Source organism: Nelumbo nucifera, chromosome 7 (genome assembly GCF_055504915.1).
Source record: "Nelumbo nucifera cultivar China Antique chromosome 7, China Antique-T2T, whole genome shotgun sequence".
Classification (NCBI taxonomy): Eukaryota; Viridiplantae; Streptophyta; class Magnoliopsida; order Proteales; family Nelumbonaceae; genus Nelumbo; species Nelumbo nucifera.
This window is the reverse complement of record NC_142655.1, coordinates 46,036,147-46,098,097: the sequence shown is the minus strand read 5'-3', so window position 1 is coordinate 46,098,097 and position 61,951 is coordinate 46,036,147. Positions and strand designations below refer to the sequence as shown.

At 39.9% G+C, this 61,951-nt stretch overlaps 2 protein-coding genes across 2 annotated transcripts; one reads left to right on the top strand and one right to left on the bottom strand.

Annotated features, from left to right (window-relative positions):
- The first annotated feature begins 22,277 nt into the window (after positions 1-22,277).
- Positions 22,278-31,847, top strand: LOC148790455 (zinc finger BED domain-containing protein RICESLEEPER 2-like). The gene is made up of 4 exons (XM_088892300.1): positions 22,278-23,237; positions 23,522-24,167; positions 24,262-24,330; positions 31,759-31,847. The coding sequence occupies exons 1-4, from the start codon at positions 22,278-22,280 to the stop codon at positions 31,845-31,847; spliced, it is 1,764 nt and encodes a 587-aa protein (XP_088748426.1).
- A 3,055-nt stretch (positions 31,848-34,902) lies between these two features.
- LOC104609476 (Transducin/WD40 repeat-like superfamily protein) lies at positions 34,903-39,466 on the bottom strand. The gene is made up of 2 exons (XM_010275808.3): positions 38,709-39,466; positions 34,903-36,974 (listed from the first exon to the last, which is right to left on the bottom strand). Exon 2 carries the CDS (start codon positions 36,953-36,955, stop codon positions 35,249-35,251), a length of 1,707 nt encoding a protein of 568 aa, XP_010274110.1. The 5' UTR covers positions 36,956-36,974; positions 38,709-39,466; the 3' UTR covers positions 34,903-35,248.
- Between the last annotated feature and the right edge of the window lie 22,485 nt (positions 39,467-61,951).

The following is a 61,951-nucleotide window of genomic DNA, read 5'->3' as shown; positions in this document are numbered from 1 at the left end:
ATACCCCTTAGTTTCTACCCAGTTATATACCTCTCAATGGTGCCATCAGCATAATGCTTGATAATAAACACCCACTTACATTCTACTGGTTCCTTCCTATGAGGCAAATCCACAGTATCCCATATATTAGTTTTATGAAGTTCTTTTACTTCAAGTCTCATAGCCTCCTTCCATTCTGACTTAGCCAGGGCCTCTATAATTGACTCAGGTATAGGCGAAGAAGAAATGGAGGCTAAGAAGGAATAATAAGATAGGGATAACAAGCAATAGGATAGGTGTTTGAGAATACAATATGTTATACATTTCCTCTTACCTTTTCTCACAACAATAGGTAGGTCCAAGCTTGGGAAAGGAGATTCTGGAGTAGGTGGTGAAGGATTTATCATCTCTTTAAGGGTTGAGAGTGTCTGAGGCTCAACTATAGATGTGGAAAAACATGTTCACATTGTAGTCTTTGTCTTTTGTACCACCTCTAAATAGTAGGATCAGTAATGAAAATTGGAGAACTAGTAGGAGGAGTAGGTATAGAAGAACTGGGAGACATAGGCCCTACTACTAGAAAGAAGCAACTACAGGTGACTTAATTCCAAAATCAATAGGAGAAGGCAGAGGAAGTGGTGAAGCCAACAACTCAATGGAATGCTCCCCCTTTGAAAAATGACCATAAAACGGAAGTGACTCAGCAAAGGTAACATCCATGGAGACAAAACGAGTTCCAAAGTGGGATCAAAACAACAATAACCCTTTGTGTAGAGGCATACCCTAAGAAAATGCACTTCCGGGTAAGGGTGTCAATGGACCGGTTTCGAGTTGGACCCCATCCAAATTGAAAATGTTATGGATCGATTGGGGGTACGAAGGATGGTATGGACTTGGACTGCCAAACATAAATCGTCCATGCATAGAATGGACCAAAACTAGACAAAACCAATTAGTTTGAAGGTTCATTCCTTTCATCTAAAACTTCCAAATCCAAACTTTTGAAGGCTTGGGCTCCACACCTCCACCGCTCCAGCCTCTAGAGATTGGATGAATATCCGATACATATGTCTAGCATCTATTTTTGTTTCTCTCTGGCATTATTTTCCTAACTCCAATAACATTCCCCTCTTTTCAACCATCTATTGGTATCGATTCTCTCTCTATAACGACAACTGTCAGCACCAGTGAATCCAAGCTTCTAATCACCAAGAAGGAAGGGTTCTTGCCTGGGATAATCCATCTAATGACTTTTGAGATAGATCCAATTGCAATCGAGGTCAAATTATCTTGCTTGATCATTGTATCGATGTTAAGACGAATCAAATTATAAGATGTTCGACTCATAATCATTTAGGTACTCTAAAAGCTGCTCGCTCATTTAGGCATCGACATTTCTCTTGCTAGTAAAGTTCTAAAGCTACTGGAGATGGTTTCAATGTGTCTAGAGGATCACGCAGCCATATGCGACAATCCAATGTGTATAACAGCGATTCTACAAAGAATGCTTAAAGTATTGAACATGTCAACAGAGCATATGGTGGTGATCCTCTAGGGCATCTACCATTTGTCTAGAGACCAGAAGGCACAAGAAGCAGTAACGAAGAGCAAAGGGTTGACGAAGATACCACTGTTGATGTAAAGCAATTGTTCCCTATTAGTCAAGCAAATGATCGATAACCTGTGTTAGAGCTAACCGAATAAGGGTAGATTAGTCATTTTATTTATGTTAAGTTATGTGCTTATGTGGCAGTTTTAATAGAGACTTCTTGTCCCATACTTAAGTGGAGGGCAGTTTAGTCTTTGTACAACTAATTAGAGGCTAATTCATATTAGGGTTGACTGATAGGGTTTATGCAATTAGATTCGACTGTTCCCTTTTCTTCTTCTTCTTCTTCTTCCTCTGGTTCGAACTGCTGAAGCCACTGAGATAACATGGTATCTGAGTAGGACGTTGTTCTTCAAATCTTTGCTCGTGACTGTTGCTCCTTTCTGTTCGTGACTTCTTTTTCTTCTCTTTGGACTGCAAATGGAGAACACAGACTCGACCTAGGTCTGAGAACACTTCGGCCTCTCTTTCTCTGCTCAGAACTTGATTGTCTTTCAAGAGAATAACTCCAGAAATAAGTGGATGGTTGACTGAAGCTCTCCATCAAGGTTGGTTATCCTTTTTTTTGTGTTGTTGGTGTTTCTGGGTTGAAAAACCCTCAAAAATCTGCTCAAACTGATAAGAACTTAAAGAACTAGGTTATTTGTAGCCTTTGTTCTTGGCAAAAGGCCCAAGAACATGTTGTGTTTACAGTGACCAAATGGTGTAAGGGTTACTGTAGTGATGATTTATGGCTCTATGTAATCAGTAGTGGTGTGAGCAAGAACAAAAGTTGTTTTTTTTTTTTTTTGGGGGGGGGGGGGGCTAGAAAGATGGCCGAATTGCCTACATCAATTTTCTGCCTTGTTGGTGTTGTCTGAATGTCGGTTTACCTTTTGCTCTTAATCTGAATGGTAGTTTGTGCACAGTGGTGACTGATCGTGACTTGTTGTGAACCTATCTCCTGAGTTTAGAGACTGTTGTAGTGTTGCCTTGGCTGCTGTAATATTTGGTTGGTGACTGAGAGTTCAGCATTAGAGATAACAGTGGGGGAGACATAATGGCTGCAACGGGAGATGGTTCTAGTGCTCAGAAACCGAGTGTGATGATCCCCTTTGATTATTTGGGTGTGTAGATGACCTCCATTAAACTTAATGGTGAGAATTATGTGCCATGGGCCAAGTCAGTGAAAGTTTTCCTCAAGGCAAAGAGGAAAGTGAAACACGTGAAGGAGGATAAACCATCAGCTAATCCAAAATAAGTACCAACTTTATGTTCTTAGATACAGCTAAGGACATATGGGAACATGCCAAGAAGCTTTATTCTAGGTAGGATAATACTACAAGGGTATATCAACTCTGTCAGGAGTATTTCGATCTGCAGCAAGGGAATAAAACCCTAGAAGAGTACTATGCCAGTATGAAGAACCTCATAAATGAACTCAATGTCTATCATCCCCTCACTCCAAATGTTAAGGTTCAGCAACAACAAAAGGAACAACTAGATGTTACTAGGTTTTTAATGGGGTTGAAATCAGAAAATGAACCAGTTAGGGCCCAAATATTGGGAGGCTATACTCTTCCTACACTTGAGGAAGTTTTTGCATGGCTTCGTAGAATTTCTTTGGGATCTACAGAGAATCCCACACAATCTGACAGATCAACATTTGTGATAGCTAGAGGAGGTGGATGTGGTACTAGAGGGGGAGAACATGCCTCCCGAGGAGGTTGTGGTGGTTCCATATTTGGCCGTTGTGGTGGTCGTGACTCAGGGGGAGGCCGTGGTAAAAGAAAAAGTAACTACAAGGAAGTGTACCCATTGTGGCAGGGACGGACATTCGGTGAATTTCTATTATGATCTCCATGGCCCTCCTTCTACATGGGCTAATCATGCAGTAGCTAATGGGGTTGATGTCAGGGATAACCAACAGACAGATCTAACACCTTCCTCATCTACATTTGTTTCCGGGAAGGAGATGGTGAGTGTACCACGCGATGAGTATGAGAGGTTCCTCCAAACTACTTCACAAAATACTATAGACACCCTTGCTGATTCAGGTATAGCTTGTCTGGCATCCAAACCCTCTCCATTGATTATTGACTCTGGAGCCTCTGATCACATGACTGGGACTCCAGGTGTGTTCTCTTCCCTCTCTGAAACTTCCACATCTCAAAGTGTTATCCTTGCCAATGGTTCCTCTTCTCCCATCTGTGGTATTGTTAATGTTGACACGGCTTCTCTTTCTTTATCATATGTTCTATATGTCCCTAAGTTTCCATTCAATCTTATGTCTGTTAGTTAATTAACCAAGACTCATAATTGCTCTATTATATTTTCCCTTCTTTTTGTGTTTTTCAGGATCTCAAGATGGGGAAGAAGATTGGTGGGGGGCATGAGGTTGGTGGATTGTATTACCTTGACGGTGGTGGATCGTCAGTTGCACTTCAAACTTTACTCACTCCTCTACAGTGGCATTGCCGACTGGGACATCCATCTCTCAAGGCACTCAAGATGCTGGTTTCATCTTTGAGTCATTTGTTGTCTTTATAGTGTCAGTCGTGTCAGTATGGGAAACATCATCGGGTTCCCTTCAGTCCTAGAGTTGATAGTCATATGCTGAGTCCTTTTGCTTTGGTTCATTCAGATGTTTAGGGTTTGATTAAAATAGAATCTTATAATTGTTACAAGTATTTTGTCACTTTTATTAACGATTGTTCAAGGATGACATGGATTTATTTAATGAAAGAAAGGAGTAAATTATTTTCCATTTTTTAAAAATTCTATCCTGAAATACGTACACAATTTGGTGTTCCAATCAAAGTTCTTCATTCAGATAACGGTCGTGAATACTTTCTTACTTCCTTTCAACAGTATTTAGAACAGCATGGCATCATTCATCAAACTTCATGTGCATCCACTCCTCAACAAAATGGGGTGGCTGAACGAAAGAACCGCCATCTCCTTGAAACTGCTCGGTCTATTTTTCATCATATGAGTGTTCCTAAACGATTTTGGAGTGATGTTGTATTTACTGCGTGTTTCCTTATTAATCAGGTGCCCTCCTTCATTATTCATGGTCGGTCTCCCTTTTCTATTTTGTTCCCCACCTTGTCTCCCTTTCCATTAACACCCCGCATCTTTGGCTGTGTGTGCTTTGTTCACAATCTGAGTCCTAGGATAAACAAGCAGGATGCATGCTCTATCAAGTGTGTCATTCTTGGCTACTCTCGAACTCAAAAAGGGTATAAGTGTTACAATCCCATTACTCGGAAGTGCTATGTCTGTCCTGATGTCACCTTTTTTTAGTTTGTCCCCTTCTTCTCGGGACCTGAAGCATCGGTGTCTCCACCTTTGCTTCCTCTTCCTCTTCCTGTCCGTGATCCTGTTCCGGTTGTTCCAGTTGGGGTTGACCCTTCACCTCCTCCAGTGTAGATCCCTATTGAACGACCACCAATCCGGCACGTGTATACTCATCGACAGACACCGACTCCTCCTCCAGCTTCTACCTTGTCTGTGGATCCTGTTGTTGCTCCTGTCCTAGAACCTTCAGGACTTGATCTTCCCATTTCTTTACGGAAAGGTAAACATTGTTGTACACTCTATCCCATTTTCAATTTTGTTTCAGTCTCCTGCCTTTCCGCTTCACATCGCTAGTTTGTTTCACTGTTGTCATCTATTTCTATACCTAAGAATGCCCAAGAGGCTCTTAGCTCACTTGGGTGAAGGTAGGCAATGAAGGAGGAACGCTCTGCCCTTCAACATACTCAAATGTGGAACTCACTACTTTTCCTCCCGATAAGCATGTTGTGGGTTGTAAATGGGTGTATACTGTTAAATACTTGCCGGATGGTAGTGTGGAACGTCTGAAAGCCAGACTTGTTGCTAAAGGTTATTCATAGTTGTATGGGGTGGATTATATGGAGACCTTCTCTCCAGTTGCTAAGATTGGCTTTGTCTGTGTCTTAATTTCCCTGACAGTTATGTATGATTGGCCATTGTTTCAACTTGACATTAAAAATGCCTTCTTTCATGGTGACCTTATGGAGGAGGTATATATGAAGCAACCACCTGGGTTTGTTGCTCAAGGGGAGGATGGTAAGGTGTGCAGATTGAAAAAGGCAATTTATGGGTTGAAACAATCACCTCGTGCTTGGTTTGGGAAGTTTAGTGAAGTGGTGAAGAATTTTGGAATGAAACAATGCTAGGTTGACCACTCGGTGTTTAGCTATGATTCATAAGCCAGAAAGATTTTATTAGTGGTCTATGTGGATGATATTGTCATAATTGGTAGTGACAAATTGGGGATCGATAAACTAAAGGTCTTTCTGCAAATCCATTTTCAAATAAAAGACCTTGGGACATTGAAGTATTTCTTGGGTATAGAAGTTGCTAGATCAAAACATGGTGTAAACCTGTGCCAAAGAAAATATGTTCTTGATCTGCTGGATGAAACAGGACTGTTAGGTGCAAAACCGACTAAAACTCCCATGGAGCCAAATGCTAAGTTGAGCAGTGATACAGGGGAAATATTTGATGATCCTGGAAGGTATAGGCGGTTAGTGGGGAAGCTGAACTATTTGACTATCACGAGATCATACATCTCCTTTGCAGTCAGTGAGGTGAGCCAATTTATGCAGAACCCTCGGATACCTCACTGGGATGCAGTTCTTAGAATTGTAAGGTACCTGAAGGAAGCTCTAGGCCGTGGGTTATTGTACAAACCAGGAGGAAGAGTTGAGGTAATTGGGTATACAGATGCAGATTGGGCAGGCTCTGTGTTTGATAGAAGATCTATTACAGGTTACTGCACATTTCTTGGAGGAAATCTTGTGACATGGAAGAGTAAGAAGCAGACGGTTGTGGCAAGGAGCTGTGCTGAAGCCGAATACAGAGCCATGGCACACACTACATGTGAATTAGTATGGCTGAGGAATCTTCTAAAAGAAATCGGGTTCTCCATGGATAGACCTATGAAATTGTACTGTGACAATCAAGATGTACTCCACATTTCATCTAACCCTGTTTTTCATGAGAGAATAAAGCACATAGAGATTGATCGCCACTTTATGAGGGAGAAGGTCCTTACTGGAGAGATGAGCACAGAACATGTGGGCTCAGGTGATCAATGGGTAGATTTGTTTACAAAAGGCTTAAGCTCAGGGAGGGTGAACTATACATGTAACAAGCTGGGATTATATGACATATATTCTCTAGCTTGAGGGGGAATATTAGAGCTAGCCGAATAAGGGTAGATTAATCATTTTATTTCTGTTATGTGCTTATGTGGCAGTTTTAATAGAGACTTCCTGTCCCATAGTTAAATGGGGGGCAGTTTAGTCTTTGTACAACTAATTAGAGGCTAATTCATATTAGGGTCAACTGATAGGGTTTATGCTATCAGATTCGACTGTTCCTTTTCTTCTTCCTCTAGTTTGAATTGTTGAAGCCACTAAAATAACAACTTGGATCTTCCAAGTCAAATCAAAATCACTATTTAGAGAGAAGAAACAAACAAAACAAGACTCTATAAATCAAAAGGAAATTTTGTTAACAAACACAAAGGATTTATTCAATTTTGTGCAGCAACTTGTTCTTCGTTTTCTTTCTTTATTTTCTTATACTTTTTTTTTATACTTTACATAAAACTTTGTTCCTTTTTCTACACTAGCTTAAAAAAAATGGATTGCAACATTAAACCTCATATTCATTTTCTCATAAAGGGTTCTCCAATTGCATATCCCAGATTGTACAAAATTTCATTTTTCCCAAATAATGCCTTCAATCATTCCATAAATTGGTTTTCTCCAATATTGTCTCCATTTTTAGGATTCTCTCATTCTCTACATTGCATGTGCACAAAAGAATAGCTTGAATAGTTGAGTTCCTTATTCAGGAAATTATTTCACTTTTGTTTATGCATTTGAATCAAGTTCATGCTGAAATTCTATGATACAAAATGGAACAAAGTCTTGAGGTTAACGCTGATAAGGTTTGTTAGAATTCTATGTTATAGGTTGTTAGTGCTCTTGTTCAAATACGTGAATCATTTGTTATTGTTAGTGAGCAGGAAGATGATCATTATCTCCCTTTTGAAGGATCATCCGTTGTAGCAGGTTTCACCAAATTGTTTTACTTGTGTTATTTTATCATTTTTTTTGAAGGGTGAATGGTTTGTATTGTAAGAGGAAGAGAATCCCTTGATGCTGGTTCTTAATCTTTTGATCCATTTTGCAAGTATTAGATTTAGCATCTAAACAAGCTAAAGAGTATTGCAACAACTTGGAACACTTACAAAAGTTAAGAGAAAGTTGTCTTATTGATGAGTTTATTTTTGTTAATAAGGATGGATTGGATTGGATTGGACCAAATCCTGATCCATTTGCATTTTAATTGGATTGGATTGTGCAAATGTTTTTGTATATTTTTTAAAATTTTATGGGTTTTTTCATTCACTTTGGTTTGGATTAGACCCAATCCAATCCATTTGCACTTTAATTGAACCAGATTGGATTTTATGAGGTTTACATATTGTCTTAAGCTACCCCTACTATTCACAAAGTTGACAAACTGTACCCTTACTGTTTACATATTGTCAGCTACCCTTACGTTTTTTGACAATTGTCTAAAACCTTGCCATTAACTTTTCATCACACTTTGTTCACATGTGACATCACGTGAGTGGTAATTATTTTAAAATTCCTAAAAATACCCTTATTGTTCAGAAGTCGTAGTGGCCGTTGTCGCTTGTGACAATGATAGTACTCAATCTCCAACCATTTAGTTTAGATAAGTAAGCCCTTCGCTGGTGGTAGTTCTTTGTTCACCATCAAGAAGACGATTAACAGAGATGAAGATGGTGGAAGGAGAAGAAGAGGACCCTATTTCATTACCGTCCCACCTCTTCCCCTCCTTCATCGTTGTGGGAGAGGTCACTCCCTTCATTTTTACTTCATCAGTCCCTGTAGGCCATAGCCATAGATGACTACAACACCATCGGAGTTCATTAACACTTGCCGACCGAGAAAATAAAAGAAGAAGAGATGAGAAGAAGAAGAACAAAAGAATAAATGACTCTTCCATTCCGTAACTCCCAATAATTTTATATGAAGATGATTTTAATTGCCCACCCATCAAGCTCCTCTCTCAACAATATATCATCTTAGGTGTGATTCACATAAATGATGTACATCTCTGTATCATCTTCTAGGTCTCTTAAGATTGCTTGGATCACCTAATAGATGGGTGTGATTCTAGTCCCTCCGACCAGCATTGCGAGCCGCTTCGCAAACTTGGGCTTGCTGTATACGGTGAAGCTGCCATGACCGATGTACTCAATGTGTCCCAATGGACCCATAACATCCATGGTGGAGCCTAGGGAGAGAGAATCCAAGAACTGTGACTTGAGCCCTCCATTGGGGAATTTAGGGTTCATGCCGTTGAAGTAGACCTTGATGACAAGATCAAAGTAGCCCACTTCGTTGATTGAGCTTGTTGGGGTGTAAGCACGAATGCAGAGCTTATTGTCTATGGTAGTGGAAGAGACGGACGTCATGAGACGGCAACGTGAAGCAGAAGAGATGACAACACGATAGAGAGACTGAAGTCTTGCGGAAGAGACGCCGTGAGTCTATGGCAGCCCACTTCCCTACTTCTAATCCTAGGACATGATCCTTCAACGGAAATGTGAAGTGGAAGAGAAGGATGTCGTGAGAGATTGAAGTCTGACCTTGCATTGATTTTTTTTTCACGTGATATCAAAGAGCGAGAAAATCTGGCGAAACCGACGGCTTCTCCAAAGCTGTGCTTTCCGTGTTGGAAGCGACAGAAATAGGGATGAGTGGGCTGAGCCCGTTACCAGTTTGTTCTCTGCCCGTGTCGGAAGTGACAGAAATAGCAATAATTGCTGCTTTTCCCAGCAAACCCCGCTTACCCATAAGCTCTTTACCTTTCACCAAATCCGCCAATTACTCTGACCTTGGGCAAGGTGTAGGATGAACAACCACTCCAGAACAAAGAGGCATGGATTTCTTTTTCAAGTAAAGCTTTGAAAAAATTGGAAACCTAGGTTTTTTCATCAGTTGGGTTTTATTTTAAAAATTTGATAAATAATGAAGGGAAAATTCGACATTTCATTTCCTTCTGTTAGCACTTAGCGACAATGTCAATTGTCAAAACACTTAAGGGTAGCTTAAGACAATATGTAAACAGTAAGGGTACAGTTTGTCAATTTCATGAACAGTAGGGCTAGTTTAAGAGATTTATGGATTGAACCCAATCCAATCCATTTTCATTTTATTTGGATCGGATTGGACTTGGTTTATATGGATTTGGACCAATATTGGACTAGACTAGATTAGACCAAATCTATTCGAATTGACAGCCCTACTTCTAGGCCTTGGATTTAAACTTGTCTATAAGAGCTAGGAACATGAACATAACATGTGCACCCAAATCTAGTCCAATTGACAGCCCTACTTTCGGGCCTTGGATTTAAACTTATATCTTTAAGAGATAGGAACATGAACATAACATGTGCACCCAAAGACACGCAAGGGAATAATAAATAATTCACTCTCAGGAAACATGACAGTAAAGAGAGATTTGAACCCTAAGACACGAGAAGGCATGCGGTTAATAAGGTAGGCAGTTGTCATGACTACACCACCCCAAAATCTCACTAGAACATGAAAAGAAAAAAAAGATGCTCCTGGCTACTTCAACTACATGTTGCTTCTTTCTCTCTGCCACCCTATTCTATTTTGGAGTGTGAGGACAAGAACTTTGATGTATAAAGCCAAACTTCTCAAAGTATCAAACAAGATCATTCGCTAAATATTCATTAGCATTATCTGATTGGAATATCTTGATACGTATCAACACAAAATTTTTATTCGATCCCCTCCCTAACTCACTTCTCACACTCCAAATGCCTGATCGGACCTTACCAACATCTTTAGAGTATGCCAAAACTCTAGGAAACCAGATTCAACTCAAATACCCTCAAATTCACCGTTAAATCCACAAGATTCCCTTTTGATGGTTACGATTATGACACATTACCACACCTGCCACACGATCAGATTCCATCATATGAAACAAAACCTTTAAACATGCAATCACCCTAAATTCCTTGATTTTGCCATTTATCCATCGGAGATTCCATTTCAATGCTCCTAACATTACGACAATTATCGAGCCTTAAACCTACAATCCGTACATCCCCGACATAATCAAACCCTCCCAACAACCTTATAACCCAAATCTATGTCACTCCACCAAAGTCCAACTTAAAATTTCCTTATTTACCCATTCATCAAATTAAGATTCCATTTTAAGACATCTCATTGGCTGAAAAACTCACAACCTAGATCCTTACGATTCCCATACCTCTAAAGCCATTAGACACTTCCAATAAACTCTAAGGATCCCAGGATACCCATCCAACAAATTTCAGAACCAAAAATACCCATTTTGCATAGGGGTGGCAATTTTACCCACAAAACCGGGTCCCCGACCCGATCCGTCCCGAACGGGACGGATTTTCCCCGGTAAAAAATACATGCGGGTCAGATTCGGGGAATTTTTTTTGCCCCAGATTGGGGACGAGGCGGGGATGGAGTTTGCCTATAAATCCCTGAACCCGCCCTGACCCTGGTTATAATTTACAATTATACCCCTTATATATAGTGTATTAGTGTATTAAATTATTAGGGTAAGAGTTGTATTCAGTCGACAGAAGTTCACACTTCACTGTTCAACTTCTTCGCTCGCAGAACTGTAGTGTCGCACAACCTTCGCACAACACAACCACCGACCGCCGAGCATTGCCGCCACCGTAGAACCACCGATTACCAGCTGCTCATCGTCGTAGCACAGTGCACAGAGTTGCGGCTCAGTCTGTAACCATAGTTCGCAATCTGCAAGCGACCATCATTTTTGCAGACTTAGAAACTAAGAAGTAAGAAGTCTCGTTCTCTCGTTCGTCTGCCCACCGTCGGGCGCCGCTGCCACCATAGAACCGCCGACCACCCTAGAACAGAGCAAACCAGTTTTTGTTTTGAAAATAACTCTCACTGGTACTTTTCCTTCGTGACTTCTGCAGTTCTGTTGCTTCTTCTGTAGTTTTGTTGCTTCTTCGTGACTTTTGTGAATCGAAAGCTTCTTATGTAGTTCTGCGGGGCGGGTACATGTCGGGGAATCCCCATCCCCGATGGGGCCGGGGATGGGGGTTCAATCTTCACCCCGATACCAAGGACGGGGCGAAGACGAGTGCGGGGATTTTAGCTATGGGGCGGGGACGAGGAGTGCCTACCCCGCCCCATACCTGCCCCGTTGCCATCCCTAATTTTGCCCCTCATCTTGAAAGATTCCAAATTAACTATTCCATTACCCATTACTCTCCAAATCATAGATCTCTATCACGACACCACTCGCAATGCAACCAAACCTCCCAAAACTTTCATTAACCACCTGATTAACAATCTAACAAATTTGAGGCCCAAAAACCAATCTTGCCCTTCATCCAAAAATATTCCAAGTCAATTACTCTCGTCACTTGACACTCTCCAAATAACAAATCTCCATCACGACACCACTCCCAATACACCCAAACCTCACCATAACCTCCATCAATATGCTGATCAACCACCCATCAAATTTCAAATCCAAAAATACTCATTTAGTCCATTGTTTCAAAAGATTCTAAATCGACCACTCTTGTCACCCATTACTCTCCAAATCATAGATTTCCATCATGACACCACTCCCAACGCACCCAAACCTCACCAAAACTTTCATCAACCACCTGATTGACAATCCAACAAATTTCAGACCCAAAAATAACCATTTTGCCCTTCATCCAAGAAGATTCCAAATAAACAATCCTTATTGGCCACCACTCTCCAAATCTGAGATCTTCATCGAGATACTCCATGCAAGACCCCCAAAACCTACCAAAACCTCCATCAACTTCCTAATCAACCATCCATCTAACTTAAGATCTTAAAATATCCATTTTTCCCTCATCCAAAAAGATTCAAAACCGATTATCATCATTGGTTACAACTCTTCAAATTTGGGATCTTCATCGAGACATGCAATTTATGACCTTAAAACCTTACCAAATCGCAAAATACCTCCGTTAACCTCCTCATTGACCATCCACCCAATTTTAGAAACCAAAGTACCTATTTTACCCCTCATCTAAAAAGATTCTAAATTAATTATCCTTATTGCTCGCCACTTTCCTATTTCAAGATCTTCATCGCCACACACCTTTCATGACACTCAAACTATATCAAAACCCTCATCAACCTTCTCAAAATGGTGTTTTACCCTTCGTTTAAAAAGATTCTGAATAAACCACCCTTATCAATCGAATTCAAGAACTACGTCATAAATCACCATTCAACACCATCAAACCTAATCAAAATCTCTATTAACCTCCCGATTGACGATATGTCCAATTTTAAACCCCAAAATGACCATTTTATCATCCATTTAAAAAGATTCCAAACAGACCATCCTTGTTGCCTGATATGCCCCAAATTCAAGATATCCATCGTTACACATCATTTGACACCTCCAAACCCTAGTAACCTCCTGATTGATGATCAATCACATTCCAAACCCAAAAATGACCACTTTATCCTTTGCTTAAAAAATTCCAAATTGACCATCTTCGTTACCCGATATAACCAATCTTCAAGTTATCTGCCATCCTGCACCATTCGACACCTCCAAACCCCATCAAAGCCTCTTGATCAACAACCCACCCGATTTTAAACCCTCAAATAACAATTTTACCCTTCATTTAAAATGATTCAAAATGGATAATCATTGTCGCTCGATATGCCCCATATTTACATTATCCGTCATCATGCATTTTACCCTTCACTTAAAAAGATTCCAAATGAACCAACCTCGTCGCCCAATACTCTCCAAATTCAAAATATCCATCCTTATACATCATCCAACACCTCCAAACCCCATTAAAACCTCCCGATCGATGATCCATCACATTTCATACCTTAAAATGACCATTTTTCCCTTCACTTAAAAAGATTCCAAATGGACCATCCTCGTCGCTCAATACTCTCAAAATTCAAGATATCCATCATCATACATCACTTGACACCTCTAAACCCCATCAAAGCCTCCTGACCGTCTATTCCTTAAACTTTAGACCTTAAAATGGCCATTTTACCCCTCTTATATAAAGATTCAAATCAAGGGCTTTCATTGGCCACTACTCTCCTATTTCAAGATTTACATTGCGATACACCTTCTGATATACCTACACCATGCCATCACCTTCCCAATTTGACAGCCCCCATTACTCGACACACTCCAAATCACAATTTATCACTCTAACACACCCCTTGAGGCCATCAAACGCCATCATTACCCTTTTTGACACCTTAGAATCCCTTTGGAAATTTTTGTTGCAAAATTCTCTATTTTTCCCTTCTATCTACGAGGATTCCAATTCATGCAATCTCAGTAGTTGAGATGAACCCTAGAATCTTGAGGTTTAATCCCAACCCTTGAATCCTGCACATCACACCACTTAAACTTGCCCTTTCATTGCAAAAAAAAAAAAAAAAAAAAACCTTTGCACATTTTCATTTAGGTCCTTACATATTCATGGAAATCACTCAGACCCCCACTAAACCTAGAATCAATCCTAGCCCTAGATTTGAGCCCCCCTTGCTTCTCCACCCTAAGATCGGCCTAACCCTCACTTCCACACCCCAAAACCGTAAATTCTAAAACTCTAGCCGCCTCCTCTCCATTTCCCTTAGAAATTCGGTTAAACCATTTTGAATTTAAATTTGAAAATTCCCCCAATTCTAGGCAATAAAGGGAAGGAGACAAGGGAGAGAAAATCAAGGGGAGCTGCCCCTAGCCTATTAAATTCGATTCAAGAGGAGGAGACAATGAGGAAAAAGAAAAAAGAAAATCAAGAAAAAAATGAGAAAAACTCTAGGAGCCCCCCATCCCTTAGATTAGGATCAAATGATCCTATCCGTCCTTCTCATTTGAAGTCTAACCCCAAAACCCTAATCTCTCACACTTAAACCCTAAGCAAAACTCTCCAAATTCGGTCCAATATTAATGAAACCCTAACTAAACCATTCACCATTCAGTTCTCTCCTATCCAAACCAAACCAATCCCTCCCCATTCAAAGGAAACCCTAACAAAAAAAAAAGAAAAAAAACCTAGAAAAAATGGAATTAAACCAACCTAGTGGGAGGAGACTCTCATTCATAGCCCAAAGACCATCATCCCCTCTCATTGTCCTCCTCCCCTCTTCTTTCCCAAGCTCCCAATCGAACTCCCTCTGATTCTCATCTCCATACACTTACTTGAATCGTAATCTCCCTCCTCTTATCTCATCAACAAACTCTCTTCCCTCTCTCATCTTCCTCCCTTTTCCACCCTTTAACCTAAAAAAATATACAGAGAAATCCCAACAACAAAAAAAATTCCCCATTCAGATAGAGGAAGAAGGAGAAGGAAGAAAGTAGAAGAGAAGATAAAGAAGAAAGCAATAGGACAACAGATCGACGGTCCAACATTTTTGTCCAGATTGAGTCTCAACAAAAAAAAAAACCCCTGCTTAGTTCAGCTTGAAAGAAAAGCCACAGAAGAAGAAAGAAGAAGTGTTCGGCTCCATCTTTCTCGACTTTTAGTTGAGAAAGAGATGCCCCCATCAGTTCATCCGGTGAAAGCCCTCTCGAAACAATCTTAACAGCTTGAAAGAAAAGCCACAAGTAAGGTGAATGACTCTAATCTTTCCAATAGCATTCACAGTCATGGTCTTTCCTTTTTTTTTATTATTCTTTATGCTTTCTCATAGGATGATGTCAAGGCCGGGTCTCTGTACATAATGTTCATTTGGTGATGATATTGTTGTTTACTTTGTTTGAGAATGATTGAGAACGATTGATCTAAATTCATTTTTTTATCTATTTCTTTCTTTTTGTGGTTTTCTCATAAAAAAATGTCTGAGTCAAACCTTGGTGAACCATGGATTTTAGGTTGATGTTCTTGTTTCTTGTGTAACAAAAAATGGATGTGAATGGCTAATCCTAGTTCAGTTCCTTGAATGTATAATCACTTGAATGATTTATCATTGCATTAGGAACTATTTTGTTTTAGAATACTTGTTCAAATCAGTCATGTTTCATTGGATTTCTTGTGGGCATTTATTATTAGATTTGGATTAAAGAAATAGATCATTCTTTTTTTTTCTTTTCTTTCTTTGCATATTTTTTGTTAAGTATCCATCATACTAATGCATGTATCATATTCGGATTTCATCATTTTTGGGCTTATGGATCCAATTTAGATGGAAGTTCATGAGGGGTTGTGTTCCTCATGGCCTCATCTCTCTCCCCCTCAGGTAAGAATGTGGGAGGTCTTGGATAAAAAGGGGTTAGGATGTGTAGAAACTCACCCCTTTACTCATTTTAAGGGCTTCCCACACCCGGAAAGAGGGAAGGAGAAGATTGAGCCATGTGAGAGGACATCCTCTCTATGATAAACCCTTATTGAATTGGAGGAAACCATTTATCTATTCTTTTAGTTTGGTTCCTTTTTATTAGGACTTTTTTGGCATTCACAAGACAAAGGGGAGAAGGGTGCCTAACACCTTCCATCTTCCTCCCTTTGATGGCTTGAATCATGCCTTAACATTGGTTTGGGAGTCATCTCTTTCTTTTCTTTATTTCTCTTATTTGGGAGGCCCATCACTCCTTTGTTCAAGTTGTTGATGGGTGGCGACTCCTTTCATTTCCGTAAAGTGACACTCAATTTCAATGGGATGTTCACAATATAGGTATCAAATTGAGTAAGCACAAATTTGTGAAATTATAGAGATAAAGATAGTGAGGGATGAATAGTAATTTGAGGAGTCCGTAGTCCAAGAAAGGAAGGTTCTTAGATAGGATGAACAAAGGAAGGGATTAAAACCCTAGAAAATCAACTCCAAACCTCACCAAATTTCTAGGGCTATAAGAACAGCCTAGGGCGATATCAAATCTAAAATCTTAGAGCAACAAATTAGTAGTTTATCAGAAATCTTCAAAAAATTGACCTGATGGGTGTTTCCATCTAGAAAACCTAGATTTCTTGTCTTGAAAAGAACAATCCAAGAAAAAAAAGGATATGATAGTCTGAAATAGTTGAGAAGTAGACTCAACTTAATGCTGAATAAGGATGAATAAAGTCTGAGACCAAAGCAAGATAGAACAAACCTGATCTTATACCATGTCAGTGCAATTTGAACAAGAGAAAAAACATAGATTTGAGGTGTGTCAAGTAGGGCGACCACACCACAAAAGATCTATTTATATTGAAGAACGTAAAAGGACACTTTTATCCTTATAGTACAAGAAGTAATGTATAAGAAATAAAGAATGGAAAATTACTGATACAACAAGAAAGTAAAATTACTATTCATCCCTCACTATCTTTATCTCTACAAGAAATAAAGAATAAAAAATCTTGTCTTCCATGAAAGGACGAAGCACATTGAAGTGGATTGTCATTTCCAAAGAGAACACCTTACTTTTAGCTGCATTTCATTACCTCATGTAGCATCTAATCATCAATTGGTAAATATTTTTGCGAAGGCTATGACTAGGGCCTGATATTCCTTTCTCATGGACAAACTGATGATGGTTCCCCCTCATTAGTTTGAGAGGGTGTGTAGAGATAAAGATAGTGAGGGTTGAATAGTAATTTTACTTTCTTGTTGTATCAATATTTTTCTATCTTTATTTCTTGTATTATAAGGATAGAAGTGTCCTTTTACATTCTTTAATATAAGTAGTTTTTTCTTAGTGTGTTTGTCTTACTTGACACACCCCGACTCTATGTTCTTTCTCTTATTTGAACTACACTAACAGAAATTGCAGTACAAGTTTGGGTACTTCAGCATGGGAACATATTAGGTAAAGCCAGGTGTAATCAAGGTTCAAAATATCGATACAGGGCATATTGGCCTGTATTAGTACTATTTTCTATTGTTTTTTTTATATAGGGAGACCTTATCTCGGATAAATAAAAGTTGGTAGCTAGACAATAAATGGGACACGCTAGTCATATGCCCAGAGGCACCAAAATCAATTATCCAAGGGATCCTATGATTACCTAAGATAGAAGCATGATTCACAATAGCACAAATACCTAAATGAGCATATGCGGGTGAGGAGACATTTTTTAAAGATGTACTAGCTGCAATAGTGGACTCTATGTGGCTGATGAGTTGTCCATACTTCTCATACTTTGTTCTAGTAGATACAAGTTGTTCCCCCATAGACTTCTTATCACTAGAACCCTTTTCAACCTCAGAAGAAGTGGCTACATTGGCATTGCCACTATTTCTAGTTCCACTTTTCTTACTATTGTTGTTGTTCTTGAATCTAGGGGGTATAAGCTCTGGATATAGTTTAATTTCCAACAAGTATCCTTTGTTTGCTTAGGCTTCTTGCAATACTCACATACTACATCTTTCTTCTTAGTACCAACCCTTGCATTCATTTCAACATTTGCAAAATGATCCATTGAGACCTCTATAACATGCACATGTCTCTGACTTTTCTTACTACTAACCATGGCATAGGCTTGGGACAAGGTCACTTCATCTTTCGCTAGAATATTCTCTTTGACAATGTTATACTTGGGATTGAATCCAGTGAGAAACTGAAAAACCCAATTTCTCTCCACCAACTTCCTATGGGTCTCAACATCTTTAATACACCCCACACAACCAGCTCTATCAAGTCAATCTCCTACCAAAAGTGATTTCGGCATGGAGAAATAAACAACTAAAGGTTTCTCTCCATGTCTTAAATTATTGACATCATTCTTCAACTTGTAGGCTTTAGCAACATTCAACTTCTAGGAATAGGTCTCTATAACATTGTATCACACCTCCTTTGCAGTCTCCATCCACAAATACTGTTGATTGATATAAGGTTGCATGGAATTCACTAACCAACTTACTACAATGTAGTTCTCTTGCATCCACATCTCATAGATAGGGTTATCCTTTGCATGTTTCTCCTTGGTCTCAATGATGTACCCCCATTTCCTTCCATTGCAAATATGAATCTTTATAGACTAAGACCAAGCCATGTGATGAGTTCCATCCAACTTTACTAATATTATTGCCCCTAATAGATTCTCCACAGATGCTCTTAAACCAAATTTGGAATCTATGGAGAGTTTCATCTCATCTCCAGTTCACTCTAATGACCGAATAGAGACAAACAAAAATCAAAATAGGGTATTACTAGTCAAGACTTGTTGTCCTAAGTCCAGAACTGCCCTTCAAACAACCAAATTAGGGTTTTTATCGAACCCGACAAAATGGGAGAAAGGGAAAAAGTTTAGCTACTCCTACTAGAAGCCACAAAAGCCTATCCAATTTGGATCACTGTCAATGATGATAAAAAAATCCTCAAGCACCACTTCCAGACTTTCTCTATACCCCATAATCAGAATACTCTCCAATTAGCTAGGGTTTTCAAGAAACTCTCCAAGAACTTTCCTTGGGCCTCAAACCATCACTATAATCTTTGAAAAAACCTCCTCTAATGGTTGAACACTTACTAATCAATTAACAAATCAACTCTCCACATAGCCTGTGAATGGGATTAAGGAGAAGAGAAGAGAAGGTAGGACCACCACTTTGATAACAAGTTGAAAATCCCACTTGCAATAATCTAAAAGAAAAGAAAAGAAAAACAAGAGAGAAGAAGAAAGGAGATTGAGGAGAAAGGAGTGATGGAAGGAGATGGAACAAAGGGAAGTGGTTAACATTAGTAGGGCGGCCAACACTAAAGACAATAAATAAAGGAGGGACAAACTGGCCCACTACTAACAAATATTAGTTATAAACATCACTTAAAGAGAAAAATAAACTAAGGCCCATTCAGCCCATCATGACATAAATTAAGAAACATAAAGAAACTAAGGCCCATTCAGCCCATTATCTCTACACCTTGCAAGTCCCACTTTCCCATTGACGCCTCTCTTCCACTTGAAAATCCACTTGCAACTAAAGGGCTATAAAATCTCAAGGAGATCAACAAGAGTCCAAACGCCATTGAAATACATGGATTCAATATCAGCTTCCACGGTTTTCTTCCAAAGCTCGGAGTCTACATCAGTCATGGCCTATTCATAAGTGGCTAGATCCACTCTACATCGTTTGGGTTTGTCTATGCCTCACCCAAATACTTCCATCTGGCAAGAGGTTTGGAGACTCTTCCACTATGGTGGAGTGTCAATGGCTTGGGACTTGGGAGGTATACAAGTCTTACATTACAATGAGGAATCACCTGTGCAAGTTCTACAACTTTCTAGGAAACTAATTCTATATCCTCCTGTTAGGGTACAACCCCTTGGGGGGTTTCCTAAATCAGTTCCTACATGTTTGTAGGTGTAACTTCTTGAGGTGTTACCTCCTTAACTATTAAAATAGTTTTTTAGGTGCATCTTGCATAACTTTGGGTGCAACAAGTTGAGGCGCTATTGACAATTGCTTTGGGTGTTGGCTTGACCAAAGATAATCTCATTAGCTAGGTATTATAATCATTAAAACATGTGATTAGCTCATGCAAAACCACATCAGTAGTCTTCCCTCCTAGGAGAATCTCATCTTTAGGGGGTGTTATTTTTTTGGATTTTGAGAGGGGGGAAAGTTAGTCAATGGGATTTTGGTTTCCATTGACCAAGAATCCCATGTTTTTTTTTCTAGATTTATATGGGGACCAGGGAAAGTTTATTTTCTTGGGTGTCGCTTACCCTGGGAAAGTGATACCTATCTCTTAGGTGGGTAAATAAGTTTTCCACCTAGGGGGAAGTTGCCAACACTTGAATGGGACAAAAATGCCCCTTTTAACAGTGGATTTTTATGGATAAAATGGTCATTGCCTTATTTACATGAGAAATAAAAGAATATGGTAAATGCACTTACCCGGGTAAGTGTTTCCCAGGAAAAACTTACCTAGGTAATTGCATTTACCTAGGTAAGTAACTTACCAAAAAGTGAACGGGCCTTAATGACAATCACATCCCTATTCACAAATCCCTTTTAGTTACTTGGATTATAAAAGTTGTACGCTTTTATTTCTTTGGGATACCACACAAATAGACATACTTAGTTTTGGATTCTAGTTTATTGACTTTCAACTTCTTGACATGTGTAGATGAACCCTACACATGCAAGTGTTACAAAGAGGACTTTTGTCTAACCCAAAGCTCATAGGGAATCTTGGAAACAAACTTAACAGGAACCTTATTCATGATGTAAATGATCATTTGTAATATGGGTAGAGTATCATGACTCATCAAGGAGGTACAATGCTATTCTCTTTAAATTACCCTTCAAATCATTACTAAAGACTCTTTACCCCTGTCAAAACGAAGAGTCTTGGCCTTAGACTTGTGGTGCATTAGGTCGATGTATCCAAACATAGAGTAATCATCAATAAAAGTGACAAAATACTAATACCCTCCTCTAGGTTTGACATTCAAGGGTCCATGCACATCAATGTAATTCAACTCCAACAAATCCAGGGCTCTTGCTCCTTTCCCTATGAAGGGTTTCTTAACATTTTTTCCTTGTAGGTAGGATTCACAAGTGAGAATCCCTAACCAACCTAGTTATTCTATTTAGTTTAATATAGCCAAATCTAGAGTGCTATAGGTAAGTGGGGTTTTGAGAAAACTCTTCTCTTGAGTGGCAATGTCTCATAAGGACCAATGGCCTCATTTTGCATAATGATTGGCTTTAAATATAGTTGAAACAAACCATTTATCAATCTTAGAGAAAATTATTTGCAAAATAAATATTAGAAGTAGTTCCAAAATTAATCGTACAACCATCATCTAAAAGCTTGGAAATAGAAATTAAGATTCTTCTAATCCTAGGACAAAATAAATAGTTTATCAAAACTAATTCACAACCATCTTCTAAAATTAAATAGTAATTTGTTATGGCTGTTATAGAGATCTCATCCTTTAACCAAAGCTTCATGTACATCTCTCCTTCATTTATCTTTCTACTCATTTGAAATCTTTGCAATAAATTGATAACATGGTTAGTGACTCCTAAATCCATACACCAAGAACCAAATGAACCAACCAAATAATTGGTTAAGGACCATGCACTTTTTTCTTTCTGATTCAAGTAATCTTTGTAATTGTGTTTTCAGTGATCTGGCTATCCATAGTGGGAATAATTTTCTTTCCACTAACCCTTTTTAGTGTTGTTCCCTGCCCCCATTTGCCTTTTTGAGCCTAGATGTTTGGACTTAAAGAACATTTCTTCTTGTTCCTCTTAATCCTCTTACTTTTTGTCTTGAGGGAAGAACCAAACTTTGACCCTTTGACTACTAGATCACCATATTCCTTTTGACCCCACATCAAACCCTATAGTGTTTGTAAATGGCCAAGGAGAATGAAAAGATAGATGTATATCTCATTCATGTTGTAGTTAAGAACAAACTAGTTGAAGGATTTATTTAGGGACTGCATAACAACATCAACCTTTGACTAGGCATCGATTTTTGCTAGGGGCAAGGTTGTCAATTGGACGGTTTTGGGTTGGATCCAAACCGATTCAAATCTTATCAAATCAATTGTTACAATTATCTTATTCTTTTTGTTGTTTTTTGTCTTTATGCATCAAGGATGAACGAACCAAGTAATGAAAATGCAAGCAATTCTGAAGATGTCAATGAAACATCTATGGCATCAAGTTCTAGTAGAAGGAGGACTAGATCTAAAGCTTGGGAACACTTCAGAAAAATAAGATTGAATTCTGGGGAGGTGAAAGCTATTTGTATATATTGTGGAAAACAATATATGGGTGGAAGTAGTAAAGGGACGAGCCACTTGTTGAGTCATTTACCAAGATGTCCTAAAATGAAGGAAATGTGTGCTAGTAAACAACAAGCTGAAGTGGAGTTTAAATTTGACCAAGATAGGAGTAGAATGGACTTAGCGAAGATGATAATGAAGCATGGACATCCATTTAGCATAGTTGAAGAAGAATTTTTTCAAATGTTTGTCAATAATTTTCAGCCATCATTTAGGCTTCTTTATAGAAATACAATAAAGAATGATGTCATGAAGATTTACATGGATGAAAAGGAGAAGTTGTACAAATGCTTTGATAGTTTGGATTGTCGGATTAGCTTAACTACTGATATGTGGACTTCGGAACAAAATTTAGGGTATTGTTGTTTAACAACACATTTTATAGATAATGGATGGGAGTTGAAGAAGAAAGTTATTGCATTTATGGTAGTTGAGTGTCCCCATGATGGAAACACTCTATATGAAGTTGTTATGGAAAGGTTGTTGACTTGGAAAATTGACAAAAAAATATGTTCTATAATAGTTGACATTGTCTCTAACAACAATGTTATGGTTAGGGAGCTTAGGAACCGGCTCTGTGTTAAAGGTTTGCTCCCATTGAATGGTGACCTATTTCATGTGAGATGTGCTGCTTACATCTTGAACCTTATTGTGCAAGATGGGTTGAGAGAAATATCATCTTTGTTGCATAAGATTCGAGAAAGTGTTAAATATGTAAGACTGACACCCCATAAGAAGCAAAAATTTGACAATGCAAGAAGCCAAGCAAAGGTACAACATAAGGGAGGGATGGTTGTTGATTGTCCAATGTGATGGAATTCCACATATGATATGTTGGACATAGCTTTAGAGTTGAAGGAAGCATTTTGTCGACTAGCCGAGCTCGACTGTAACTATAAGAATCTACCATCTGATGAGGAATGGGAGATGGGGGCAGTGGTACAAGATTATTTGCAAGTTTTTTACATTTGCACAAAAAACTTTTCAAGTACTACTTCCCCAACCTCAAATGTATTTTTTTTTATATTTGCACAATCAAGCTTCTGTTGCTTCAGTGGCTAGATAGTGAACATGAGTATGTTCATTCAATGGCAAATAGAATGAAGCAAAAATATGATAAATATTGGGATGAATGTTCTTTGGTGCTTGATATTGCCGTTGTACTTGATCCTAGGTTCAAGATGGAAATTGTAACATATTACTACAATCTCATTTACGGAGAGACTACTGAGAGACATGTCACAAGAGTTAGAGAGGCAATGAATGACCTATATTCAAAGTATGTGGGTTTTGACATAGAGGATAGGTCACTCGTATGCTCTAGTATTGCATCTCAGCCATTGAGGATTCATGGTGTTTTAGATTTTTTGAGCGGTTTTGATCGGTGGTTGATTGTAGAGCATCTGGAATGTTGTCTAGGAACTCAAAAGTTAGAGTTGGATCTTTATCTTGAAGAAAAACCAATTCTTAGAGGTGAAGAGTTTGATATTTTTAGATTATGGCGAGTTGATGGTCTGAAGTTTCCGAAGCTCTCTAGATTGGCACGAGATATTTGGGCAATTCTAGTATCAATTGTAGCATCCGAGGGAACATTCAGTACTGGGGATAGAATAGTGGATCAGTATCATACTTCATTACTTCCAGAAAAAGTGGAGGCTCTAGTTTATGGGCAAGATTGGTTAGAAGCTCCAACAACAAAAGGTAAGCTAAAAATCGGATCTTGAAGCAGTTGTTCTCTTTCCTATATGTTTTTGTTTCTAATATGTGTTTTTGGTTGTGCATTATTATGTTTTAGAATTGGATTTTGAAGCCGCTGCTACCTCTCCTGCATGTGTGGCTTCTACAACTGACATTAATCGAACATGTAAGTTATGACAAATGGTCTACAATTATCTTATTTGATTTGCAAAATGTTCGTGTTTATCTATTTTGACTAAGCAAATGTTTGTTTCAGGATATTGGAGCATACCATGCATCTAGGTTGGACATTTTTGCTTCACAGGTATTTTCTTTTCTTATAAATTTTTTTTATAAAATATTTGCTATAATATTTGGATTGGATTGGACCTAGTCCATTTGTAATGGTTCATAGTTGTCTAGGTTGTTAGGTTGAAGTTTTGAACCAATGTCTAGTCTATTGATAGAAGATAAGAGTGGGGCTGTAAGGCTATCAATGGACCAAGTTTAGGTTGGACACAATTTGAATTAAAACCAAATTGAGGTTTTTGTCATGCATATTGTTTACAATAGTGGATGAAATTTTTAATAAACTGTTGAAGCGGACTGGTGAAAGAAATATCTTTTGAGGTTTTAGAGTGGGGATAGAAAACCAAGTACTGTCCCACTTGTTGTTCATGGATGGCACACTGATTCTGGGAGAACTTAGGGGAATACAAGATTTGAGGGCTTTAAAGTAGATTCTGGAGATAGGGGAGAGGGTTACAGGTTTGAAAGTTAATTTAGGGAAATGTAGATTGGTGGGGTTTGGAGAGGGGGATCCTAGAGGAGGCTGAAATTGTTTTGGGATGTGAAATTCAAGAGTGCCTTAGATACTTGGGTCTTCCATTGGGGGGAAATCCTAGAAGGTCAGACTTTTCAATTGGGAAGCTATGTTAACCAAATACCTGTGAAGGGTGAAGGGAAACGAGATCCATCATATGGACGGCCGAACTATGGTGGCTGTGCGAAATTTCAAAATTTCTTCCTTCCTTCCGGGAATCCTATTCCCTGATTTAGAAAAACTACCTTTTACGATGTTCGCTTTTGAAACAAACTGGACCAAATCTGAAACCAAGATTAGGGAGATGAATACTTGATACGAAATCCACACAAAAAACTCATCCCAACGTACGTGTTCACGCCCAAAGAGGTTACCAAATCCTTCCTCCATTGAAGATGATACAACTTAGGGTGAGGCAGTATTAGCAAGGAGATTCTTCAGCAAGAACCCCAATTCTTCAGTAAGAATCAAGTAGGGATGTGAGCATGGTTTCAAGATTGACTCTTCCAACAAGAATCAATATCAAGATCTAATCTTGATCACTCCAAGAACTGTAGATCGAACATGGTTGGGCGGCAAGAGCAGAGGAAGAGAGAACTGAATGCAGAAAACTATGAAACTGTGTAACCTTTTTCTAGTCCACCCTCCTCCTTTTATATAATCCTTAAAAAGTTAACCTCCTAATCTGATTAGGAGTTTCCTGATGCAAATCTTTATTTGGATCTGGACTCTTTAAGTATAAGGCTTATCCCTAATCTTATCTGTAGATCAGGATCAACTTCTCCTAATCCAATTAGAAGTTTCCTAATCCAAATATTTATTTGGATCTGGACTTTTTAAGTGGATAAGAATTATCCTCTGATCCTTATCTGTTGATCTATACCTAGATTCGCCCCAATTTAATTAATCAAATTAAACCTAGTTTGAATTGGGCTTTCAGGCTCATTTCCCTTTATGTACTAGCTAGCTTGGCTCTCTTTGTATGGCGTGGAACCCTATCATTGGTCTCCACATAAGCCACATGGGTTCAGCCTAACCTCTGTTGCAAGGCCTGGCCGAATTCATTGCTAAATACAGTGAACCCCTAAGTCCATCAGTATGGGTTCTTAATGGGCCCAACATTTACACTAAATGGTCCGTGGGTCCAGCCATCTTATGAAGGCCCAAGGACTGTGGGCAGATGTGGGATTAGCCTATCAAGTAAAAGCCCTAAATGGTCTTACACTTAACCTCTCAGCCCATAATGATCAAACACTGCTCGACAAGAGAGGACCTCTCCCTCGGCGGCAAGGTACAGTGTTGCACTCTCTGCTCACATGGATCTTGGGAATTAAAACCTTTTTGCAAAAATTTTGTGAAACCATAATATATATGTATATATCTATATAAATATATTTTGCAATACAAATCTCAACAAGTTTGAAATCAACTGTCGATAGTTTAGGTTTCCATCAAGAGAATGCATTCCCCAACCATTCACTTTGTCTGACAAAGGGGCTGATCCTGTCACTATGATCATCCACTCAGTTGAATTCTCGGACTGCCCCAACATACCTAGGTTTTGACCCCTTCTAAGGATCTCATTGATTGGCATATCAAAGACAGCCCAATCCAACACCTAGTGTAGTACCATAATCGAGTCTAGGGGTTAGGTGTAACTTTCCAGTTTTGCCCATCTGTCTCAAAGGTCCAGGGCATAACTAGAAAATGGTCCGATTCACGGATTCAAACAAACCCACCTACATGTGCTTCAGGTCTCACCCTGCCAGCTGAGACAAGCCACCCCAACTGACTTGGCAGCACATTAGTGTCAGCCTTGGTAGGATAAACCTCCCTAGGTCTATCCAACGTCTATGAAATTCTAAACTAACACGAGTCTCATAAATGTCCAGTTTAAGGGTATTATACAGAAACACACCATAAATAACATGAATCAATTATGCACTTTATTCATTTACAATAATTGTCAAAATGTACATCAATTTGATTGGAACTAAGGGCATACACTATCTAACAAAGGGTTCCAAAAAAAATGCAACTTCTGTACTCCAGATTAATAGTAGTGGTGATGGACTGAACCGGCTGAAGTTGCCGACTTATTCAAAGTAGTGGTGATGGACTGCAGCACTCAGACTTTCCTAGCCCCTGTTCACCAAATTGTTTCATGAACAGGATTAGGACTGCTAGGATCCCTCACACGTGCACATCATTCAGCTTGATTGATGCCCGAATCGAGAAATTCAAATGGTGAGGACTGAGGAGAAATATGAGTGAGAAATTTGTGAAAATAATGCTTGAATTCTCAGTGGATTGGTGTGGACGTGGCTCTAGTGTTTTCTTTGTTTGTGAGTGATCTTTCTAATGGGGTTGGAGAATGATGGCTCATGTTGGATGTTTGACGGGCTAAAGAGGGCATTGAAGTTGACTTTTCAACCATTGGGGTCTGAAAGTGGGCCCTCTGGTCTCCTCTTCCCACACAACACTCACAATCCTGCCAAGCTTGGGGGGTCCCTCTGTGTCATGTTTACAGATATACTGTGACTGTAGAGCAGAATATTGGTTAGGTCAAGCAGGGATAGCTAGCTAGAGGTGGGGAACTGGCCGGGGATGCCATGATCATCATCATGGATTTGAGGGCATTTTGATTGAGAGAGGTTAATTAGGAAGGGGAATCAGTTCAGGTAAAACAGAGGTGTTCAAATTGAATTGTTTTGGGTATGGGTAAGATCCAAATGGATACTTGTGTCTTATCCAAACGTAAGACATTCACTTAAAGGTAACAGATTTTTTTTTTTTTTCTGTTATCTTGTCACAAAATTCATTTCTTGAATCTCCAAATTATTCTTCCTGAAAAGATTTTATTATTCTAATTGTTTCAATGATAGGACATGCATATCAGTATTTTTCCCAAAATAAATGCCTTCTCTTCTTTCCTTTGGTTTTTTTTTTTGAGTAAAAAGAATAGTGCTTTAAGGCTCCAATTGGTTTACCAGTAAATAGGAAACAGGAAGTTGGGAGAAAATTCTTTAAGTAATTCTGTGGAATTCCCAAAGAAAAGTTCTTAGCCAATTTTGTGAAATTTCTTAATAACATTCCCTCAACTTTATACTTCTCTATCTCATTTTCTATCAAACCAAACACAGCCTAAAGGAAATTTAGTTTGTTCTCAACTTCTTTCGGGTGGTTTGGATAACGGTTTATGTGGTTTCATAATTTTTATTCTCTGGTTGCAGTTGTTCATCCATCCTCTTGATGGTACTTGGTCAAATGGAGATGGAATTCTTTGGTTGATACAGTAATTTCTTTGATCAGATGCCGTAATTTCTTTGAAAAGAATGTTGATTAGATACAGTAATTTCTACCTGAAATATATGGTTGATACAGTAATTTTTTGTTTTTTATATTTTTGTGATAAAATTTAATATATTTCTATAACTTTTTCACATTTTCTGGGTTTTCAAGTATTTTTTGAATATTCATTTAGTTTGGACTGGATTGGATCCAATCCAAATCCAGTTTGCATAGGTTTGGATTGGATTTGGTCTAGTCCATTTGTAAATGGACCAACGTTGGATCGGATTGGAATGGACTGGACCAAATCCAGTCCGATTGACACCCCTAGCTAGGGGTGCTCATTAAAAACCGAAAAAATTTAGTTATCTAGTTAACAATATGAAAAAGTAGCAATCAACCAAGTCGACCGATATCTATATTTTAGATTATATGTTTTTTCATTTATATGTATATAATATGTTACATATATTTTTAGTACTTATATTATATATTTATTTATATTATATAGGGAAGATCTATGATATAGAAAAGATATGATATGGAAAGAGTTTTGACCGATCAAAACCACCCATGAATTTTGATAAATAACACCTGTACTACATTTATGATTTCAGTTTATTGGTCAGTTATTTTTCGGATATCATAGTTGAACCCTATATTATAAATTCAAAAAACCTGAAAATCGAGGAAGAAAACTAGTTAACTGATTAACCGATTGATTTTAGTTCATGATTTTCCAAAAATCTAAAGATCCGTTCGATTTGGAAAAAAAGCACTGGGGTTACCCTTAATCTCTGCCCTAGGATCTCCAGCTCATTCAGGTACTACATTTTAAGGACATGATCCCCAAGTAGAGTGCCTTCATGGTCGTTTGTCTATCACTTTTATGCTCCTTTCCAAACATCTTCTTGAGATTATCTATGATATCCTTTGTAGTTGGGAAGTTTTGGTGTTATGTTATAGTATATTGGACATTGATGCCAAAATGAAAGACTTTGTCATTTCCAAAAACCTTCTTCAGATTATCTATGATCTCCTTTGTAATTAATCAGGAAGTTTCAATGTTAATGCTACAATACATTTGACATGGATGCGAAAACTCAAAGACTTTTCCATTCCATAGGCTACTTTTGGAAACAATGCAAATGGAGTGTAAATCCTAGTTCATGGTAAATCTGCACACTGGTTCACTTTTGCTTGTGTTTGGTAACATTACATTTATGCATTGACAAATGACAGGAAACACATTTTCCAATGCATATTTACATTGATAATAGTATGCAAAAGTACATCAATAAAAAAGAAGTAAATTTGCATTCAAGTGGGCTTTTGATAAAAAAAGGCATATGTTTTATTGGAATTCGTGTTTGCATCCATTAGAGCTAAAAGTCTGTTTGGTAAAAAGGTAAATTTGTCAGTGTAAAACTAACTCAACTTTGCAATTTATGTGGACTGTTTTACACTGCACATTTATACTGTACAAGAACACTTAAATTACTTTTATAAAAACACTTTTATGAAAGTATTTTTATGAAAGTACTTTTATGAAAGCACTTTTCAAAAGTACTTTTATAAAAATACTTTTATGAAAAGTACTTTTGTGAAAGTGCTTTCATAAAAGAATTGACAAAAGTACTTTTATAAAAATGCTTTCATAAAAGTACTTTTATAAAAGTGCTTTCATAAAAATACTTTCATAAAAGTAATTTCATAAAAATGCTTTCATAAAAGTGCTTTTGTAAAAGTGCTTTCATAAAAATGCTTGCTTTTATAAAAGTATTTTTGTAAAAGTGCTTTCATAAAAATGTTTTTATAAAAGTGCTTTCATAAAAGTACTTTTGTAAAATTCAACTAGGGATAATTTTATTAGCGATATTTTAAAATTCAACTAGGGATAATTTTGGAAGAAAAAAGTTGAATAAGTGCTTATTGTATAAGAAATTAAAAAAAAAGCTGGAATTTTGAATTTAAAAATAAACACTTATTTCGGGCTTATTTCCCAAATACCAATAAGTGTTTAATAGCTCAAATTAACACTTATTTTTAAGCACTCCCAAACATGACCTAAAAATTATGCTAAGTAAGCCAGATTTTGTGAAGTAGACATAATGGTACATGACCACAACTTATAGACATAAGTTTGTTATTGAACAAGCAATAGCTAGCTAAGCCAGATTATGTGAAGTAAACAAATGATGATTATAATCTTCTACATCATATGGAATACTACTTACTGTTGCATCATAAATGATGGGAAGAAGCATCAGCCTATGCTCCATACGGTAGCTGACTCACCAATGTATCAAAAGTTCTTTATCGAATAAATGCATGGTTTTTAAAACCAGACCGGACCAGATAGTCAGACCGAAAAAACCAGGAACTGATCAGGTAACCGATTCCGTTTTACCCTAAAACCATTATTTCACAAAAAACCGTTGATTCGAACATTCAAATTATTCGAACCATCTAACAGTTTTGACCATTTTATTTTTTGTCAAAACAGACTGTCCATTCGATTCAGACAGTCGGAGGACTGTTCGACCCAACCAGACCCCTAACCAGTTCGTCAGTTTTAAAAACTCTGAATAAATGAACGAAGACCAATGATAACCGAATAACTGTGCATGCCTATCATACCGGTGTCAAACACAATTTGTACTTCATTATGACATTGGATGCTGCATGGATACTTCTACATATACTCTAGCATTAACACTTCTAATATGTGAAATGTTATGTTTTAATAAATCAATACTAGGAAAAATATCTTTTGTATGTTAGAAACTAAATTAAATTTTACAAAAATCTTTATATGTTAGAAACTAGATTAAATTGGGCAAGAAATAATTCTTGACAAATGATACTTCAAAATCTAAAATCTAGATATAGAAAGTCACATCCCCATTTCTGTGACATACCAGTATCTATATCCGGGTACCATGGATGATGATAAAGGATGCAACATGACCACATCCCCTGCTTTTAATTAGATGTAACATATAACTACTCCAAGTTCTAAAATATAACATCAGATCAAGATTCAGCTAACGACATTATGAACATTTATGATATAAATTTCAAACATCAAATTTCCAACAGGGTAAACTCACACATATAAAAAGATGTAAAATTAGGAGAATCAATGGTTTACAATATGAAATGAGAGGACTATTGAAATGCATATATAGAAGTGACCCAATTTTTTCAAGATGAAAAACAGAAATCCCTCTCTATGTAATAATGAATACTTGGGAGGAGTTATGGGCCAAATAATTCTCAGTTTGTGACCTTGCTTTATTGGGACAGCTTTGACAAGAATCTGAATGCCATAAAATGAAATACAATCAAGAATGAAACGGACAAGTTAAAATATTGAACTAGTATTTCCATGGGTAACAATACCCCAGCAGATGGACAAATACCAACATATAAAGTTATAAACTTGTCTATATTTAAGCATATTTCTTTGTAACGGTTTACTTGTTATTTTGGCTGCAGGTGGATTCCCCTTTGAATGTGTAAAGATTATTCACTTCCATGCTGAATTGGCCAACAAAAAGGGCGAAGATTATGTGGAGATGTATTAAGGCTTCCGTTTATTGGACTGTTTGGGAGGAGAGAAATTCACGAATCTTTTTAGAAAATGAAAGAAGCTTGGAAGTAATATTGGAGGTCATCCATATTATGGTGATACATTGGTTGAAAACTTTAGCATTGTTTGCAGAATTCTCAGTTGATGAGTTGCTAAGAAACTAGAAGATCACAGAATTACCTTCAGCTAAGAAGGCCTCAATCTCTTGTTGGATTCCTCTACCTCATGGCTTTACTAAACTGAATTTTGATGGCAGCAGCATGAATAATCTAGGGCCATCCGGAATAGGGGGAGCAATAAGAGATGAACAAGGGAATCTGTTAGCTATGTTTTCTGGACCAATAGGGGTGGGACATTCATTGAGGGCTGAGATACTTGCAGCTCTTGAAGGCGTACAAAGGGTCAAAGATATGCATATTAATAAGTTGATCATAGAAGGAGATTCTGAATTTGTGATGAACTGGCTAAAAGAGGATAGCTCTAGGCTCTAGAATTACACCAATGAAAAGAGAAAGTTTAAGTGGCTAACTAAGGACATTGAAATTCAATGCACATGGGTAAAGAGAAGTACAAACTCATTGGCAGATGGTCTAGCTAGGGGTGTCCACGGTTCGGTTAACCGAACCATGGCCCCTTTTTGTAAATCGAACCGGTGGTACTGGTTTTTTCATTTTGACAAACCAAAACCAAACCGGTACCAACGGTTAACCGGTTCGTCGGTTTCGGTTTTTGACCGATTCGATTCTTCAATTTCTCGATTCGTTATATTTATAATATATATTATATAAATATATGTATAATATTATATTATAAATAATAAATGATATATAATATATTATAAATATTTTAAAAGTATATAATATATTTGTAAATAGATCATTATAAATATAATATAAGTATATATTTATATATAATGAATATATATTTATATAAAATACATAGAACATATGTGACATATGTTAAAAATATATATAAAATATACATATAAATATATATACCAGTCGGTTCGGTTAACCGCATTTTGTGGTTCGGTTTCTCAGTTCGGTTCGGTTTTTCATGGACATCCTTAGGTCTAGCTAGGCAAGGGGTGAACATAAACTCAATATTTTGGGTTGTATTATAATTGTTTTTTTGGTGTTCAGTGGTTGTACTCGGGAGTTAAGATCAAGGTTCTTAAAACCAGACCAGACCGGACGGTCAGACCACAAAAAACCGAGAACCGATCAGGTGACCGGTTCCTTTTCTCACCAAAACCGAATTTTGGACAAAAAAAAACATTGATTTGGTCACCAAACCGCTGACCCGGGTGGTCGAACTATTCAAACCATTCAACAGTTTTGACCATTTTTTATTTATTTTTTTGTCAAAAGGGCTGACTGTTCAATTCAAACGGTCAGACCATTTGACTGAAGAACTAGACCCCTGACCGGTTCGTTCCCCGAGTCGGTTTTAAAAACCTTGGTTAAGATTGTTTAGCTCCCTTACTTTGTAATTTTTCATAATCTTAATTCAATTCACAATTATTGATAAAAAAAATCTAGGAATTCCTAAAGATGTTCAAGTGTGCAAGGCTACCCAGAAAAACTGAAACAGCTGTGGTTGGTATTTCGAATTTCCTGAAACTTGTTTTCCACCAAGCTTTGAATTTTATCAAGAGTCTTGGAATTTTCCATAGTGAAGAAGAATTAATCGGTACAATAAAGAAATAACCATTCGTAGTTGGAAGAAGGCTTATAACAAGTGAAATTGTTGGAGATGCATATAACCCATAGATGTGAAATTGTTATTCTATGCTAATATATAATCCTTCATAAATTGGTATGTAATTATTACACACTATTTTATGCACTTTTTAAGGTTAAATGAGATGCGATGCTGTGTCTATCATAATTTTCATGTAGGAATGTCAAACCAAAGTAGCAGATATACACCATGGTCTCAGTGGACTCCTGAGTCTCATGGAATTCAACAATTTTTGTTGAAGTGGTACTTCACAAGGCCATTCAATGAAATAAGCCGAATACCCATCTAAACAAAAGAGGATGGGATATTGTTAATGCGGGATATCCAAATATGCTGTGATACTTGACTCCATATCGATGTATCCAATACTATCTCCCTGATTTTCAACGTGATGGACAATCAAGGTCTCAAGGAATAACATTTCAATCATCTTCACTCATCACTTCGTAATGTGATTGATCAGTGTAAATTAGAGTTCTCAAGAAACATTTTCCAATTCTTGAATGTATGCCATCATACCCTATGAAGTTACGGTAGTATGTGTTGCAGGTTTTGATCAGCTGTTAAAAGACTTTGTTCTATTCTAAGAAGTAATATGCTCCATACACATATTATGTAAAAGAAAGGACAACCCATTTTAATATATATTTTTTTGACAAGGCAATGTATTTGTAAGGACTGAGATGCAACAGAACCCGTGTACTCCACGAACCTATTTAATTTTAACTATTATATGTAAAGGAACAGAAACTGATTTCTTTGTTTGCTTTCCCTTCTTTCTCAGGATTACATTTATGCAAATTTGTAAGGACTTCTAGCCATAAATCATGTTAAAGGCAACTTAAAACAAACATGAAATGGAAGAAAATATGGAGGATGAATTCAAAACATTCATGGATCAAGTTCCTAAGATAGGTTTTAACTTCCCATAAACCAAAATTCTTCATAGGGTCTTAGTCATTTAACATTTTGAAATCACATAACAAGGGGATTCAAAATACAACAATACCATATAACAATATCCTGAAGCAGAATTTGAGAATTCAAGAAAATTATTAAGAGCCAGTGGTGCTAAATATAATTAATAGTTAGACCCTTTAAAGAAAATTATGTCACAAGAATGATGAAGACATAACATGGCAAAATCACAGGAACCTATTGTGTGATGCAAGTGAAAAGGAAGATGTTTCTTAATTTATTACAACGAATTAATTATATAGTGTTTGAAAGTCAGCAATGCTATAAAGAATTGAGCCAATTTATAAAATAAAAAAAAAAGTAATTTAACGTAATAATGCAACCAGAAAGACTCGCTAAAACCAGCTGATTCCTTGACAACCCATACACTGTCTGAACCAAAATGTGTTTCCCACAAACAAGATGCATCCAAGTCAAAAATAATTTGAAAAATAAGACAAACTTGTGAAGAAAGAACAAAACTTGAACAAGCAATAATTGACTAAACAAAATTTAGATAAAATTGTACCAAGACATCAGATTCCACGTAACATCATCCAACATCCTACAAAGAATTGAAACGGGAAATGGTCGTATTAACTCTGGAATCCGGACATGTAATGCTTCTCATATATAAGGAAGGCTACCCAAGTAGAGTAAATGATAGCAGTGATGGATGGGATTAATCTCATCACTCTATGCATGTTCATAATGATGCAACTTGTACAAGAACACTTTTCCAGCAGCATTTCCCAATGCCATGAAACCCCCACCAGGACTGAAATCCAAACATCGAGGATACTCCAGAACCCGATTTGCAGGGGGCCAATTTGAGAATACAGTGAAAGATGGAATGTGTAATAGCTTTAAGCTGTTCTTCTGCATGTTTGAACAAACAGCCAAGATTTGAGCATCATGATTAAATTTCAAGAAGTCGACTTTGGTGGTTAGATTCTCAACTGTCTTAATTGGTTTTCTCTTGCCACCTAGAAAGTCTTCTCTGTTGTAAATATTCACAATCCCACTATCAGAACCTGCTGCAAACAAACTTCCATCTGGAGATGTACAGAGGGCTGTACCATTTATGCAACCATCATCAACAGCCTTATGGAAACACCTTCTAGTCCTCAAGTCCCAGTGGTAGACATGTCCATCTCCTCCTGAGCTCAATAAATGTTTTCCATCATTAGCAAAAGCCAAAGATCGAGCAGTCCCATTCATCTTCAGTGTTCCAATCAGATCCTTTGTTTTTGATGAAACCAACAAAATGTAGCCTTCATTACCCACAAAAGCAATGGTACTAGAGTCAGGAGAGACCTCAAAAACTTCCAAGCTTTTCTCCTCCCTACCTGTTAAAGGACCTATCTTATCAACCTTTGCTTTCACTAAATCAAAGCTGTAAAAGAACTTTCTTCTTCCCCCTGCAATAACCTGGGATCCATCTGGTAAAAAACAGGCCTTGCGAATGGGACAATCCTCAAGAAAGATGCTCTGTACCTTGGGGTTCCTTTTACCATCAATCTGGAAAAATCTCAGCCTTCGATCTAACCCAGCAGCAAGCAACAACTGCGCATTTCTATGGAATTGGACTGAATTTATTGGACCATTGGAGGGTTCAGTGGCATTTGCATCTACCAGTCTAGAATGTTCAAGAATTCCAGGTAACAACCTTGAACTACTCTTCACAACAAGATCTTCATTTGTCCGAAGGATATCATTATCAGCTTCAATATCCTGGTATTCAGGGACCACCACAGCACCACTCTCTTCATCTGATTCCTCATCTGGACTATATTTACTTGATGATCGGCCAAGTTCAGCCCATTCTGTTCCTGGGTTCAATTTAATGTGCTGTGCCCTCAATCTCGATACATAATCTGAGCCTGAAACTAAGCTTTCATCATCTTCCTTCCTCAACTTCCTCAATCTGTTGACTTTGGATATATCTATTCTAGTTCTTTCCTCCTCTTCGTCCACCCATACAGGTTTCCTCTCCCTCATTTTCTTTTTAGCATCACTCTCTTCTTGAAATTCTGCATCCTCTTCATACACTGACATTACCCCATCTGCAGACCGGTCAGTGAAGAACATGGCAGGACCCCCACCAACCACATCTCTCACCTCTTCCTCATTTTCCTTTCCAAACTCAACTGGAGAGTAGAGAGAACCAAACAAGAAGCTCTCCAACCTCTTCATTTCCTTTTCCTGTTCAATTTCTATTTGCTTTTCCTCTTCCTTGTGCTCTTTCTTTCTCTTCTTAGTCTTTGCTCCAACCAATTTCAATCCTTCTCTAGATTCAGTTTCTTCACTTCCTTCCAGAAGTAGAAACTCATCAATGTTCTCCCTTTTAACCTTGGCCACTTGGTCTTTAGGAAGGACATTTTGAGAAATTAAAGTTTCCATTGTTTGATGCTGGCTACCTCTGCAAAATCAAATACAGAATAACTACATTTACAAATAACAGCTCCAGCTAATGCAAGTTCAGTTTAAATTATCACCTAATAAACGTCACATTAAATTATCAGACAATGAACCACGAGATACTTCCTTTCAATAATCACTAAGCTAAAGCGTACTTCAGGTCAAGCCTCGATGATATAATTATAATCCTCAATGTACCCCAGGCTAATAATAAATATTAAATGTATACCATATCTGTAATTTTACCCAAAATATTCCTAATTTTTTTGGTGAACTTTAAGTTGGATAAATGAAACTTTGTTTCCTCAGTTTGATGTTTGAAAAATAATATTCAGACTACAATGGGCAAAATGCAAAATAAATAGTAAAATTCTATTATTTAAGCACATTAAATTCTTGTTTTATATCTCCTTTTTTTCTCTTTTATGTTTTTTTATAGGAACCGATAACTTTCAATAGCTAAAAAACAGAAAAACTGTCACCTACTAAAGTGTAAGGTGACCCCTCAACAAAATTCAAATTACAACACTGCCCAAAAAACCGATAACTTTTTTTTCTTTTATCCTTCTGGTATTTCTTTTAACAGTAAGCATGGTATCCATACATACATAACATTTTAACAATAGCTTTTTTCAGTAAAGACTCCATGTCTCTTTTCTTGGATTTATAAGACAAGAAAAAACAGATACCCCAGCGAGCATCAGGAAACAGCTCACTTGGGCTGATTTGGAGTCGCATTGGGGGTTCTCAAATCAAACAACCTAGAATTAACCCAATAGGAAACAAACCAACATTGACAAGCAAAATTAAGAAAGAAAAAAAAGGAACTACTTGATATCCAAGATAAGGGTTCTATAAGAATGAGAACCAATCACATAAAACAACTTAAAGACGCAAAGGCAAGTATAATTCAGCTAATCTAAATAAAATTACTAATGTTAATTGTTCAAGTCAACTGACATAAGACACATGCATGTCAACTTGAATAGAGATAATTCAATGTGAAAAGATGAAGAATAATAAAAGACAACTGAAGATTGGAGTTATCATAAAAGAAGATTAACAGCCCTGAATGTGAAAAATTAAAATACATGGGAAGGGGCAACTGTTCACTAATCCCAAAGAGGGCATTATTGATAGCATGAGAGGAGAGATATCCCTTAACACTAGATGGAAATCATTCAGCAATCTAAAAAAAGAAAAAAAAAACAAAAAAACAAACCGGAATTTTATAAACACTCTAAAAAATGATGAGAATTAAGCCAATTAGCAAAGATGGTGAGAACTATTCAACCACATGAAAAAGAAGAACAAAAGGAATTACTTATTAAATCCTAATGAACGGAAAGATAACCATTAATATTACCTAATTCCCACTATATTTTTATTGCAAACGCCAACCCATTTTCACAAACAACCAGTGACTATAATCATAATTTATCATTAAATAAGGACTTGTGTGCTCATATGTATCCTCACGAAAGAGCATGGGAGATTCAGGGGAACGGTCTTTCAATCTCGAGCGAGTCATTCACCATAACAGCATACAACGAAGGATTTGAGACACAGGATTTATCCATCCATGACAGATATTCAACATAACATGTACCAAGATCATGCTAGAAAGAAAAACAAGGCGAGATGGGGAAGGCAGTGTGTTCGGATACCCCAAATAGACAGAGAATATGAGACAAACAGAATAAAGTTCAGGACAAGCGATGAGGATCCATGTTACCTTGTCTGAAGTATAGCCTAAGAATGGAGAGATCAGCTGCTTCGTATGGAGGATTGGTGCTTCAGAATCTTTCCCTTCAGCTAAAATGGGGGAGATGACCTGTATTTCGGTAGCTCCTTCTAGCTTTGCAGGACAGTTGATGGACCGATGAAGAGTTCGCCGAAGTAGACCCAGTCCGGTGGCAAAGCAAGGGGTTGGAGAAACGTTGGGTGGTCGAGAATATGAAGAAAAACGAGAGGGATTTTCCTGACAGTCCAAGGCTATGGCGAACAGGGGAATCAGGAGTGGTTTAGTGAGAAAGAGAAGGGGGGAGAGATAGAGAGAGAGAGAGGAGAGCGAAAGAAATGTATGGGGGAGAGAATAGCGCCGCTGCCGGAAGTTGCAGCGGTGGCGGTAAAGAAAAAAAAAGAAACAGGGGGAGCTGCCGCTGCTAAAAGTTGCGGCAGCGGTGGTCAGAATGAAGAGAAGCAGAAGAAGAAGGTGATGGACGAAAGATCGGAGGAGAGCGAGATTGACAGATTGAACCGCCGCCCTAGAGTTGCAGCGGCGGTGGCGGTGAAGAAAAAAAAAATAGGGGATGGGGAGGGCGTTCGAATGGCCAAAAGAACGAAAAAGAAAATGAAGGAGGTGCTTGGCTATAGAAAAACGAAAAACAAGATGAAAACCTCGAATGGAAGAGCTTGGCCCCCTTTACCGCCGTTGCCGAGTCTCTATCGCCGTTGCCGCTGCCGCTGGGTCGAGAGAGAACGAAGATGAACGGTATATGGGAAAACTTTGTTTTAAACGTTTTAGGGCATATAAGGGTATTTTCATCAGTTTAGAGAAATTTGGGGTAATTTGATAATTTTGAGAATTTCGGCGATAGTTCGGGTTTAAGAGTGATCAAAATTAGACCTGTAAAGGGCCGGGCCGGAGTGGGCTTTTATTCTTAATTAACAGATTTTTTTAAGGCTCGAGTCAGAACCCGGCTCTCATAAAAAGCCTGAAACCTGAGCCTGGGTCCGAGCCCAAAGTCTAAAGTTTATGTTGCTGCTATCGCTGAAGCAGCTAGACAGAGAGAGAAATTATAAAAAAAAATAAAAATTGTATATATTAAATTATTAATATATATTATAATAAATATCATATATTTTATATTATATAAATTAGACGGGTCAGGCCAGGCTTGAGCTAGGCTTTTTTGACAAATCCTGAGCCCGGCCCGAAACACAGTCGGGCTTGGTGTTTTGGGCCTGAGATCAAGCTAACGGGCCTAACTACATGTCCAAGCCCGACTGGGGTGCAGATCAGGCTACCTAGCCCATGAACATATCTAATCAAAACCAAGATTTTGAATATTGGGTTAGAATTTTTGGTTGAAGAGTGTGGGGGTTATGTGTAAGCGGTTTTGTGTGTATGGGTCAATGAAGTTGGCCTAAATGGAATCTTTTTAATTGAATGAGTAACATGATAATTAATAAAGTATTGTTTTGAGGTGGGGTAAAATTAGCCTAACTTGGTCTAAATCAAGCAAATTTAGTAGAGGCTTAATTTGGACAATAAAAAGCCTCAAAATAAAATCTTTGTGTGATAAAAGGGTAAACAAGAAATTTGAAACAAGAATTTGTGGGTATGGGTTTTAGGATGCATGGGATCTGATGGTAGTGTCTGATTTAGAGTTCAAAATCATGAAAATCTAGGTCAGGGGAATTTAGGTCAATGAGAGAGAGTGTCCAGAATTTAATCTTGGTCTGATGGAGTTTAGGTAAATAGGAGAATGTTGAGTAAAAATTTTAGGGCAAATTTATTAAACTACCCCTACTATTTTGTTAATTGAATTTTAGGGCAAATTCAATCACATGCAGCAACATATGACTGTTATATTTTGAAAAAAAACGGCAATAATACCCTTTCCATATGGAGAACGAGAAACAAGAATTGAATCTTTGCAATCTACCGTAGTCTGCTGACTCTTGATGAGAAAGATCTCCACTATTTGCAACCTACTACAGCCAGACTCTTTGACGAGGAAGATCTCTACGGTGGGAGGAAAAACAGGGGAGGTAAGCTACATGTTTAAAGAAGAATGGGAAAAACAGGGGAGGTGAGCTATATGTTGAAGAAGAGTGGGAAAGAGAGGGGTCCAGTGAGGGAGGTTCTATCCAAATTGTCGTTGCAATGACGATGATAGGGGCAGAAAAATGATTTAGATCAACAAGTGTATGGATGCCACCGGCGCAGCTATTGGAGGGCTTTGATGGTTTCTTGTCCCGGAAAGACATGGATACCCTTGATTGAAAATCAATGGGAACCGACGGCGAGGGAGAGGGAGATCTCCAAAAAATCCTTGATTGAATCTGTGCGGTCGAGAGACAGGGTTGAATCGGTGGAAGCTAACAGCAACAACCTTGTCACGGGGGACAGGGTTCTTACTGCAACTCCACCGTCCACTAGCTTCGGTTTGATATTTTTACAAATTTTTTTTTGTCACTGGAAAATCCAAAAGATCAAGAGAGATGGAGTATGAATCGATGGGAGATTCTATTTGCTCCGATGCACGATCGAGAGAGATGGAGTTTGAATCGGTGGTGGGTTCTATCTACTTCGACGTATGGCAGACAGGGTTCTTCCTGCAACTTACTACAACGTTTGAAGCATTCAGAAGGCATTCGAGGGGGTTCTTATTTCTCCGATGCTCGAAAAATTCGGGAGGCATTTGAGGGGGTTCTTACTAAAACTTAATGCTCTAACTCTCGAAGCATTCGGGAGGCATTCGAGGGGGTTCTATTTGTTGGTTTTGTTGAAGTTGAAGTTCTGGTTTACAGCGCATTCCAGCCCAATTCAATGGCACCCATCAACTTCACCGATATCCCCATCAAATAATTTGAGAAATCCCTCGTCGTCTGTACCGTTGGCTCTTTTCACTGCGCTCAACAGAAAATTGTCCTAGCATAAAATATTTGTCCTGGATTTTGATTTCTTTTTATGATTTTCTTTCTGGGATTTGCAACTGTGTGAAGGTTATGCCGGGCATGATTCTATCCTCTTCAGTAGCAGCTCTGCTTTTTTTTTTTTCCTCTGTCTCTGCATGTGGAAGATCTCTAACGAGAAACCTTCCATATTCTTCACAGTTTTAACAGGAGAATTGTTGAGTAAATTTGACATTTTGCTTTTTTTTTTCAAAATTTAATGATGACAATTGTTAGAAAACTTGAAGGTACTTTAAGACAATAATTAAACTCGAAGGTATAGTTTGTCAATTAACTAAACAGTAAGGGTAGTTTAAGAAAATTTCCCAAAATTTTATTGCTATATGTTTTGGTATGTGTGGAGTTCAACGGTATTGCCCATTTGGTTCAAACTCCAGAGCTTTTAGGAGGATCTAAGGTTATGGATGTTTAAGCGACAACGGGGTTCAAAATAGAATCTTGGTTTGATAAAGGGTATATGGTGAAATTTTAAATTGAAAATTTTTGGATACGTATTTTGAAATGTCCTGGGTCTCATGGTATTTTATAAAAATCAATATTTTATAAACTAATGATCAAATCCACATTTATATCAAAAGATGATTTTTACTCTCAAAAGATACAAATAAAACAATTAATAATAAAATAATTATTTTAGTACTTAAAATTTATAAATTTGGACATGATATCTATCTTAAAAATTTTATAAATTATTAATTGATATTTTAATTTACATTTTACAATAATATATTTATTGTTTACAAAAATAAAAGTATTATTTACCAAACATCCGAGAATTAAATTTTATATTGATATTCTAATAGTTGCATGCATTTTTTTCCCTAGACTTTAATATAAAATAAAAGGGGGAGTTTCTTAAACTACCCCTATGGTTTAAGAAATTGACTAACTCTATGCTTACTATTTATATATTGTCTTAAACCACCCTTTAGTCTTTTGACAATTGTCTAAAATCTCCCTTACTATTAGTTTTTCGTCAAACACAATTGACATATGACAACGTGTGACTAATATATTTTACTAGAATTCCTAAACTACCCTTTTGTCGTTGAAAATTCCCTTTTCAGTTTGGGCTCATCTTAGACTGGACTATATTTCTTGTAAGGCACTGGTCGGTTTAGTGTTTGGTAGTCAACGACATCATTATGAAAGGACGGTGAACCTCAACTATTGTTTGTGATCATCGGCACCAACGTCAGTCTTCATTTGTAGAGATTGGTCACCTAAAACGAGGTGGGTGAAGGAGGCTAGTGAGATCAGTCAACTAACTGTTATTACGGTTATCTCACAAAAAACGTGAAGAGGAAGGAGGTTGGAAGGCCCTGTTAATCAACTATTAGTGTGGTTTGTGGTTTTCTCACACAAAGGAGGTTGAAGTGCTTCCTTCTTTACTTACAGAAAGGAGGTATAGTTTGTGGTTTTCTCATACAAAGGAGGTCGAAGAGCTTCCTCCTTGATGTCAAATAGGGTTGTTCATAAGAAGGCCCAACCCGACCAAATCAACCAATTCGGACCGACCCAACTCGAGTCGGCCGAGTTTTCATCAGTACGGGTCGGTTTCGGGTTGTGCAAATTCCTAAATTGATGATTCGGGTCAGTTTCGATTTTCACATAAAAAAACCGAAACCAACCTGAACTGAACCGACTTAGTTCCTAGTTCAAATATGAAGTTCCAAAGCCCATTAGGCCACCTAGTTTTTGAATGGTTGCAAAAAACTTTGTATTAGTGAATAGTGATTAATGAACATCTTTTGTGATTAACTTTTCATTTAAATTTTATCATAGGAGATGGCTGAAATGATGTTCAATTTATGACTGTTTTTAAAATTAGCAAGATTTTATCACAGGGATGAACTTAGAACCGAAATCGACCCAAACCGACCCAACCCGACTCAAACCGACTAGGTTGGTTTTGCTTAACACTTCGGTTTCGGTTTCTATGTCAGATAACCCGACCAGGTCAGGTCGGTTGGAAAAACTACGGTAAACCGACCCATGAACAGCCCTAATGTCAAACAGATGCAAACATTGACTAGTATATGTTTGACCAAATACCTCACAATCCTCCCCATCGAATGCACAGTGTGCCTCGCCCACCATGCCGCATGCACAACCTGCCCCCCTCCCGCACACCCAATCCGTTCACCCACCCGCCCTAGCACATACATCCCTCCCAGCTTGCAGCCCACCCACCACCCAATGACATTGCACTGCGCCCATTATGAACGCATACATGTATATGTATGATTATACTTGATGGAATGTGTTAATGAATATTTTTTTATTCTAGGAACCATTTGAATTTTCTTGAACCGACAGTATGAAGGTTTTACGCCCGTGTAGTGGTGGAAAGTGCATCACAGTTGTGGTTAGGTGTGGAAAGGCCGAGAATGTTGGCCAGGAGTTTTATGGATGTCACTATTAATAGTAAATTATATGTTATGTACAAATTATATGTTACCTAGTCTATCTATGTTCATTGTAGTTCATCCCTGATAGAAGATGTAAGGATGAAGCAAGGATGTGTCCGTATGGTATTGGGATCTATAGTCTTCACACCTATATGGTCTAGCACACAAAAGAAACGTTTTTGGGTTTGCGCAAAGCCTCAACTAAGAAAAAAATTGTTAATTGACTTGTGTCAATCATCAAATCTAAATCCCACTTTATTTTTATAGGGTGCATGTAAGTTTAAATTCTTCTCATGGACACCTCTAATGGAGAATGTCCAACAAAGCATAGGGAATGTAACCATGAAAAGAGATGGGTCAAGGTCGTCTAAACGCAATGAAAGGTCATCTAGAGACACATTAGATGAAGTTGAAGCAGTAGTAAAAGAAGGATAATTTGACTTTTGTGATAAATTATTAAAGCATATAAGGAATTTACGCATCAAAGATTTATGATGTGGGTTGTTATTGTTGCATAACTCTTTTAAAGTGTAAACACAATGAATGTAATGACCAAACAATGTTTACAAGTGCTTAATACACTATAGTCTTAAGGCGTAGTGCTATTTAATGTGCATTTTATTTTTTCCCTTGTTATATTTGTTTTCAATTAATATTGATACATACGGCCAAGACAATTGCTTCAACCTTAATTTGCATTCCAATGTAGGAGGAAACTTTGTAGTCCCCTATAATTTCCGGCATTCTTCTTGCCAAGAACAATTGCAAATAATTTCCAGTGTCCTTGCCATAAATAATGTCTATTATGAATAATTAGTTGGACTCCATGAGGTTGTTTGTCTTGCCAAGAGCCCTGCATTTCTAAACCCATTGAACCTGTGCCAAACAATACAAATTAAATGAAACAAGCAAAACCATCTTCTTGCCAAGAAGATGATTGTTTTTCTTCTTTGGTATTTGATACTGAACAAGAGACCACTAATTTTCTTTTGAGTCATGAGGTTGTCATGGTAGAGGCGTAAAGCTGAATCATCCACGCTATTAAGTTAGGACCAAATTTAGAACCACTAATACACCTACAAGCTGCAATTCACCATGCTATCAATGGAACCAATCTTGCCTCTTATGATAGGCTTTTGGGACACCACGTTGGATGGGCATACACCAATTTCATCCATAATAGTGTCAACTTTGCAGAACCAGTGGCTACAATCAAACAAGACAATTAAAACCTTCGGCTGGTTTGGGACTAAGAGAGGGGCATGACAGTTCCTCCTACTATGCCCAAATACACCACAAATGGAATACCTGACTGTCTTTTGTTCCAATGGGGGTATAATATGATGGACCTACCTCATCTTTTTCTCTTTTTCTACTCAATGGAGGCTGACCTGGCCTTCTCACTGCTGAGGGTCTAATTGGATGGTGATCTACATGTGGCCAATATTTCTACCCCGACAAAGCGTGAGCAAAGTGGTTGTATACACTTGCATAAATGGCGTTATGGAAGGCTCTACCACACAAATCCTCCACTCTATGCCTTGTGTAAGTCAGCATTACAAGTGCATGAGCACAAGGGATGCCACTAATGTCCCAGACCTTACGAGTGTATGTCTTTGCATCCATCTTTATAACATTATCAATCAAGTCAGCCCCTAGTATCTGGTACTCACATTGCCCTGAGCAAAAAACCCTAACTACACATTACCTGGCTTTTCTCCTTCTCCTACCAATGATTGATTACACCTTTGGCAGTAGCTCAACACCAGGTGCATTGACAGTTTCATGTCTTTCATATATCTTCTACATCTATCTTTTCCATATATCCACCAACATTTCAACGATGGGCATTGTTCTGGCCTCTCCAATCAAGAATTAAATGATTCGGTCTAGTTATTTGTGATGTCATCCAACTTAATTATAGGATCAAACCCATGCCTGGACCATGAGTTTAGGGGACTTGGCAAATTCAAGCATATGCACCTTTAGAGCAGTTCTTGATAACTTCCATGTAATGAATAAAATCAGACTGAGTGTATGATTTCCTAGTAGCCCAACACAACATCCTTCAATGCCTTCCCCTTGATTTTTTTTTTTTAATTTTATGTTACTGTATAGGTGCTACAAAAAGAATTGGTGGTTTGCACCATGCATGCAAATTGATTCTCCCTCAACTATGCCTTGCATACAAACATTTGGGTTATTAGTGTTAAATGTACATAAAACCAAATAAAACAAGCCCAAATACAATCAAATGTAAACTATATACACAACTTCTATCTATTTAACATAAAGGTCCACTTGTGTAGGTCATCAATACTCTTAACTTAGTTAAAAACCACAACCAACTATCATTGTTTTTTGCCTCCACTACAGAATATTCAATATGAAATATGCCATTATTGCCATCAAGCCCTACAGCTAAGAGTATTACACCTCCTATTGCACAAGTCTTGGCATGGCAACCATGTAGTCCAACAATCTTTCTACAGCCCTCCAAGAAACCATTCTTTGGTCTTGCAAGGCAGATGAAAACTTTCTTGAAGATGCCAAATGTTTTATGTTTTGTGGTAAGTGGGGCATGTAGCTTGACAATAGACTTGGGGTTACTTGTTAGTAAAGATGTGCGGTATTGAAGCAGTCTTGCATATGATTCAACAAATGACCCTCTAATCCTATCAATAGCTTTTACTTTATCTTAGTGTATTTTTTCTTCCCATGGACTTTTATTCCATACATCTTCTTGGTTTCATATCCAAGGACATGACTTGACATATTAAGATTAGCTTGTAGCAACCCCTCAATCTTTGTGGAAATCCATGTATTGGTTACCTCCCTATTTCTTGTCACCCTTAAACATGTATGTGTATCATGGAGGGTCTTCACAATGAAGCTACCTCCGTCATGGCTAACGGATGTATGAATCCTTTAGCCAGTCCTTAGTAGCACAAACTTGAGTAAATCTACACTTCTCATTTTTTCTTTCTTTTTATCTCTATACCCTCCATAGCACAATATTGTCTCATTGCATGTTTAAATTCTTTCATTGTAGCAAATTCCATTCTAGCCTAGAATCTTGGGTTGGAAAAATTGAAATCCAACTCACCCCTTAGGTGCCCCTCCTCAAATCAGATTCCCCTCTGTCAACACCCAATTTTTGCTTGGTCCCTTCACCATACCTTTATGTACCCTTCTCTTAGACCCCAAAAAACTTAGAAACAAAACCAAATCAATTTGACACTTTCCAAAACCCCAAAATAACCTCCTTTGACACAATCCACTGGGCGAATAAGAACCTTGAGATCAACATCAATGTCCGGTCAAACATCATCCCCGGACTTGGAAAATTATAACTTAGTTACACATTAGTTTTCATGACTAAACAACTACAAAGGTTCATTGTTCATCATGCCAACTTCTTTTTTAATGGTCCCGATCCATGTGATATTCAAATTCCAACTCCTACAAAATCAAATCCAACATATCCATCACCCCAAGATCACTAGGAAATAATAAACTAGTGAATCTCAACATGAATCTACGATAACCAACCGCAAAAACATTAAAATCCCATTCTTATGTCCTTAAACAATTACCAAGATCGATCATATCATTCTCAAATCAGAACCATCCACATGACTCCTCACCCTAATCCATGCCTACCTACCAAATTGTAGCTCAAAATTCCCCTGTTTAACCCCCCATCAAGCCTAGATCCCATTTTAAAAAATTACATTAATTAGAGTTTACCATCCCTCATCCCAACTTCATGACCAATCAGACTTTACCATTGTATTCGGAGACCCAAAAAACCCTAGAACATCAAATTTCATGACTAAACATCTCCATTTGGCCATTGAAAAGTAAGATTCCATTTTGGACCCTCTCGTTAATTCAAAAACCATAAGCTAAGACCATGATCTGAACTAAATCTATTAATCCACTCCTTTGATTAAAGATCCATAACTTTCATCAGATTTGGGATGATCAAAAGTGCCTAATCACCAATTTTTATCCAAAAATTCCCCTATTTGACCCTTCATCAAACCAAGATTATATTTTGACAAATCTCGTTGATCCAAACTTGTCAGCCACCTATCTCCATCATTCCGACCCTATTTGTCTGATCAGACCTCAGTACTATGTTCAGAGACCCAAAAAAATCCTAGCACGTCAAATTTCATGACTAGATTCATCATTTTGATCATTAAACTAGAAAGATACCATTTTGACACACCATATTAAATTGCCATGCCATCTGTCCCAACCTGAAGCCTCAAAAGGGTGATGGCTGATGTTAGATCCATTCTTGACCCATTAGAATACTTGGACCAATGAAATAGAGCCTAATAGACCAAAAAATCACAAAACCCCAATATAACCCCACTTAAAGCCAAGAAAAGACAAAACCACATTTAAAACTTCATCAAATTTACATTTTCTACCATTGATAGCCCCAAATATGAGACTACCATGACAAGCACACCCCAAGCTCCCATTGGACACACAAAACCCGTGAAAACCACCCCTAAATCGAAGAAAATGTTTCACCAAATAGGAAAACTTGACTAACATATATTTCTTAGAAGAATCTTTGCCTATTTATGTAAAAATCCTCTGTTGAATCCCAAGCAACATAGTTGAACACATTCAGACTTGACCCCCTCCCTTTCTCTATAAATATTGATCTAATTCGAACTCAAAAGGGGGAGAAGGGGAAGGAAACTGGAGGGAGAACCCTAGAGAGAGAAAGAAAGATAGAAATGAGGGAGAAAACTAGAAAGAGAGAGATCTAAAGAGAAGAAGAGGAGAAAAAAATATTTTCCCTAACCTCTGTAATCCCAAAGTCCTTGAAGATCAAACTTCAAATCCACCCATATGTTTTCAACTACAAGATTTGAAACAAAAAAGTACACCATCCAACCCAATATCTCATTCAAGTTTCTTTAAACTTATTTCTGCTACTATAAAGCTCCTATCAAGGTACATACAAAAGGTAAGTTTTTCATTTTAACTTTTAAACCTGATTCTATAATCTCTATTTTTTTTTGTTTTTCAAGATTGCTTGAGATTTTGAAATGTTGGAGAACCATCACTTGCAATTTCTTCTTGACTGAGAATAGAGGCAAAGACCGAGGGTCTTAGGAAAACCCGTACCTAAAACCCCATAGCATCACCTCAAAATCGGTCTTAGGAGAAGTTAAAAGCATGTTCCTCAAGATTTAAGAAATTCCTGCAACCATTTTTGTTTTTCTTCGAAAGAAATTGAACTTGAATAACTCCTGTATTAGGATGCTATAGTGGCTTGGAGAGAGAGGTGCCTAATACCTTTCCTCTCCCAATCTTTGGGACTTGAAATCTCTCGGTTATGTGCCTTTTTCCATAAAGAATGGAGTCACTATCAAAGACTTAAAAAAAAAATTTCAAATATGAAAATGAGGGCCCATTTCCTCTAAAAAATGGGTGGTGACTCCATCTTTTTGAGCCGGCCATGAGCTTCCTGGAGCTTACAACTAGCAACTCCACTAGGGACAACTAGAACCTTTACTGGGTGTTGTTCAGACTCAGTTTTATTCTATTTTGTTTTGCGTTGGTAAGTTTAAAAGTTGGTTGATTGCGATTCAAAATTGCACCTCAAGAAGGCTGGGCGTGATAGACCATCCCAACGTGATTCAAAACCGCATTTTAGCATTCTTTGGCATACAAGACCTCTTCTTTATACATTGTAATCGCACCCAAAACCATTCTTGTACCCAAATCGTACCTGAAACTTCACTTAGAACCATACTTTGTTGAGATCACAACTAGAGTCTCATCCAAAACCGCATCTTCACCAAAATCGCAAGCAAGGTCTCACCTAAAACATTTCCTCAAAATTGCACCTCATTTCATCTTTGCCATAGCCTAAAAGTCCAAAACCTCATCTCATCACTACCCAAAAGTTCAAAATCGCAGATCATTCCAATCCCTTCGCAGCCTAGAAAATCGCAATCGTAATTCCTTTCAATCCCATCACAGCACAGGAAATCAAAACTAATTTGCAATTCCCTTCAACCTCATCGCAACCCAGAAATCCAAATTGCACCTTCTTGCCCATCGCACTCCAGAACTTGTTTATCACACCTTCCTTTCTGCTCATCACACCTTAGAACTTGCTCATCGCACCTTAGAACCTACCTATCGCACCTCAGAACCTACCCATCACACCTTATTTCAATCTAATCGCACCTAAATTGCACCCATCTAGCCTTCTTACGCCCTGTTATCGCATCGCACCCTCCATCACATGCGCACTAGGTCTCTATCGTGACTAGCCTCTTGTTTTTTTTTCCTTTTTTTTGTTTTTCAAGGTTTTCTTTTGCTTGCTCCCTCTTCTCCTATGGTGTCCTCTTAAGAGGAAAGTTTTTTAAACTTCTTTGTTCCTATTTACTATGCTTAGCCTTATATGGGAATAGTTGTAAGTTATAGTTGATGGAGGATGATTTGACCTGACCCCTTGAGACAATGACACGTGGACCTAACTCAGCACGAGCAAATGACTCAGATCCGTAGCCTGACTGTGACTAAGTAACGAGTCTGCAGGATAGCTCACTACGTCATAGTTCACTGTAGGGGGAGCTCGCTACACCGCAACTCACTATAAGGTGAGTTCGCTACAACGCGAGCTCGAGGTCCCTCGATCTATTGAAAGGAAATATTCCAAGACAAGTCTATCCTAGCTCGCGAGCTAGGATAACCAGTTCGCTCCAACACTTAGGCAGGAAAACTGCCCCAAAGACATCCTTGAGAAGGGTCACCTCGAAGTACTCCTAGGAGCTTGCTACAAAGTAGCTCGTGACAGGATAGCTCACTATAAGGTAGCTCGCGGCTAAGTGACGCGATGCTTTCAAGAAGCTTCTATTTGACAAGATCGTACCTGTCAGACTGTGCCATGTCTCCTGATCGACGGTGCAGTCCCTGCCAATTCAACAGACTGCACCCATGTCTCTCGACAGATGGTGGTGCGCCTGTCCTTCCGGGACATGTCACTCACCCGATTGGGTAGTACCCTACAGCGGTCACCTGCGCAGCCCTGGTAGGTAACGGCTGCGACAAAAGCCTAGTGGTGGTTACGCCCGATTTGACAAGAACACCTATATAAGAGCTCCCTAGTTAAAGGGAAGTTCTCTCTCGAACATCAGAGATCCTATCTGAAGCTTACTTGCTCTTGAGCTAATCTTGAGAACTCAGTGATCTAGCGCGACCTACACTCTTAGCCTCTTTACACTCTTACACTCATTGCTTTCTCCCTCAGCGTTCTAACTTAAGCTTCAGAGTAACCCCACTAGGCAAATCCCCCGGGGAGTCCTTCATCTTCTTCTTCTCAGGTGTCGTCCGTTGCCAGCTAGGAGCCAATCAGCAGCCAGCTAGGAGTGCCCGTATCGTGCCACATCATTTGGCGCCGTCTGTGGGAAACGCTTCAAAAAGCCTTCCTTTAAGCTTTTACAGTTTCCTTTTCTGAAAACTCAGCATTCATGGCTTCCTCCAGCAACGTCGGACGTGGTGCCAGCTAGAACGCTTCTGGGGAGCAGCCCCAATTTCTTACTGTCTGCATTGGGCTGTTCACCGTCCCCCTCTCCGTGGACGGAGTTCCCAGATTGAACGTGCCTCTCACAATGGCACCCGCGGTCTTTCCACTCCCTACCACAGTCGGAGCAACCTTTGCTGAACCCTCGGTTGTGCCCCCAGTGGCCAAACCGAACCACTTGGAGGACAAAATGCAGTGCATGTGAGCCATGCAAGCTAAAATGCAACAATTTCAACAATTCGAACTCTATTAACAACAAGTGCTGCACCAAGTTTCCTAATACCAGTATTAGCAGTAGTTTCCTTCTTTGCCTCAGGCCCAGCCGTCGCTTCCCCCTCGGCATCCTGCCATGAAGCAGACCAAGCCCTCCCACCGGAGTGAACGACCTCGCCGGGGAGAGGCTTCCCAGGCCCAGGATCCCGCCAAGAGCCAAGCCTCTTCCCATAGCCAAAAGGAGAGGCCAGCCACCCTCTCGCCTTGTAGCTTGTGGGCAGGTCGGGGGCATCCTAGCCAACCAAGCCCGTATTGCCACGGCCTTCATGGTTTGAGCTCCTACTCTCAGAGAATCTGTTCGAGCTTTTGGCCACAGATTGTAGGCAGGGCCCTTCAGTTCAGAGCCACCACCAACAGTCTGAGCCTGTCAAGCTCGGCGACACTGAAGCATCAAGCACCAACGCCGAGCCAGTAGGGTAGCAGCGAAGACGCCAACGAGCTCGCCGAACTGCTACCCGAGTCTCTTCCGAGCTCAAAGGAAAAGAGGAGGTATGCTCAGGTGAAGTGAAAGCTACACCTCTCCTCTCAGTTTCTTCCCCATTATCACCAGAACTCCTTGCTATCCCCAAGCCAAGGGACTTCAAGCTCCCTCCACTGGACAAGTATGATGGATCCTTCGATCCAAATGATCATGTGGATGTGTCCCAGATGCACCTGGCAAGAGCCAGTGAATCCTGCATGTGCGTGGATTTTTCCACCACCTTCAAAGGGGTAGCCCGCACATGGTACCGTAACCTCGCACCTGGTTCGATAAGAAGCTGGGCGCTGTTCATGCAAGTTTTCACCTCCCACTTCGTTACCAGCAAAAAATGCCCGAGAACTCAAGAAAGCCTCCTCGGCATAGTTCAAAAGGAAGGGGAGTCCATTCGGAGTTACGTCAAGTGGTTCAACGACGCTTGTTTACAGATACCCGACCTGGATCCCGCAGTTCACTTCACCGCAGCCAAGCGAGGTATCACCCACAAAGAGTTCAAATGGCACGTAGTTGTCAATCAACCCAAGACCGTGACTGAGTTCCTCAAGCTTGCGGATCGGCTCATAGGGATGAAGGAGGAAATCAACCAGAAGGGTGAGCAGACCCTTGAGAAAAGGAAGAGGGAACCAGAGCCCCCATGTCAAGGAGATAGCAGGAAGAAGAAGGACCAAGCTCAGGGGGCAAAGCCAAATCAGCCTTTCCAAGCTCCAGCAGCAGAAAGGGACTATAAACCCCTCAATACGAAGCGGGCCGAAATCCTCATGGCGATCATGGACGCTCCGTACGTGAAGTGGCCACCTCGACTGAAGGTGGACCCTAATGTTAGAAATAAAAATCTGTACTGTAGCTTTCATAAAGATCACGGTTATAGCACCGAAAGTTGAAAAAATCTCCGCGATGAGATTGAAGAACTCATCCGCCATGGATATTTGCAAAATTTCTTACAAAGTAATAATAATAATAATAATAATAATAATAATAATAATAATAATAATAATAATAATAATAAAGCAGGTCGGCAAGGGGAGCAGAGTAGAGATGCTCCCGAATCCAGCAGACAAGCGGAACAGCCGCAAAAGCAACCCCCCGAAGAGAGACCAGTTCGGGGGACCATCCACGTCATAGTTGGAGGCTCGATTGTGGCGGGCTGTACTTCAGCTGCAGCTTGCGCACCAGCTCATGAAGCCGCCAGGGAAGAGCAAAACCCCCCAAAGCGGCCAAGGTTGGAAGACCCCATCTTCTTCACAGAATATGACATGCGCGGGGTCCACTACCCCCATGATGACGCGCTCCTCATAATGGTGAAGATCAACGACTTCGAAGTCAAGCGCGTCCTCATCGATTTAGGCAGCTCGGTGGACATCCTCTTCAAAGCACCCTTCGACAAACTGCAGCTCTAGGAGAATGACCTAAAGCCCGCGAACACTCCCCTGGTAGGCTTCAGCGGAGAGGACAGGCCCTTGGGAAGGATTACAGTACCCATGGAGGTCGGCGCTTGGCCTAGCATAGTGAGGCTCAACCACGATTTCTTAGTGGTCGCAACCCCTTCCCGTATAACGCCATAGTAGGTCGGCCGATTACCCATGCCTTACGGGCTGTGGTGTCCACCTACTACTTGGCCATGAAGTTCCCCACGAACTTCAGAATCGGGATAGCGTGAGGTGACCAGCTTGAGTCTCGCAAGTGCTATGTCGCCGCCCTTAAAGAGAAAGCCAAGGCAGTCGATGACCTTGAGCTGGAGTGACCTACGGAGCAGAGCGAGGAGCGAGTTGCGCCCACGAAAGAGACCGTCTCCATCCCGGACTCGACGGAAGACCCAGCCCAAACTCTTTAGATCGGTGCTTCCATTGAGGAGCCTTTGCGATCTAAATTGGTACACTTTTTACTTGAAAATTTAGATGTTTTTGGATGGTCTGCGGCAGAAATGCCCAGCATAGACCCTAGCATCATAGCTCATAAACTTAATACTGATCATGTAGTTAGGCCCGTTAGACAGAAGAAACAAAACCTAGCCCTAGAGCGATGGAGGGCAGTCGACGAGGAGGTCGGGAAGCTCCTTGTAGCCGATTTTATCAAGGAAGTCCACTACCCGAGCTGGGTGGCCAACCCCGTTCTGGTGAAAAAGGCTAACGGTAAATGGCGCATGTGTGTCGACTACACCGACCTGAACCGAGCTTGCCCAAAGGACTGCTTCCCACTCCCTAGAATCGACCGTGTGGTGGATGTGACCTCGGGGCACAAGTTGCTAAGCTTTCTAGATGCCTATTTGGGCTACAACCAGATCATGATGGATCCGACAGATGAAGAAAAGACTGCCTTCATAACCGAGCTTGGCCTGTACCGCTACAAGGTCATGCCTTTGGGCTAAAAAATGCCAATGCGACCTTTCAAAGACTTGTAAATAAACTGTTTGATTCATTGATTGGCCAAAAAGTAGAATGTTATGTAAACGGCATGGTCGTCAAAACCCTGTTCTCATGTGATTTAATACAAGATTTGAATTTAGTTTTTGAAATCCTGTGTAGATTCAATATGAAGCTAAACCCGAATAAGTGTGTCTTTGGTGTCACCTCGGGTAAATTTCTGGGATACATCGTAAACTGGCGCGACATTGAAGCCAACCCGGACAAAATAAAGGCCATCTTAGATATAAGACCACCCCAAAAAATGAAGGAGGTTCAGAGGTTGAATGGCTGAGTAGCCGCCCTGAGCCGCTTCATGTCCAAGTCAGCAGATCACTGCCTACCTTTCTTTAAAGCAATTAAAAGCAAAGGGTTTGAATGGACCCAAGATTGTCAGCTCGCGTTTGACGAGCTCAAAAAGTACCTCGCTGGCATACCAGTCTTAACCCGGCCTGAAGAGGGTGATGTTTTAGAGTTGTATCTCTTGGCAAGTGACAAAGTGGTCAGCTTGGTACTAATAAAAGAAGTAGATCGGGTCCAATGACCTATCTACTATGTTAGTAAAATGTTGTAGGGAGCAGAAACGAGATATCCAGAGATAGAAAAAGTGGCGTATGCACTAGTTATTACAGCCCGAAAGCTCCGTCCATACTTTCAAGCTCACATTGTTGTCGTCCTCACCAACAAACCTCTGAGGCAAGTCCTACTCAAGCCCGAGGTCTCTGGTCGACTGACGAAGTGGGCTGTTGAGCTCAACGAGTACGACCTCCAATACAAGCCTCAAACTGTTATCAAGGCCCAAGCCTTAGCAGACTTCGTCGTGGAGTGCACTTTCAGCTCCAAAGTCCCTAGGCCGGTTGAGCACGAGGCCCCCAATTCGGGCGAGCGCAGAGCTTCCAGGCTGGTTGAGTCCGAACACCGTGAGGTAGCAGTCAGTGTGACATCTCTCCTAGTTAGGCCTAGCGCGAATTGGGATGAGGAGCCCTAGATCTTTCACGTAGATGGCTCCTTGAACCAACAGGGCAGCGGAGTCGTAATAGTTATGCACAACCCAAGTGGCACGAAACTGGAGTACACACTACGCTTCAAGTTCGCGGCATCCAACAACGAAGCAGAGTATGAAGCGTTGATAGCAGGGCTAGCTCTAGCCAAAGAAATTAAAGTCAAGCACATTATCATCTGCAGCGATTCCCAACTCATGGTCAATTAGAGCCTCAGGCGGCCAAATACGTCATGATAGATGAACGAATGTACTGAGGATCCTACACGCTCCCCTACCTGCACTGCTTGCGACCTTCCGAAGCCAAGCTCGTACTCCGCGATACTCATGAGGGCCTATGCGGCGGACACTTGGAGGGTAGGGCCCTCGCCCAAAAAGCACTATGACAGGGATACTACTAGCCAACAATGAAAGCATACGCTATTGAGCTCATCAGAAAGTGTGACAAGTGCTAGAAGCATGCCAATATCCACCATCAGCTCACTGTCGATCTCAAATATCTCACCAGCCTGTGGCCTTTTGCATAATGGGGCATCGATATACTTGGACTGTTTCCACCAGCAACAAGCCAGAGGAAGTTTCTAGTGGTACCAGTGGATTATTTCCCCAAGTGGGTAGAAGTCGAACCTCTTGTAACGATCACAACCCGAAACGTTCAGAACTTCTTTTGGAAAAACATAGTATGCCGCTTTGGGTTACCTCGGGTATTGATTTCTGAAAACGGTAAGTAGTTTGAGGACATCAAATTCCAAAACTGGTGCCAAGACATAAGGATCCAACAGAACTTCACTTCGGTCACACACCCTCAAGCAAACGGCCAAGCAGAAGTCACGAACATAGCTATCCTCCATGGACTGAAGGCATGATTAGACCGAGCTAAAGGACTATGGGCGGACGAGCTATCCAGGGTTCTATGGGCTTACCAAACCATAGAGAAGACTGCCATAGGAGAGACTCCCTTGAACCAGTGTTCTATGACTATGAGGTAGTCATCCCAGCTGAAATCGAGGTTCCCTCGCTACGACTGGAAGCATATAACGACAAGGCAAAAGAAGACGAGCTACGTACCAACCTCGACCTACTCGACGAGGTAAGGGACCTCGCATATATCAGGACCGTGGCTTACCAACAAAGAATAGCTTGGTACTATAACGCTAGGGTCAAGAAGCGGAACCTCCGTATCGGCGACTTGGTCCTTCGTAAAGTTATGGTACCTGAGACCGACGCTGGCAAGCTCAAACCGAATTGGGAAGGACCCTACCAAGTGAGACGGGTGCTCGGGGAAGGAACATACGAGCTCGAAACCCTTGAGGGGAAGCAAGTACCTCGGGCATGGAATATTGTCAACTTAAGGCAGTATTACTTGTAACTATTGAGTAAACCATGAGTCACTCCCAAAGCCTAAGGGCCAAAATACCGAGCTAACACGACCTCGGCGCAATAAGACCCAGTTGCCTCTATGGCATGGGCAAACTTCAAGGGCAGACTATAAGTCACCCCCTCAGCCTAAGGGCTAAAACACTAAGCTAACCAAGACCTCGGCACGATGAAATACTTAGCCGCGTTGCCAGCGAAGGCAAAGTATAAAGTATCAGAGGCGTAAGCAGTTTGAGGTTGAACCCTACGAATCATAGCTCGTCTCAGCACAATAGTTGGACCGGATAAGGTACAACCTACAAACATACAGTTCGGGCATGCATGGTAATTACTTCGCGTTGTACTATAAAGATGCCTAAAACACTAAGGTATAGCTCGGGATAGCGATTACCGAAAAATCCTGTTTCAGGCATGTGGCTCTAATAGCTCGAGTGATGAGATCGTTTTGGCAAAAAAATAAAAGAACACACCATACTTAGAAGAAAAAGAAAAATTCCATTACTACTTAAAAAAAAAAAAAAACTGAGCTAAACAGCTCAAGAAAGTTTAACAAGAGATAAAAAAGGGCACAACCGCCCAAGAAGATCTTTGAAGACCGGGTTCTGGTACCCGGGAACCACTAGTGATTAGTCAGAAGAATAGAAACAGAGCCGTCAGCCTCAGGGGTCCACCTCCTCCACCTCATCCTCGTTCTCCGGGGAGTCAGGCTCTTCCTCCTCTGCCTGGTTTGTCGTCTCGGGAGTTAGGCCCTTCATGGTGATGTCATCAAGGTTGTGCCCAGAGAACTTCTTTCGGACCAACCAGTGACAGAGCTTGAATCCGAAGCGGTACGAGCTCGAGCCATACTCCACTTGGAGGTCGTGGTACTCCTAGGAGTCCTTGAAGTCCCAAACTGCGTTCTCCCGCTCGGCCTCCACCATGGTGTCGAAATTCCAAGTTCGGTCCAGAAGTGTAGACTCCAAGTACCAAACTTGTTGGCGAAGGAGCTCCCTCTCTGCTGCCACCCTCGATGACTCCTCCCTATAATGCGCGCTCTCCTTGGAAAGTTTGGCGATCTGCGCCTCCTGGTCACAGACGAACAGTTCCTGGGCCTGGTTGAGCTCGCCCTGGAGCTTTTGAACGATGATTCTCTAATTGTCAGCCTCGCCGGAGTGGATTTTCGTTTGGAGGGCCATGGCATGGATGGCGGTGTTCACATGCCAACAAGAGACAAAGGTCAGAGAACGACAAAAGAAGGGAAAGAATGAAAAGAAAAAGAAAAGACTACTTACCACCATACAGTGAGAGGCGGCAAACGCGGTGAGTGCCTTGGGCTCCATCTCGCCCCACCTAGCGACCTCCTCATGGCAGATTGTCCTTTGGCTCTTCCGCCCAGCCACGATGTAGTCATTGACCCCCTCCCAGTTCCCTACTGGGAACTACGGGTAGGGCAATGGGCGGGAAGGACCAGGAGGAATCACCCTTGGCCTCGGGAGCTCACCCTCCTCGAGGCCATCTTCTTCGGCGCCTCCTTTAGATGGGGCCGGTGGGACTTTAGGCGGTGGAGAAACAAAGTCTGGCTCAGTAGACCCAAACTCAATGCCCCCAAAAGTGGAAGTTCGATCGAGATGCGACCTCTTTGCCTTACGCTTCTGGTTGCTAGAGAGAAGGCGGCGCGCATCAACACTAGACATGATGGCTGCCAAAAAACCACAAGGTATTAGTCCGGTAAAAGAGAAAATATATGTATACACACATGATATATTTATAGGGCACTACGCGACCTAAAAGGCAACCTACACTGACTTAGGCCAGCTTGCGTGAGCTTCTCCTCGGTCAAGTAATCTGAACAGAGAATGCCTACAGCTGCCCAGGACAGCAACGTTTTCCAAGTTTTAGAGTCCAACTCAGCCCCAGGGTCCTGGATGGCGCCCCTCTTAGAAGTTGGGAAGGGCCACCCCTTAGGGTTATGGACCACAAAATACTCCCGCTTCCAGGCGGGAACCCTGTTCGGTAGGCCATGCAGAAGCTTAAAGCCGCGGTTGGGAGAAAAGTAATAAGAATGCCTTTCCGGAGGTGCTCCGGGAGTGGCATTCTTAATACAGAGAATGGAAGAAAAAATATCGAGGTCAAGGGGGAGGCAATACTCATAGCACAAGGAAATGGTTCCAACCACATTCCGGATGGCGTTGGGATGGAGCTGGTCAATGGTGACGTTAAAATGATTCAACACCTCCACTATCAGGGGGTGCAGGGGAAGACGCAGGCCAGCCTTGAGCTGTTCCTGGAAAATTACTATATCATTGGGACCATGTTCCCAAGGAAAGTTACTAGAGGGGAGACCATAGATAAGGCCCCCGGGAAGTTGAAAATGGCAGACTAGAGATCTGAGTCTCCCCATCATCATAGAGGAGGGACCGAGGGTGTCGGGCTCTCTGCCCCGAGAGGTAAAAGCCACATCGCCGAAGACCTCCCGAGCCTGCTCCCAAGCTCCCCCCAAGCTCGAGGGGGTCTCGTCGTCCCGGTTGTCTTCCAGGGGATAAACGTGGTACGGATACCCAGACATGATTGACAGAATGAATGACTCACCGGAAAGATGAAACGGTGTGAACAGAAGAGCTCGGGTAGACTAGATGGATGCGCGACCTTAGAATCCGAAGACAGCAAGTTAGCATGAAAGAAAATGAGGCCTGGGGACCCTCCTATTTATAGCCACTGTGTCCCTAGACCAACGACCTAGATTGAGGAAGATCTAACGGTTCATAGTCAAGCTGACCGCACGTCTTCTGAAACCGAAATGTGACTGGCTGTACGTCTCCCATGATTGAGGTAATTACGGCTGTACGACATCTAGAGTTAAGAGCCGCTCTGGTGCGTTTTTCGGCATTCAAAACATTAGAAATCTCCTGACTTCTGCGCACGCATTTAATGTGAGCAGTCAATCAAGTTTGAACTTCAGTCAAATCCACCTATCCCACTTCATGAACCTATCACGCTAAGGTAGCACTCTTAGTCCGAGGAGTGGGGGGGAATTAATGGAGGATGATTTGACCCGACCCCTTGAGACAATGACACGTGGACCTGACTCAGCACGAGCAAACGACTCAGCATCGTAGCCTGATTGTGACTAAGTAACGAGCCTCCGAGCTACTGAAAGAGAATACTCCAAGACAAGTCTATCCCAGCTCGCTCCAACACTTAGGCTGGAAAACTGCCCCAAAGACAACCTTGAGAAGGGTCACCTAGAAGTACTCCTACGAGCTCGCTACAAAGTAGCTTGTGATCGGATAGCTCGCTACGCAACAGGATAGCTCGCTACAAGGTAGCTCGCGGCTAAGCGACGCGATGCTTTCTAGAAGCTTCTATTTGACAAGACCGTACCTGTCAGACTACGCCACATCTCCTGATCGGCGGCACAGCCCTGCCAATTCAATAGACTGCACCCACATCTTTCGACAGATGGTGGCACGCCTGCACTTCCGGGACGTGTCACTCACCCGATTGGGTAGTACGCTGCAGCGGTCACCTGCGCAGCCCTGGTAGGTAACGATTGTGACAGAAGCCCAGTGGTGGTTATGCCCGATTTGACAAAAACGCCTATATGAGAGCTCCCTAGTTAAAGGGAAGCTCGCTCTCGAACATTAGAGATCCTATCTGAAACTTATTTGCTCTCAAGCTAATCTTGAGAACTCAGTGATCTAGCGTGACCTACACTCTTAGCCTCTTTACACTCTTACACTCTTTGCTTTCTCCCTCAGTGTTCTAACTTAAGCTTCGTAGTATTCCCGTTGGGCAAATCCCCCGGGAGTCCGTTATCTTCTCTTTCTCAGGTGTCGTCCGTTGCTAGGTAGGAGCCAGTTAGCAGCCAGATAGGAGTGCCCGGATCGTGCCACATCAATAGTTGTTTGCCTTATTTTTTGTCCATCCTTAGTTTCTTATTTTGCTTTGTTCCTATCTTTAGCTTCCTTTGGCAAGTATCAAAATAACTTAGCTTTTTTAGATCCCCAAATGTGGCCACCCAGAAACTTATAGGAATGTTTGCAAACAGAAACATGTGATTGCATTCTCCCCTTATTCTTTGTTTATTTTATATTCATTTCTCTTACATGTTTGAACATTCACAATCACACACTCTCATGTAAATAGAATTAGAATCCCATTTCACCTATTAGAAGGATAGTAGGCGTGTGCCTTTGGACTTTGGTCTTTAAAGGTTCTACCAAAACCTTTAAACTACCACCAACCAAAGAAGCTCATTTGTTCATGAGTGGAGGTTTGAAGGCTAGAAACTTTGTTGGAGCTTCTGAGACTAGAACCCATCTAACAACTTCATGTATCATACCTAGAATACCCATACATAGAAGCCTTAGATGAAAGTAGGATAGAGAAATTGTAGTGTAATTAGGACTAGGACCCCATGAATGTTGCACTATGTGGTTACTATCTTTAGAAGTAGGATAAAAAAATGAAGCCCAAACTCTTTCAACCCATTAAAAAACAACTAAAAAGAAGATTTGATCTTCCATTAAAAGACACTAAAACACCCTAAAAGTCATTGAAGGCAACACCCAAGCCCAAATTTCCAAATGTTATCCAAGTCTAAGGTAGATCCCAAGTAAGCTTTTAACATATCAAAATCTTGAATAAAAGTCAAATAACAATAATAATGTAAGATAAAAAAACCAAAACCAATTAAACAACAAAAATAAATCAAAATCAAATCTATAAATTTCATTTAAGATCCAAACTACAATAATAAAATGTTAAGGATAAGAAATCTAGGAGTTAAG

Excerpts from the sequence above, each read along its gene's own strand:
- LOC148790455 (XM_088892300.1), top strand. The coding sequence starts at position 22,278 with ATGAACGAACCAAGTAATGAAAATGCAAGCAATTCTGAAGATGTCAAT. Across the intron at positions 24,168-24,261 it reads AGAAGCTCCAACAACAAAAG|AATTGGATTTTGAAGCCGCT; the intron begins GTAAGCTAAAAA and ends ATTATGTTTTAG. Across the intron at positions 24,331-31,758 it reads AACTGACATTAATCGAACAT|GTGGATTCCCCTTTGAATGT; the intron begins GTAAGTTATGAC and ends TTTTGGCTGCAG.
- LOC104609476 (XM_010275808.3), bottom strand. The coding sequence starts at position 36,955 with ATGGAAACTTTAATTTCTCAAAATGTCCTTCCTAAAGACCAAGTGGCC.